Source organism: Spermophilus citellus, assembly GCF_964194105.1.
Source record: "Spermophilus citellus genome assembly, chromosome: 8".
In the NCBI taxonomy this organism is placed as follows: Eukaryota; Metazoa; Chordata; class Mammalia; order Rodentia; family Sciuridae; genus Spermophilus; species Spermophilus citellus.
The window spans coordinates 35,030,837-35,102,925 of record NC_138189.1 but is presented as its reverse complement, the minus strand read 5'-3'; positions in this window follow the sequence as shown (position 1 = coordinate 35,102,925).

Below are 72,089 nucleotides of genomic sequence, written 5' to 3'. Positions count from 1 at the left end.
GTTGAGATTGTTTGGTCAGAGAAAATACACTGCAAGATTTTGAGCTATTAAAGTTCAGAGATATTTAGCAATGGGCACAGTAGTAGAAGCCAACAATCCCAGCAATTTGGGAGGCTGAGGCAGGAGGATCACAAGTTCAAGCCCCGCTTCTGCAATTTAGCAAGACCCTGTCTAAAAAAAAAAAAAAAAAATACTAAAGGCTGGAAATGTAGCTCGGTGGCAGAGAGCCCTTGGGTTTAACCCCAGTGTTAAAAAAATCTAGAAATTTTTGGTGGTCCATCACACGGTCTGCTTTTGTTTATTGTATACACACAGTTTCTTCTCTGTGAATATTGATTGAATGTGACATTCTATAAGTACCAATTTGGTCAAGTTGATAATGGTGTGTGAATTCTTTACATTTTTATACGTTTCTTTTGTTTTCTCTCTTTTTGTTCTATCAATTGTCAATAGAGAAATGCTAAAATCACCAGCTGTAGCAGTGGATTCATCTATTTCTTCTTTACTCCTGAGATTTTTTTTTGCTTCATAATATTTTAAGTTTTGGTGATGAAGGTATACAAATGTAAAATACTTATTTCTTTCATGATTTTAAATTGTATCTTTTGTATGTACATTTATTAATAGTCTCACTTTTAAAGTCTATTGGCAATATTAATAAGACTGACAGTCCTCCTAATATTTTTCTATCCTTTTCCATTTGCATCACACTCAAAAGCATTGATGTGGCCAGACATTAAAATTTTATTTATACTTATGTAGCAGCTTTAATTTCTATTTTCCTGATGCTTAATCTTGTTGAGCATTTCTTTTTCCTTTTTTTTTTTTTTTTTTTTTTTTTTTGTACCAGAGATTGAACCAACGGGTACTTCAGCACTGAGGCACATCCCCAGTTACTTTTTAATTTTTTTTTTTTAGACAGGGTCTCACTAAGTTGCTTAGTGCTTTGCTAAGTTGCTGACAGTTGCTTTGAACTTGTGATTCTCCTGCCTCAGCCTCACAAGCTGTGGTATTATGGGTGTGCACCACTTTGCTGGTGAGCATATCTTATTTGCTTAATTAATATCTGCTTATAATCCAGGATGAAGTAGCTATTCAAATATTTTTAAAAGTTGTTTTTAGAGTGTTTTGTTATTATTTGGTTTTGAGAGCTCTTGATTCATCTACACAGTCCATTTTCAAATACAGTATTTGAAAATACATCCTCTGAGTCTGTATCTTGCTTTTGTATTCTCACAAAAGTCTTCAAAGAGGGAAACTTCTTAATTTTAATAAAGTCCAATTTAACAAAACTAAAAGTTGGTTCTTCGAAAAAATAAATAAGATCGACAAACCTTTAGCCATGCTAACGAAGAGAAGAAGAGAGAGAACTCAAATTACTAACATATGGGATGAAAAAGGCAATATCACAACAGATGCTACAGAAATAAGAAGACAATTAGAAATTATTTTGAAAACCTATATTACAATAAAATAGAAGATAGTGAAGACATCGATAAATTTCTTAAGTCATATGATTTGCCCAGACTGAGTCAGGAGGATACGCACAATTTGAACAGACCAATATCAATGGATGAAATTGAAGAAGCCATCAAAAGACTACCAACCAAGAAAAGCCCAGGACCGGATGGGTATACAGCGGAGTTTTACAAAACCTTTAAAGAAGAATTAATACCAATACTTTTCAAGTTATTTCAGGAAATAGAAAAAGAGGGAGCTCTTCCAAATTCATTCTATGAGGCCAACATCACCCTGATTCCGAAACCAGACAAAGACACCTCAAAGAAAGAAAACTACAGACCAATATCTCTAATGAACCTAGATGCAAAAATCCTCAATAAAATTCTGGCGAATCGAATACAAAAACACATCAAAAAAATTGTGCACCATGCTCAAGTAGGATTCATCCCTGGGATGCAAGGATGGTTCAACATACGGAAATCAATAAATGTTATTCACCACATCAATAGACTTAAAGATAAGAACCATATGATCATCTCAATAGATGCAGAGAAAGCATTCGATAAAGTACAGCATCCCTTTATGTTCAAAACATTAGAAAAACTAGGGATAACAGGAACTTACCTTGACATTGTAAAAACTATCTATGCTAAGCCTCAGGCTAGCATCATTCTGAATGGACAAAAGTTGAAGGCATTCCCTCTAAAATCCGGAACAAGACAGGGATGCCCTCTATCACGACTTCTATTCAATATAGTTCTCGAAACACTGGCCAGAGCAATTAGACAGACGAAAGAAATTAAAGGCATAAAAATTGGAAAAGAAGAACTTAAATTATCACTATTTGCAGATGACATGATTCTATACCTAGAAGACCCAAAAGGGTCTACAAAGAAACTACTAGAACTAGTAAATGAATTCAGCAAAGTGGCAGGATATAAAATCAACACGCATAAATCAAAGGCATTTCTGTATATCAGCAACAAAACTTCTGAAATGGAAATGAGGAAAAACACTCCATTCACAATATCCTCAAAAAAAAAAAAAAACTAAAATACTTGGGAATCAACCTAACAAAAGACGTGAAAGATTTATACAATGAAAACTATAGAACCCTAAAGAGAGAAGTAGAAGAAGATCTTAGAAGATGGAAAAATATACCCTGTTCATGGATAGGCAGAACTAACATCATCAAAATGGCGATATTACCAAAAGTTCTCTATAGGTTTAATGCAATGCCAATCAAAATCCTAACGGCATTTCTTGTAGAAATAGACAAAGCAATCATGAAATTCATATGGAAAAATAAAAGACCCAGAATAGCAAAAGCAATTCTAAGCAGGAAGTGTGAATCAGGCGGTATAGCGATACCAGATTTCAAACTATATTACAGAGCAATAGTGACAAAAACAGCATGGTACTGGTACTGAAATAGGCGGGTGGACCAATGGTATAGAATAGAGGACACAGAGACTAATCCACAAAGTTACAACTATCTTATATTTGATAAAGGGGCTAAAAGCATGCAATGGAGGAAGGATAGCATCTTCAACAAATGGTGTTGGGAAAATTGGAAATCCATATGCAACAAAATGAAACTGAATCCCTTTCTCTCACCATGCACAAAAGTTAACTCAAAATGGATCAAGGAGCTTGATATCAAATCAGAGACTCTGTGTCTGATAGAAGAAAAAGTTGGCTCCGATCTACATATTGTGGGGTCCGGCTCCAAATTCCTTAATAGGACACCCATAGCACAAGAGTTAATAACACGAATCAACAAATGGGACTTACTTAAACTAAAAAGTTTTTACTCAGCAAGAGAAACAATAAGAGAGGTAAATAGGGAGCCTACATCATGGGAACAAATGTTTACTCCTCACACTTCAGATAGAGCCCTAATATCCAGAGTATACAAAGAACTCAAAAAATTAGACAATAAGATAACAAATAACCCAATCAACAAATGGGCCAAGGACCTGAACAGACACTTCTCAGAGGAGGACATACAATCAATCAACAAGTACATGAAAAAATGCTCACCATCTCTAGCAGTCAGAGAAATGCAAATCAAAACCACCCTAAGATACCATCTCATTCCAGTAAGATTGGCAGCCACTATGAAGTCAAACAACAACAAGTGCTGGCGAGGATGTGGAGAAAAGGGTACACTTGTACATTGCTGGTGGGACTGCAAATTGGTGCGGCCAATTTGGAAAGCAGTTTGGAGATTCCTGGGAAAGCTGGGAATGGAACCACCATTTGACCCTGCTATTGCCCTTCTCGGACTATTCCCTGAAGACCTTAAAAGAGCATGCTACAGGGATACTGCCACATCGATGTTCATAGCAGCACAATTCACAATAGCTAGACTGTGGAACCAACCCAGATGCCCTTCAATAGATGAATGGATAAAAAAAAATGTGGCATCTATACACAATGGAGTACTATGCAGCAATAAAAAATGACAAAATCATAGAATTTGCAGGGAAATGGATGGCACTAGAGCAGATTATGCTTAGTGAAGCTAGCCAATCCCTAAAAACCAAATACCAAATGTCTTCTTTGATATAATGAGAGCAACTATTAACAGAGCAGGGAGGAAGAGTAGGAAGAAAAGAGTAACATTAAACAGAGACATGAGATGGGAGGGAAAGGGAGAGAAAAGGGAAATTGCATGGAAATGAAGGGAAACCCTCATTGCTATACAAAATTACATATAAGAGGTTGTGAGGGGAATGGGAAAATAAACAAGGAGAGAAATGAATTACAGTAGATGGGGTAGAGAGAGAAGATGGGAGGGGAGGGGAGGGGGGATAGTAGGGGATAGGAAAGGTAGCAGAATACAACAATTACTAATAGGGCATTATGTAAAAATGTGGATGTGTAACCGATGTGATTCTGCAATCTGTATATGGGGTAAAATTGGGGGTTCATAACCCACTTCAATCTAATGTATGAAATATGATATGTCAAGAGCTTTGTAATGTGAACAACCAATAAAAAAATAAATAAAAAAATAAAGTCCAATTTACCAATTTTATTTTCTATTCTAGATTATGTTTTTAATAGTAAGAAATGTTGGTCTAATACATTTGTACAGAGATATTTCCATTGTTCCTTTCTAGAAGTTTTATAATTTCAGGGTATACAATTATGTCTATGGTGCATTTTGACTTATTTTGCTCATGACTGATATGTGGATATAGGTTTATTTTCTTTTCTTGGATCCAAATGTTATAGCATACTTGTTGAAAAGGCTAGCTCTTCCCTACTAAATTCCCTTTGTCAAAAATTATTCATCTCTATGTTGGAGTTCATTTTTGGATTATCTATTCTACTTCACTGATCTGTTTGTCTACCTTTATATCAATAGCAGATGGTCTCATGGTATATGCTTTATAATATAACTTGGAATCAATTATTGTTAATACTTCAAATTTTTCTATTTCAATTTTTTATTTGAGATCCCTTACATTTTCACTTTAATTGAACTGTAGAATCATGAATGAAGTGCAGCTTATGGATCATTCATTTCATGGATAATCCTTTGTTGTGACTAAAATCAGAATGAATGCTAGATTATCCGAATTTTCTCTATGCTACTTCTGTAAGTTTTATAGTTTTCATGTGACATTTAAGTCTATGATTTATTTTAAGTTAATTTTTGGCAAACATGAGAGGTCTATATTTAGATAGATTTTTCCTTCCTTCCTTCCTTCCTTCCTTCCTTCCTTCCTTCCTTCCTTCCTTCCTTCCTTCCTTCCTTCCTTCCTTCCTTTACATGTAGATGGCCAATGGTTTCAGCACCATTTACTGAAAAGACAACCTTTTCTTCCATGATATCATCTTTGTTCATCTCTAAAAGATCAGTTAATGATATTTAAGTGGGTTAATTTCTGGGATCCCTGTTATGTTCCACTGATCTATTTGTGCATTCTTCATTAAATACTACTTCATTGATAATTGTAGCTTTGTAAGCTTATTTGAATTTGAATTGTGTCAATTATCATTACTTGTGTTTCTCTTTCAACATTGTGCTGCTTATTCTGTGGTGAATAGTCTTTTGTAACTTCATATAAACTTGTCAATATCCTTAAAATAAATTTGTGAGGTAATCTGTACCTTTCTGCTCATAATCTACACATTTTACCTCTGAATATTCCTACATTCACATATGAGTCTTTTTGGAGGACACCTCATATCCAAACCCTAACAGTCTATTTCTTCTTGTGTAAGTTTTAGCAAATTATGCATTTCAAAAATTGAACCATTTTGTCTAGGTTATTGAATTTTGAACATAGATCTTGTCATATTATTCCACTATTATTATACTTTTACTGGGATTTTATTACTGTTCATATTAGTTCTTTATTATATTTTGATGGGATTTATATTGATATCCTTGCTTTCTTTTCAGATACTAGTATATACTAATATGTATTTTCTCTCTTTTTCATAGTTAGCCTTCTAGAGGACAAACTATTTTATTTTTGCTACCATGATTTACTTTTTCCATCCCTTCTTTTAAATCTATTTGTAGCCTAATTTTGACCTGATGTATTATTGTGTGTGTAAGCAGCTTATGGCTTGGTCTTATCTTTTATTTCAATCTGACAATCTCTGCCTTTTAATTGACATATTTCTTCTATGTACTTTTTAAATGTACTTTATGATACTTTGATATTATTAGATTTAAGTCTACCACCTTGATATGTTTTCTATTTGCCTCAGCTTTCACTGTTTTCTTTTTTTTCCTTTTTATTTTTCCTTTGTAATTCCTTTTCATAATCTCTCTTTATCTTCTTTGTTGGTTTAATAGCTACAGATGTGAAAAACATCATTATTTTACCATAATACTAATAAGGTATTTTTGCTTCACATAGCTTTAATGCTTGACATTTTGCTCATTTGCTTTATAAAAATAGTTTAGGGATGTTACTATATATTCAACTCTACACCATTTTTTAATAAGAAATCTATGTCTTCCCTTTTCTGCAATGCTGTAAATAACATATTCTTTTCCTCAGGCTGTTATTAAGAGTTCTTCTTTGATATTAGTTTTGAGCAATTTTAATAGATTGTGCCTTGGTGCATTATTTTTTTCATGTTTTCTGTTTGTTGCCAGTTGACTTTTTAAGACCTGTAAAATTTAATAATAAATATTTGAACAAATAATATTTTCAATCCCCCTCTTCTTTGGGGACTCCATATTTATGTAAATTAAATCATTTTGTAGATATTCTACCACTCACTGATTCTATGTTCATCTTTTTAAGGTTTTTTAAATTTCTGTATTCATTTCTTATAGGTTCACTTGCCCAGTTATAAAATAGTTATACTCTTATTTATTATAATGCAACATTTTCCATTTATTCCAACAAGTGTGTTTTTATATCAGTCAAAAAAACTGAAGAGTTCTAGCAATGAACTTAGGTTCTAGCAATGAACCTAGCAATGAGCTTAGGTTCTATTTTTTATCTTCTCTGTCTCTATTTAACATATTTATCGTGCATATAGCTTTTTGAATTTGTGCAGTACAGTTATAATAACTATGTTATAATGTTTGCTTCATAATTATTTCATTTGTTTCAGTTCTGAGTTGTTTTGATTGATCAATTTTTCTATGGATCATTCCTATAATTTTATTCTCCATATTTTTTATTATATTAAATGTATTGTTGATATTGTCTTGCTGGATGCAATTTTGCTTTGTTATATGGTCGGTATTTTTACAGTCCTGTATATTTTCTGGAGCTTTTTTCTAAGACTTATTTAAATTACTCATAAGTAGATTCATCCTTTTTCATATAGTCTTTAATATTTTCTATATGGGACAACAGCAGAATTCAATCTAGGGCTAATTTCTCATTCCAACTGATGGAAGCTTCATCTGGTTATACATCTAATTTTGCATCTCTTATAAACCTTTTCAGTGACTGGGAAACAGGAACTATCTCTGTGGGGTGTAACCTTCAGTTATCATTTTATCTTGTCCAATTTGGTGGTTCTTTCTATGACATCTAGCAGTTTCTCATACACATGTGCCAAGCAGTATTCTGATTACTAGTTTAGGGAGATCCTCTATAGATCTCCAAAATTATTTTCTTTATTCTGCTCTAAATGCATGAGCACATTTCCCTGCAAAACATAGCTGCCTTTGTGTTTCTACCAGTGTCTGCTTAACTCAATACATCCCTTACTCTCTGCCTGGTTTTCTTCCTGCACCATACCTTTCTTAAGGCAGTATGCCTTGGCAATTTCTGGGCTTATTTTACCAGTTTCCTCCAGTGAAGGAGAGTTGTCTTCCTTGTTTGATGCCCAGTGACCTGAATGCTGTTATTTCACACATTTTGTCTTATTATTTGCTTGTTTGGGGCAAAGGAATAAAATCTTTGTAAGACTACTCCATTTTATTCAGAAGCAGAATTCTCTTTTGGTTTCAAATTATAGAACTCTATTGAAAGATCCCATTACAAACTGACTGTGTGTAAGAACACTGGATATACCTTGAAAATGGACTTCCTGATTTAAGTCCTTGTTTCATCTATATAAGCAGATAATTTTCAAGAATCTATATGACAAACTTGCTTCACATGTAAAATTGGGACAATGGTGGTAATTTTTTCATTAATTAAACCTAAAAATTAAATGAGTTTGTGCATATAAAGTGCTTAAAAAACTACTTGTTTCATGGCAAGCCTCAATAAATGCTAGCCACTATTAGTTACTACTGAAGTTTGATGTATCCTGAAATGTTCATGTGTATTAGAATATTGGTCCCCAGTGTGATGCTGCTAGAATGTGGGACCTAGAAGGGATGTTCCAAGGTCATTAGGAGATACAGTAAAAGACGATTGTGACACCTTGGTCCCTTCTTCTTCTCTCTTTTGCTTCCTGTATGTGTGGTGAGTAGTTTGTTCGGTTACATACTCCTCCCATGATGTGCTGCTTCACCAGATGGCCAGAGGCAAGAAGCTACCCAATCATGGCCTAGAATCTCAAAAAAACATGGAAGCAAAAGAAAGCTTTCATTTTTTAAAGCCGTGGTTTGAACTCAGAGGCACGTAACCACTGAACTTTATACACAGCCCTTTTCATTTAATTTATTTTTTTTAATTTTGAGATAGGATCTCACTAAATTGCTTAGGGCCTCAGTAAGTTGCTTAGGCTGGCTTTGAAATGGAATCCTCCTGCCTCATCCTCCCAAGATGCTGAAATTATAAACTTTTCATTTTTATAAATTAATTGTCCAAGCTATTTTATTATAATGAGAGACTATCGATTAATATAGTTACTATTGTTAGTTGTAGCAGTAAAAAAGATATTTTCTTCATTATTTCCTAAGAGGAGAAAGTATGATAAGGTCTAGTAAGGAGACAGAAAAAGAAGTGCATCTGTAACCACAGTTACCAGGATATCATCTTCTCCAACAATTGATGTACCTCAGCTCTACTTCTCTGTGTGGTCTTCATTCTGACCTTTTCCTTGGTAAACCAATTTTCTCTGCTTCTGTTGGTAAATATAGCTAAACTTTGCAAATGTGCAATTGCTGAATTTTTTAATTTTTTGTTTATATACGTTTTCTAGTTGTTAATAAAGTGCCTTTATTTTATTTATTTATTTATATGTGGTGCTGAGATTCTAATCGAATCCAGTGCCTCACACATACCAGGCAAGCGCTCTACCAGGGAACAAAAACCCCAGCCCAATTGCTGAATTTCTATGTCAATAAACTAGCTAACTTTCTTAACTCTGTTGGGAAAATACATATGACTAACTGAGTAGGAAGAGAATCTTAAGAACAGGATCATTGTAGACTAGTGAAGAGTTTACTATAGGGACAAAGTTCTAGTCAAGATTGAAGACTGCACGCTAGCAGCATGCATCTGAGTCTGTGTAGGTGGCTAGATTACCTAGCTTCAGAGATCTATGTTTCTTTGAGATATGAGATGTCAGAAGTATGTGATTTGAGGGTGGTAAAAGAACAAGACTTAACAAGTGAATTGGGAATAATGTAGGAGAGAAGATGCCAATGATGAAGAACTGTGCTTTCTGTCTACTTAGCAAATGCCTGCCTCCTTTTATTCTTCAGTGAATCACTGGGAATGAATAGGTGTCACTTCTGTAAAGCCCCATTTCTAACTAGCTGTCTAATTTTTCAGGGAGATGAGTGAAAGAATTTCATGAGTAATAATTAACATGTGGCAAAAGTTAGCTATGAATTTTTAGTTATGAAAAGAGATGAAACTTTTATTGCTCACTTTAAATATTTTTGATAGCTCTTTTTAAAGAGAAGAAAGTTCTCTTTGGTTAATGCCTGAAAAAGCAAGCTCAGTAATGGCTGAGACACGTAAATTAGTCTTTTCCTCAGTGATATGTATGTATATATGAAGCTCTGTGTTCTTTTCCTTAAAAAATTTTTGAAAAATTTCTCATAAGTACACATCCAAGCATTATAATGATCTTTCTGCAAGATGAAAAGGCTCTAATAGGTCAACTCAAATATTTCTCTCTTGGTAAAGATAGTAATGGAGAAAATACTGTTAGAGTGCATAGATAAAAAAAGGAATATTTAGTTTAAGATAAATATACTCCTGACTGACAGTCCTCAGCAAGGATGGGTACTCTTTTCCAAAACAAGTTTTATTCCCTTTGTCATTCATAAGAAAATATTTGTGTATCCTTACAGAAATACATTTTTGATCCCCTCCAAAATGAGGTTATGATTTTTTTAAATAAAGTAATTCATTGTCCACACCAAGTTTTAAACCATTTGCTTTTATTGACCTTAGGGAAAGAGAGACAATAGAATTTCCTTAGTCAGACCTATTGCCTAATAGAAGCGGATACATTTCTTCATCATGTTTAGGTGAGAAATACACTCTATTCTATAATATTTAAATTGAAAATAGTTTGAAATGCAACACTAGAAGAACTTAAGTTCAAATGCAAGAAAAGAACTAGAATGAAGGGTGGATCATTTTGTAAAACCCAGAAATATGTAAGTAATTCAAATGATCACCATCAACACTGTCAAGATACGTAACAATTTTGTAGCTCAGAGGGTAACATCCTGAGATGGCTTAAAGAAATTGATGTAGTGAATCTGAAAGTTTTTATTGCTTTTGTTGTAGTGTGTTGTTGATGTTTTTTAAACTACCACATCATAGGATTCAGTCAAGGTCATGGTCTAAGCTTGACTCACATTAATCATCGTTCACTAGGATTTTATAAAATTATACATTAAATATTTAAACAATTATACCCTTATGTATTTAAAAAATACAAAATTTGATTTATAATAAAACAATGGAAAGAAAGATATCTGAATGCTCTAAATCAATTTACTAATTAATAAAGGAAAATGATTATGCAAATGATCTGTACCCAAAGACTTTCAAGGGTTTCTATTAAAGAAGAAAAAATTTTTTAAAAATGGAGTAAAGTGGCAGATTCAAATGGGTTTGACTCATCTGATTTCAAGTCTAATTTTCAGTTAATCTTTCTTTTCTGATTGGATATCAATAAACATTTCTTGTGCATCTGGTAAACTTGAGCTTCTGGTCCTTTTTTTTTCTATATTTTAAGCAAATAATGATTTCCTTTCATAAAAATACAAGTTCCATGAAGGCAGGGATTTTTAACAGTTTGGGTTGCTGTTATAACCCTGTGTGTGTTTTGTGTGTGTGTGTGTGTGTATTTATAATGTATGTATTATACAATATAAATGTACAAATAATAGTAGATTTAAATAAAATATTTTATGACCAAATGCTGGATGAATAAGTTAAAAGCAATTAGACTCTTCAAATTTGCCTGCAAATGTCAAATGGTGGGGGTAAAGTCAGGATTAAAAACCTGGGCATCTCTGCACCCATTTTGCTTTCGTCTCTTTTGCTCTGAGTCATGTTGGGTGCCAGAAACAACAAATATGATTGATAAACATCTTGTGATGATTGGAAACTATACCCCAGGCAAAAGCAACTTTCGTATTGCTGACAAAGTTCCACCTGACCAATCCTGAGGTAATGATAGACCAAACCATGGCCTGCCCAAGATCACCTGCCTTCAAAGCTGTGCAAATCCTCCAGCTATGCAAATCCTCAAGCTTTGCTTTGATCTCACTTTCTATACAGCTTCAAAGTCATTCTCAGCCCCTACAAAGGTCACGTTGAATATATGGGTACCCTCCTGCCATCCTGGTGTAGCTACACTGATTAAATTTCCTCTGATGCTTTTTTCCCATTAGACTTTCTGATTTGTTTTTGAGATGAGTGGTCAAAACTGATTTGTAGTATATCCAGAATCAAGACTCTGGCCTCAGACTCTGGTAACAAGTTTATGCTATTTGGAAAATCATAGGATCAGTCTTCTTGCTACCCTTTTGGGAAATGGCAGGAATAGAAAGAAAGCATTTTCAGAAATCTCATTAATATTTTCAGAATGGAAAAATCTATGTGGCGTACCTTTGTGTATTCATAACATATAAGAATCTCCAGGAAAAATAAATAACAATGTTGAACACAAAGGAAAATCAATGACTATTATTGATGGATTTTCCTTCAGTAGTCCATGTACAAAGATGAAACACATGGAGAATTTTGAGTGTTTTCAACATTTTTCTATTCTCCTAAAGACCAGTTCAAGGGCTAACTCCCTTCTTCATAAAACAGAAGAGATTCTGAAAGACAGTAATACAATCCAGGCACAGGTTGCTCCATAATGTGGTTTTGAACTCTTCTCTAGGGAAGGTATGGTATTTTACAACTGATTTATACTGATATGGTATTTTACAACTTTCATAGAAATAAAGAGCACTTCAAGTATATTTCATTTGGAAATAAAGCTTACTTTCTCATTTTACATTACTCTCAGCATAGATTTTGCAAAAATTAAAAGCCTGAAAAATGTTGATCGACTGATTAAATGGTAATGGTAATTGCTTATACACCAAACCCTGTACTGATAATGTGGGGAAGGGGATAGAGTGTTGAACTTGTATTATTACTATAAACAATACAAATGTCATTTTTACTTGACTGTATGTTATAGATTTGGGGTTTTCTTTAAATATGAATGGACCTAATTTTTGAGGCAGTTTGAATTGTTTCTTTGAAAACTTTATTATATGCCAGCTGGTTGGAACAGCTTGCAATGCTCAACTGATATCTTCTAACACATCAGCGCACAATAAGGTGTCCTCTTCCTTGTAGCCAGGGTTCAGAGACCAGAAAGGATTGAGAGAGGGGTGGATTCTTTCACTATTATCCCCAAAGATGCACCTATAAAACTATTTCCTCCTCACCAGTCAGCTTTAGGTTCTTCCTGTCTAAGTAAGGAATGCTTCCATTAGAATAAACATCAATGGATTTAATAAACTGGGATATGAAACTCCCCCTGATTTACCTTGTTTTCTTAATACAAGTGAATAAAGCTTACAAAAACAAGGTTATTTTATTCATATTAGTGATTTATTTTTGTTATCATGGGAAGAATTTGTTGGTTCTACCCAATAACGATAAGAAGAAATATGTTTGTAATTCAAAAACAAAAGCAAAAATCCTGAAGTGTGTCTTAGTATTTTGATGCTTATAATTAAAATCAAGGGAATCTACAGTAACCTAATACAAGCAAGTCTGGGACGTTTGGATGGCTCCTCAAACTTTTAATCAGGCAAGGGCCAGGATACTTAAGTAAGGCAAAAAGCACATTGGAAAGACAAAAGAAGGTATCTATAAACATCAGCTATGATTATGGAGCTAGTTGTATTAAGAAATGTTAATAATAGAAGCCCAGGAATCCAAGAGTCAGGTTGTATCTGTTGACTCTTATGTCCTTACAGGTAAAAAATTTGAGCAAGACACAAAATATACAAGTATAACAAGGTTTATTAAAGAAAAATGGAAAAATGCCCTCAAGGAGAGGGTGGGTCACCTTCAAGAGGAGGGCAACACGTCACCCCTTTATTATCTAGTTTTATTTGGGTTTGGGGAAAGTTCTCAAATTCTGGCCAGGTAACCACTTCTTGACTTTTGACTCATAGTAGAACTGCAACAGATTTTCAAGTCCTTACTGCACATAAACTTACCCACGGGTACCCAGGAGAAACCCACTGGGGGGAGGGATTCAATATTGTAATAGTAATAAAATTATATGATAAAAATATAAAAAGGCAATTCTTGGTTACCTTGACCCATGTTGGTCTGTACTAATTCAAACTAGTTTTCAGACTTTATGGTTCATGGGCTTTGCTTTTAATTATCCTGTTTTCTTGATTCTTGCAATCTTTGTTCTGTGTAAAGGTCACAAGAGTCCCCTTTCAGGGTAATTTGTGTTCTTATTGACAGAGAAAAGTCTTAAATTTTTTGGCCCAGAGAATAGCCCTACGGATAACAGATAGTTTGTCAAGGAATGTAACAACCAGAGCAGGGCTAGAATAATCTTAGGAAAATTGGTTTTTAAGAAAAAAAAATATGTAGAGGTTCAGCATATAAACCCAGTTTATAGAGTTACCCCCTTAATTTCATGTCCCTACAATTCATATCTATCTGCTGCCTATTTAAAGGATTGGAATATCTATAAATGTTTCTTGTTTTTCTATGATCTAGACACAGTTGTGAATATACAAACCAGCTTTTTTTTTTTTCTCTTGTACTTTTTGGTTCTTCTGTCACCTAACCTCAGATTTAAGAATGGTTATTTTTAAATTTCAAAGTTAAAGTTACAGGATAACAAAGAAAAAAGTGGTTTCAGCTAAATAAAAAATGAACACCCACAAACACCCACAAAGGGTTGTTGTTTGGAGGAAGATAGTTCATATTTTTAGTTATGTGAAAGAGAATTGTATAAGTTTGTTTTTCTCCCATCTTTAAAATATTATTAATTTTAACTGACAACTAGTAATTATGTGTATTTATGAGTCACAACATATTGTTTCAATCTACGTATATATTATAGAAAGATTCAGTTCAATCAATCAACTATTAATCATCCTACCAGCCCACCATTTTTCTGAGGTGAGAATGTTAAAAATCTACTCTTATACAAATTTCAGAGTATAAACCACACTACTAACTGGGGGGGACCATAGAGTGAGTTGATTACTACAACTTTGTTTGCAAACTAACTGAAATTCTATATCATTTCATCAACATCTTCTTTTCCCCTCTCTTGCCTCTCATTCCTCGGCATAAAAATAGAAAAATTCATCAATGAAATAAAATAGAAATCCCAGAAATAAATATAAATATTTAAGGTGAACTTATTTTCAACAAAAGTGCCAAGATTATTTAATAAGGAAATGTCAGTCTCTTTAATAAAATTTCATTGTCAAAACAGGACATTCACAAACAGAAGAATAAAATTGGACCCTTATTTCACAAGATGTACAAAAATCAACTCCAAATGGGTGAGAGACATGAATGTAAGTCTGAAACTGAGAAGTACTAGAAGAAAATAGGGGTCAAGCTCTGCCCTATAACATATTTCTGCACAATGATTTCAAGAACAGACCCTCAAAACATAGGAAACAAAAGAAAAAAACAGACAAGTAAGATTGCATGAAACTAAGAAGCTTTGGCACAGCAAATAAAACAATTACCAGAATGAATAAACAAACCGCAGATTGGGGGAAAATGATTACAAACTATACATCTGGTAAGGGGCTAATATTCGAAATATATAAGAAACTCAATTCATTAGCGAAAAATAGAAAAAAATTGATTAAAAGTGTACAAAAATATGAACAAATATTTCTCAAAGGAGAGATGAGTGGTCAAAAATAGATGAAATAAATGTTCAACATCTGTAACCATTATGGAAACGCAAATTAGAACCATGATGTTTTATTAGCTAACACTTATGAGAATGACTATCACTAGAAATATACCTGAAAAATGTTGGAAAAAAAGAAACACTTGTACACGGTTTCTCAAAAAACTGAAAATTGAATTGCCCTTTAACCCAGCAATCCCACTTCTATGTATCAATCAAAGAAAATGAAATCAGTATATGAAATAAATACGTGCACTTCCATGACCATTTCAGCATTATTGACAATAACAAGGATACGAACCAACCTAAGTATCTATAAACTGATGAATAAATGAAGAAAATGGTATCTGTATACACAAAAGAAGACCATGGAGCCTTTTAAAAAAGAAATGTCTGTCTTTACAGCAATATGAATAAACCTGGAGGACATGATGGGAAGTTAAATAATCCAGACATAATTTTAAAATTCTGTATGACTTCACTTACAAGTGGAATCTAAAAAAGTTGTTCTCATAAAATCCTAGTACAAATTCTGGTTCCAAAAGATAGAATCATTATTAGAATCTTAAATATTAATAAGGGAGATGTATGTAAATTCAAGATGGCCATTTTCATCTGTTGCTGGGCTGTGGTAGATTTGAATTGTGTTAACTTAGCTAAGTTGGAACTCTGTTTCCTAGAATTCCCTCCCCTGCATTGTTCATGAAAATATGTGGGCCACAAGAGAGACATTGCATACACATTGAGGGAGGTTGAATTGACCAGCCATCATCTTTTTGACCAATTTGAGGAGTGAATGTAGACACAAGGGATTGTTGAAGCTCATGCACTGTGTACATTTCCTTCTAGCTCTTCTTGATGGGGGTTAGTTGCTGGGTTGTAATAACTCATATTTTTTTTTTCTTTTAGTTTCCAATTTCTGGCCAAGGTATGTGTTTTTTTCTAGTTGATGAGGTATCTCCTGTTACACAGCAATCTTCAAAGCTGGAAGCTCAGCAATAGTGAAACATGTTGTGATTCATCTTCATAAATTTTATTCCAATCTTTGGTTTCCAGCCCATTTTCATGGGTTGTAGTTGCTCTGTTTCTTCTCTTTCTTTGGACATGAAGCAAGAGATGCAGTCAAAATATATCCAGAGAAAATTTTATGAATTTACTTGTTGGGCACATTCATTAGTCTGGCTTTAGTCTGAGAGAAGCTGAAATCATTGAAGGATATGGAGTAAAATAATGCCATTTTTTAAATTTCAGATATTTGATAGATTTTTTTTTTGGCTGCAAGGCATGAGACTGAGAAGGAAAAGAAAAAAAATCCTAGAAAACAGATTCTTGGTTTTGATGGTCTTATGGTACTAAATGGAATTTGAGACCCAAAGTCTCTGCAGCCTTCTCCAAACAATGGTTCTGGGAGAATTTGGTCTGTTCCACACTAAACTCTCTGTTGGAACTTCCAGAGTCGAGTGAACCAGATATGGACCAAAACTACAAACTGCCTATAGATAGCAAGATAATCAATCCTTGGAAGAAGATGACAACATAGAGATTGTTGGGTTTTCATTCACAATCCTGTTTTCAATTAGGGATTATATTTGAAAACAGAAACCAAGAAGGAAAAAAAATCAGACAAAAAATATTCATAGAAGACTCACTTATTGGAATTATACTGTATTTATTTTAAAACAACTGACTTTTGTAAAGAATAATAATAAAAAGGAGACACAGAGACAAGGTACAGGGGCAGGGAAGGTGGCAGAGTGGCTCATCGTCCAAGCAGCCTCGTTTATTTATTTATTTATTTATTTTTTTTTTTAAAGAGAGAGTGAGAGAGGAGAGAGAGAGAGAGAGAGAATTTTTTTTAATATTTATTTTTTTTAGATCTCGGCGGACACAACATCTTTGTTTGTATATGGTGCTGAGGATCGAACCCGGGCCGCACGCATGCCAGGGGAGCGCGCTACCGCTTGAGCCACATCCCCAGCCCCTACCTCGTTTATTTATAATAATAGGTTACATTAGGTCATTAGTACCATAACCACATTATTTTTTAGAACATCAGTAAGGTTGCTTATTCTGTAGTTACATTTCATACTTACAATATGCAATGACAGGAGCTTTGTGCAGTTCTTAAGAAGGTCCTTTGTCTGAAGTTAGGTGGGCAGCTCCAGGAGCAAAGGAGCTTGGTGAAACATTATAGTTAACAAGCAAGCAAGTTTTTTTATTCCCAGGAATTATGTGCCTAAGATTAAGGTTGAAGCTGCTAAGACTCTAGCATGGAGGGCATTACCATAGCAATCGGGCATCCTATGCCTTTGCACAGAAACTTTCCCAGGCACCAAGCATGCCACAGCCACAAAGTCATCAGAGACCCCATTCCCAAACACAGAACCCCTACAGACTTTAGGATTGGATGAGTAGCTCAGTGGTACAGTACGTGCTTATCAGGCATGAGGCCCTGAGTTTGATTTCTAGCACAAGGGGAAAAAATTACTTTCATGCTTAAGAAAATGCATTGCAAGTGGGAGAATTTCACAATTTAAAAAATCCCTATGATTTATTTTTATAAAACATGAAATTCTAAAACAAATTTAAAAATGTAAAATTTAAATTAATGTCATAATGAAGACTACATTAGAAAATCAGGTATACACGTAGAGGTTTTGTGAACAAACAGGATTTTAAAAAAAAGTTCAGATGGAAGTCTGAGAAATTAAGAAGACAGAAAGTATTGAAAAGAGTTTGGGATCTTTCGGATACAGTGAAAATGTCTAACATTTGCATGCTTTGAAGTCACGGTATCATGGGGGCAGCAGGAATATTTGAATAAAGATGGTTCTGGGAGAATTTTTCCCAAACTGATTACACATTAAAAGGATGTTTCTCAGTCATGTGTGGGATAGATGAGATATATTTAAAATCAGAGTAGGAAGGATTTGCACATAGATTAGGGAATTAGGTGTAGGGAAGAGAGTGGCATCAGCTTGAGTGGCTAGAAAAACGGATCTGAGATAGGACAATTACAGGATGACCAAACAGGGTTTGAAAAGGATGTGAAGAATTTGTTACAAAACAGTCACAGATAAATGGAAAGAGTGCTATTAAGAATAGTCCTATTGATCCAAACTATTATCCACATAATATAGCCATATTGAATAATTTCAATCATTTGAAGTGCCTGTGGTCATAAAATGTAATGAGATAAACAGAAAACTTAAAACTACATTCTACAGTAATAGAGGCAATGTCAATGAAAAAACAGACCTTCAGACCATATTCTGGAAAGGTTTTGAATTGTATTTATTTTAAAAAGCTATTGATTTTCTCTCATTCTTAGATGGTCAGAGGGTTTATCTGATTTAAATATATCTGCATGTAGACCTTTGAATGAAAGCCCTTTATCTTTGCATTATGATGATATTATTTTATTATTTTCTGACAGAGAAGTTTGCAATTATTCTAATTAACATTTTTTCATTGAAAATATGATTTTAATACATTTTGTTTATTCACTTCATATTTATTTTTTGCAATTTTATTAAAATCTTCAGTTTTCTATAGGTCTTTTTTTTTTCATTAGGCTTCAAATAATTAAAATGTGTTTATTCTTAAGAAGTCTTAGATATTGCCTTATCCAAATTTCTCTATACTATCATTGTGGAAATTCTATTTAGATACATACTGGGATATTAAATTTTAACTGCAAAATTCCTTGAACATTTTATTGCATTTCATAATTTAAAAATCATTTACTTTTATATTATGGATAATTTCATTAAAAAGCACATCAAAATCCTAAACCTCCTCCCATAATCATTTTTTCTGATATTCAACAATTCTTTACTTTTAAAAAATTTAATAATTATAGGTTTTTATTTCTGGATCTTTTTCAAATCTTTTTGACTAAACTTAAGTTTTAGACTGTTCAGTTACTATCTGTTGTAGAGTTTCATCTGTTTGACTCTTCCTAATGGTACTTTGTCCCTCATATAGTTGTGATCATACTTTCTGTGTATGAGTTTTAATTAGGAAGAGGACTATGAGCCTGGGTTCAACAAAAAATCCTAATGAGTCATTTTGTGATGACAGAATTGAAAGAAAAACTACTGAGGAACTTAGAATTAAATGGACATGTTTTCATGGTCCTGAAGAATTAGGTATATTCAACACTTCTGTCATGGGTGTTGTTCAAATGATAGGAAATACTAGTAAGTCACCAGGCAGCTCTGAAGCTCCAAGAGCATAAAGGCTCAATTGATTCTCATAGAAAGGCTGAAGCGACTGCAGGGGGGTGGAGTGCAGTAAGCAAAACGTAATCTGCAAAACAAAATTAAATGAAGCAAAACAAAAAAATTTACTGCATTTGCTTGTTTAAACATAGTTTAAATGTTTGCTTCCTTTTAACTCATATTAGGCAGAAAGATCATGTATATATATACATACATAGGATACAGTTTGGACAGACAACAACAGATTATCTACTAAACTTTCAAAAAAATTTACCACTTCAAAAGTCTAAGTAGTGGTGATGATGTACCAAATAAGAACAAAGCAGATATAAAAGGCTTATACCGGTATAAATTGAAGAAATTATCATTAGGGTTGACATATTATTTAATATCATACTTGGGAAATGGTGAAGAATTGAAGTTGTTTGAGAACCAGGGATCCATTTCTTATTATTTAGATATTGTGTCCCCCCAAAACTCACATTTGTAGACAATGCAAAAAGATTTAGAGGTGAAACGATTGGGTTGTGACAGCCTTAACCAATCAATGTGTTAATCCCATAACACTGGTCAGAGAATTAATATTTATACTTGAATATTAAAATTGATATATTTATATTGATAAGAAATTTAGCAAATACTTTTAAAATGATAGTCTATTATTAGTCTAGCCAACATTGTATCCACTAGCAACATAAATAAATGTAAAATGTAGTTTATAAGTTACTGTAGTCATGTTGTAAATACCCAATATTCATATACTTATGGAAGGTGTAGACAGACAACATTCCATTATTGTAGAAAATTCTATTGGAAAGTGTTGATATAAAATTAAAAATAGAGTTAAGAAGACAAGATTTAGAATAGAATATCACTGACAAAGATATTGAGAGAGATAAAAGAACAGACTTTTGCAAAGAAAATTCAAAGACAAACACTATTAATACAAGATATATACTGTTTTGTAAAATAGTTAAAATCTAATACATCCATATAATTATACATATATATGTGATTATTCCTATTACTTGTGTTTAAAAGTTGTTACAAGAAGCAGAGTCAAGAGGGAGCAGACACCAATATATTTATAAATTTAAGTTCAATGAAAATATAAAGCAATGATGAGAACTCTTATTAAGTTAAATTCTCAGTTCTAAAGCTCTACTTTTCAAAAAGTTCAATTTCTGTGCTTTGATTAAGGGAATTCATGATGGACTCTGAACTCTTCTTTAATAGAAATATTCTGAATCTTAAGAAGAGAGTTCTGTCTGTGCTTTCATAGTTCTTTTGCATATCCTTTTTTATAATATCAATAAAGATTTAAGACAAACTTCTTTCTAGATATTGGTGACCCATTGATTAAGAAACTTTATTTCAGAGATTATAATAAATAAAAGGCAGAAAAGCCGATTTTCATTTTTTTAGGTGCTGATTCTTAGATCATGCAAATATTTTTTTAAATTAGATTCTTACAAAAGCAGTGTTAAATAACAATTTAATAATTAACATTTTTATATTTTTCTAAGGTACAAAGAATATTAGAGTTTATCAACTGACAGTTTTTTTTTTAATGTACATAAATATGAACCTAACATGTGCATGTGTCTACATATATATGTGGCTGTCTGTGTGTATTTCTCTAGCTAGGAAATGACTTTGCATTCTAAACCATATTTTTAAATGGATCCTCAAAAATGGGGGATTATAAACATAAAAGAAATTTAAATGCTTGTTATTTCTGATACCAAAATGAGGGCCCTTGTCCTCAATGGTGTTTATGTTTTTCTTCTGTGCCCATCAAAGTTAAACTGGCATGATTTTTACTATTTTTTACACTGAAATCTTTTGATGCTGATTCTAGTTTTCATTTTGTTATTTTTTGGGGGGATATTAAGTCCTTATTCTCTGCTTTTTTTCTTTTTTGAGTTTCCTTATAATCAGTTAGTGCCACGTCTTTTTACTTGCAGTGAGATTCTGTACAAGGCCGTAGTGTGATCATGGCTGTCAGCCCTGTCTGTGTACAGATCAGCTGAAGCATTAACGCTCCAAACACTGTCATATTCCCTCAGCATGGACCGTCTCAAAGTGTACACCCACATTTTGTGTGTGACCTGATACTTTGGTTATCTAGACTGCTTATTAGTGTGTTTAGCTAAAATTTAAGAAATACAAAACAATTTTCCACTATCCATTCATTTGTATATAGTAACAATTTCTGCCTCTGGAATCATAGTCTTAATTTTTCAGGCAGGAGAGAGATTTGGGATTCTTCCTATGGTAACTGGATTATTTCCTACTGTAGCTCCATATGGAAGTAGCCCACTATGTTGTGGAGTACCCTAAACAGACTTGAATTCCCAGGATGGCTTTTTCCACATAAAGGCAGTTTCATGAACTCTTGATTTCCTCTCTTAAATTCAACTTGATAAGTCTTGAAGCTAGGATTAAAATATTATTCTAAATTATTTTCTATAACTTAGTTTACTTAATGTGTCTCTCAAACAAATCTTTGTAGTCAAGAGTTGATATAGCTTTCATTTTTAAAAAGGACATAAGACTATTCAAAGACATTCATTTTCAAATTTATTTTAAACAGTCTTACACACTTCACATAGAAATAATTGTAATTTCTGCTATGTTCAAAGTCCAAGTAGAGATATGGGAGATTCCATGGTTGGTACTTCAGAAAAAAGAAGAGATATAAATGCATTGTCAAATCCTAGGTAACAATTAGTGTCGGATTAGATACCCCCAGAAACTATTTTGGAAAATAACCTCCTGTAACCAATAAAGATGATATGCCTCACTCCCTCTTCATGCCTTCCCTTATTTACCATTAAATGAAATAATTAGATTTCAGGGCTTTACAACTGGTGTGTGCCATTTATTAACTAAGTGACCTTAAACAATATTTATCAGGAAAATGGGGATAATAATACCTGCCCTACAGAAACACAGTGGAGAGGATTAAATATGATGAATATATAAACCACCTAACAAAATCTCTGAGGATTATGCATAATAAATGTCATATCTTTTTTTCTCACCACTAACATTCCAATTTTAGTGTAGATATAAAGTTGTGCATATGATTAATAAGAACCATGAAAATGCTGCTTCCCCCAAATGCAGCACCCTTGTCAGCTTAGTGAAGTTTGAATTCATCTTGTGGTCTTCTAGGTTTGTAGGCTTCATGATGGCAAATTTAGTGACTTGTTCCTTTGTAGCCTAAAATCCCTCCCTAAATTACACACATACATGTAGACCCATACACATATAAAGGCAATAAAATATATTCCCAGTAATAATAAAATACTCAAGTGCAGAATGTTTTGGATGCTAACATATATTTAAAATAATAATAAAAAACAAGGCTATAGATAAAAATATATATATTAAAGTCTTCCAGAATTATTGTCTAAAATTTCTATCCCTTCCTCAGTTGTCTTCCTGAAGGGTCCCCTGTCCTGTGAGGGATGCCTACTATAAAACAGTCTTAGGAGTGGGAAGGTAAGTGTGGCACAGTTGTGTCCACTATACTTCATTGACATTCTGCTACCTGGTGAGGTTTCATAGTCCTTTGAATCACAGCACTTCAAGAAACCACTAAGAGTTGTTTATATTTGTCTCATGTCTAAAGGATCAAAAATTGAGTCATGTATAACCTAACTCCAAATTATTTCTCAAAGATCTAAAAGGGGCATAATTAAATGCCAAGGAAAGTATACACTTGCCTTAGTCTGCTCAGATTGATAAAACAAAATATCTTAGACTGAGTGATTTATAAATGATAGAAATTTATTTCTCAAAATTCTGGGGACTGAGAAGTCTAAGACCAATGCACATCAGGTTAGGGGTCTGGTGAGGGCTGTTCTTTGCTTCCACCATTTCAAATTCTGGCTGCATTCTCCAAAAGGGACAAGTACTGTGTTTTCACATGGAAGAAAGGTAAGAAAAAGTGCTCAAGCAGTCAAGCTAGTTCCCTCTAGTCTTTCTATAAGGTTTCTAATCTCACCCTTAAGAATGGAACATACATGGTCTAACGGCCTCCCCCAAACTTTCTTCTCTTAACAGTGCTGCATTGGGAATTAAATTCAACCTGAGTTTTGAATGAGACATAAACATTTAGATCACAGCAATATGAAATGGAATTTTTTTTTTCTGGAACTAAGAAAAACTGTATTTCTTCTCCAATTTCATTATTTGCAAAACAAGTTGTTTTCCAGCATAATTTCAATTTCCTTGCAGGTCTCTTATGGTTACTTAACAGAATCTCTGAGACACACCTTTAGTATGGCTGCTTGTTTAACTTGGAAAACAATGTTCTATCCTGAGCTTTCTCTGTAAACTTTTGGCCATGGAATGGTAACAACTGAAACTATTCTTGGGTCACATTTTAGCATGATAACCCAGGTATATCTGTATATCCTAAGGATTTACAAAGAGTCAAACTCTTCCATATTGGGGCATGTTTTTCTGGTAGATTTGTTCAGGAACACAAAGACAAAGTAGTAGAACTTGGCCCAGAAAACTTAATGTGTTATTTCTGTTATTCTCTAGGGAAGAATTAAATCAAATAATCCATAATCCATGATCACTTAACATTTTGAGAAGTTCTGTAAGAGGGAAATTCTGTACAGGATGCTTTCCTTACACACAGAGAGAAGAACTACTTTAAGTGGGGAGGTAAGTCATATATAATGAAATACTTAGTATAAAGAATTAAAGTGAAGATAATACATGACCTCCATATATTACCTCTGTGTTCCCAATTATCTTACCCAACAAAGACAGAGAGGGAAATACATATGTCACTTCCATTTTTAAAATATTCTAAAATCTAAAATGTCAAGCAGAATGTGTTATTTTTATTGAACTCATTTCTGTGATTGATGATAGTTACTATGTCATGTTTAATCCTCAGAAAATACTACCTGTCTTATCTTCTTAGGGATATAAAAATTCATATACTTATGAGTATTTAGCAGGAATTGATTTTTTTATTGCCAATATTTACATCTTCAAAAGTCATAGAGAAGGCAAGAGAAGGTAGATGCTCCCTGAAGAGATACCAGGAATCTATGCAGAAAACGAAGCCAAAATATTGCCATCCTTCCTACCTGTGATGCAGTCTTGAGACACATTTCTCAGTGTTCTGCTGCCCTGTGTATACTCTATACATAAAAGTCCTGGTTACTTCCCTGGAAGTATGTGATCAAGGCTTTCTTGACAATTCAGTCGTAATCCTCCCTAATTTCACACTTAAAAGAAAAACTCAGAAAATTCTTTACACATTTTTTTTTGCCTCTTGGACTGATTTTTCTTGTTTTAAATATTTTTTTTTTAGTTGTCAATGGATCTTTTGTTTATTTATTTATTTATACTTGTTTATGTGTGGTGCTGAGAATTGAACTCAGGGCCTCACACATGCCAGGAAAGTGCTTTACCACTGAGCCACAACTCCAGCCCCAGATTGATTTTTCTTAAACCAGTGGCAAAATGGAAACAAGACCACTTTGGTTCATACGACCTATAATAATTTAAATACAAATTAACTTTCTGTAGGTAATGAGGCTTCTTAAATAATAGTGTAGTACTTCTGTATGTTCTCAACAAGCAGACATCCCTTCTAATTTTGGACCTTTTGTTTTGTTTGTTTTGTCATTTTATTTCTCAAATATACTTTGAATACCTTCTCAGTGCCACAGGAAGAGGCAGGCAATGAAATCACAGAACTGAATAAGGCAAGGTAGAGTTTAATTTCCAAGGATTCCACATTTTCCCTTATGTGCCATAAGGAGTTGACAGGTCACTTTTGGAAGTTCCAAAACAAACTTAGATAACATGGAAGTGTGACTACTATAGTTTGGAATTTGAGTACCACTAAGGCTGGTTGTCAAGGCAAAAGGCTAATGAACAGTGTATAGGGAAAAATAATGAGGACTGAACAGAGGCACTGGGTTTAGGGATAGGACAGTTATCAGATTTGAGATATATTTCAGAGTAGAATCAACAAAAATTTGTTGCTTTCTTGAATGTAATGGATATTGACTATGAATTCATAAAACCAAGTTTAGATTTTCAAGAGTTAAAAACAGTAATATATTCAAGAACAATAGGCTAATTAGCAATATTATAGAAAAATATGTTGGCTTCTATTTCATTGGGCACTCCTCAGAGGTTTTATGTATGAGTTCACATAGAAGTTTTATCTTCAAGAACTTGCTAGTATCACTCTTCTTTTTAATGGCCTTTATGACTATTGAGGAGGCATTTATATAATGGGGCAGTCTTTTACCTTATGGGAGAGATAAGGCACAGAGAATAAGATGTCGAATAATTACCTGTAAGTTAGCATGGACAGAAAGGGAATAGGAAACAAAATGAAGGAACCCAGAATATGAAATACACTGAGGAAATGGAGAAGGAAAGAGGCAAAAGATGTGGTCAGCCAATTATCACATTCAATGAAGCTAAAAGTGATAGGACTGCTCTGAACATAATCACAAGTTTGCAAAGTAAATATTCTAATAGAAAGTGAACTTTGACAGAAAATAAACTGTGTTTTTAAAAATAAATTTTCCTTTAATTTTATTGGTAGTTTTTTGAAACTCACTGCTATACCTTTATTTCTGTGTGTATGCCTATTTTAGTGGTCATAATTTTTATACTCAATATATGTTTATTGCTATTATTCACTGAGATAATGTTAAAGAAAACAAAATGTCAAGTGATGGGTTTGCCCCACGGTTTTGCTGACATGAATTTAAAAGGGATTGATTTTGTAGCATGGACTGAATAAATGCCTTTCATTCCTCCCCCTCTCCCACATTTTAATGTGTTCTCAGATTGACTGCAAAAAGGAAATATGAGCTCCTTCACAGGAATTTTAACTTGGACAAATAGCATTGGTTAATAAATAAAAACAACCTGACATTTATACAGAATCCCACTCTTATTTATGATTTTTAGCTTTAGTTCAAGATGCACACGACTCACTCCTCCTGGGAGGATGCTGTTTCTTTTAAAAATGCAGGCCTTATCTTTTTTTTACCTGGTGTGGGAGGAATTTTCTGCACTTTGATTCACTGCAAAATGTGCATCTCTCTCCCATTGACATCTGTTGGAGTCACTTCTTGGCCTACTGAGTATCAGGGCTGCCTGAGATATTTCCAAAATGAAGAGTTGTGTTTTCCTCTTGTTATTTACTACAGTGAATTGAGGTAGCAACACCTGGAAGGTGACAAGAATCTTAAGATATTTTCCTTCAAAAAATTTTAAAAGTTGGCCTTAGCAGAGTCTGATTGCAGTGGATTGAATGTTTATGCATTTCCAAAAATCCATGTTGAGACTATAGCCCCAAATTTGGAGGTGTTTGAAAGTGGGGCCTATGATATCTGATTAGGTCTAGAAGGCAAGCCCTTATGAATGGAATTAGTGCTTTTGTAAAAATTGCCAGAGTGTTACCTGCCCTTCTGCCACGTGAGAATACCAGAAGAGAGCCATCTATGAACAAGAATGCAGGCTCTCAACAGACATGGGGTTTTATACAGCAGAACTTTTCAAGATGAAAAATAGGCAGAGTTACAGATTCTATCTCTAATTATATACTAAGAGGTTTACATACATTTTCTTTCTATCTCTCTCTTTTTTTTTTTTGTTTACTAGGGATCAACCCAGACCTCATGCACGCTAAGCAAGTTATATACCATTGATTATTTCAAGTCAATTTTTAAAAAATCTTCTCTTGTGGGCACAGTTGTAGACTGATTATATTAATGGTTCTAATAATGGACTCCCCACATCCAATATTTGACATGTAAGTTGGCATTGCCTCACACTTGAAATCTAGGACTTTAACCAACAGAATGAAGCAGAAGTGATGTCTTCATTTAGGTCCTTAAAAAGGCTCACATATTTCCATTCTCTATATCCAAGCCCTGCCAGGAACATTATGAAATGCTTGGGCTAACCTGTTGGAGGATGTGAGACTACATGGAAAAATCGATGTCAAGGTCATGCTAGATAAGGAATCCTTCAATTGATCTGCAAGCTGCCCATAAATGCACAAGCTTATGGATGATAAGTTAACTGCAGCAGATCAATAGCACAATCCAGCTAACCCATTAACTCATAGTCAAACAAAAAAATGTATTGTTGGGATTTTCTCTTAGGTTGATACACAGTATTTGTGTGGGAAAAGATATCTCATAAAGAGACTGATATCAATAATGAAACCCTAAATATCATGTAAGGTCCACAACAGTGTTATTACAGAGCAAGGATCTGGTGTGGATCTGAGGCCACCACCACAGTCCTGTTACCAGTTCTTGCCATCACATTAAAAAGATATCATACATATCTCTCAGAATAGCAGGCATGAATTTATTAGAAAGGATAACAGAAGGGAAAAAGGGAGAGAGTGAGTTTTCTCAAAGAAGAAAGGGACAGTGCTCCTCTCCTACTCTCCAGTTCTAGTGGGGGGGAGGGGTCTCAGTGAAGTTTCCAGAGGGTCCCACACAGGTCCGCCTCTTGACTTAACTTTCAGAAGGATTGCATCAGACTTTCAAGTTCCTACTGCACATGATGTTACCTCATTGTTATGATTTAGATATGAGGTGTCCCCGAAAGCTCTTGTGTGAGACAATGCAAGAAAGTTTAGAGATGATCTCCTGATATGGATTAACTGGGTTAACTGGCAGTTAGGATATGGCTGGAGGAGGTGGGTCATTGAGAATGTGCCTCATTCTCAATGAGCATATATTTTGTCTCTGGAAAGAGGAGCACTCTCTCTGTCATCCCTGTCTCTGTCTCTCTCTCTGCTTCCTGGTGCCATGTCCCCAGCAGCCACACACTTCTGTCATGATCTTCTGCTGCACCTGAGGTCCCAAGGAAAGGAATCTAGCATCTATAGACTGAGACCTCTGAACCACCAAATAAATTTTTCCTCCTTAAAATTGTTCTGGTCAAGTCTTTTGGTCACAGCAGAGAACAAGATTATTAAAACATCCATGGAAGAAAAATTTAATATGTTAATGATCCAAGGCAACTCTGGTTCATTTTGGACTGCTAACTAGTTCTGTTTATCTTATTTCCCTGAATTATGGATTATGGTCTGTGGAAAAGTCACAGAAGTCTCTCACTTAATGATAACTTGTGTTCCCCTTATTGGCAGGAAGGAGACTTTTCTGGACCTGCATTTCTCTTGCAAATAAAAGGTTATTTGCTAAGGAATGTAAAATGTCCTATTGGCTTAAACCATGAAGGGCTGCAGATAAATTACTTTACAAAAGAAAGCATACGGACGGAGTCAGCCAGTACTACCACTATATGGAATTATCACCTTAACCTCATGTTACTACCATCTGTGTATCTGCTAATCAATTGTATGAACCTTAAAAAAGTTGATTTTATGTTTTACTTTAAGTTTATTTATTAATAAGCCTATAATTAGAATTAAAATTTTTATATTTCCTCTATTTTGCATGTCTCTCCAAGTCTCAATGTAAAATGGGTCTAGATGTTTGGAGGCTTCAACATCTGGATTTGCTTGCATCAGGTGAATGTCCTGTCCTTTGCCTCCTGTTTTCCAAGGCTTTGATGTCACAGTGGATAGGTTTTCCAAGGCTTTGATGTCACAGTGGATAGCTTGCTTTTCATTTTTCCATTGAACATGTTTTCTTTGATGGATTATATTATAGTCATCCACTTGGGAGCAAGTTTCTACTATAGAAGTCCAAAAACACTTTCTAAACTTTCTTGTTATTATTCATAGTACATCTGTAGTGCACCAAATATTATTAGGTTCCTAATTAATATCAGAAAAAGTAAAGACTACCCCTATTAGAAAATATAGATTTAACTTACCTTCATTATATTTACATCAATATGATTGAGGTGTGTCATTATATTTTCCATCTAATAAAATTTTAATAATGAATTTTTTGTAAGACCCTGTGACATTACCTAAAAAATTAAATACAGATATATGTACTTCTTTTAGACAAATCCAATCTAACCTCCTCAATTTGTAGCCTAAATTAATCTGAGATATAGTTTTTTTATGATATGTCCATCTTTAAATGGTCCACAAGTGGAAAAAACTATAACAGCATATAAAAAGATAAAAACTCTACCAATTCTATTCATATAGCAATAACAATGATTAGCCCTGACTAGCCGTACACTCTGTGTATGTTTTGTAAATATCTGCATGAATTATTTCAGTAAGCTATATCCTATTATGCATCACTATAAAGTTTGACTTTGGTTAAAAGAATACCATTTATGAGTGTAACCTTGGTAGTTGAATCTCCTTTCTATACCAAAGATAAGAGAAAGATCAGGGGGATACATATTATCATAATTTCAGATATTTTATCATCAATTTCAGATATTTTAGATCAATTTTCCTTGACACTTGCATAGGGTGAGGTGCATACCAGTGCCCATCGAATAACTGTGCACAAAGGAAATGACATGCATACAACTGCCATATTGCAATGAAATTATAAAATAATATTTGTTGGGGAAAACTTATATGCAAACAAGTATCAGGTATATACAATCCCCAAGCTTTTACAATTCAATGGAGATATATGTTTTTGGAGGTCATGTTAGAACTGGCTATACCATGAAAGTTCCCAACCATCACAAGTTTAGATATTTATAGAAATAGACGATCAAAAAAGATATAAGCAACTATGTAATTATGGAGCATCTCAGGAAAGGAAATGGCCTCTCAGATCAGCCTGTCCTTCCTTTGAGCTAAATAAAAAAATTCAATTCTTCTCTTTACTAAACCATGGCCTAGGAAGAGAAAACTAACCTCTGGTATCAACTGGATTATTTTTTCCTCACAGACCCTGAAAGTTTCCTCTTCCCTTTTCTCAATATGACTTTGAGTATCTTACATGAAATTATATATGTAAAAACAAGAGTTCAGATAATTGCCTGATGCCAGCTAGAGATCTGTGTTATAAAGCATGGAAATTTGGTGAGAAGCATAAAAGAAATGTTAATAGAGAAAGATTCAATTAATGGGTTTATGACCCACTTCTCTACCATACTGTAGAGATGCTCCTGGAAAAGAAAACGGTTGGCAGACAACTCAATCTGATCTACTTGTAAACATGCTAAAATTTGACCTTATTGAGCAGACTAATGCCATTTGCTAGACAGAAAGTTCTCATCCATGGAATAATTTGGGAGAATGTCCTTGGCTTCTGATTACTTATGGTAATCATGAAGAATGATTTTGTAGAAAATATCACGTAAGCTACACACCATCTAGGTATATAAATGAATGGCGAAATTTAATAAACTAAATGTTCCTTGATAATATTTTCAGTTACCTCAACTATTATTTTTTAAAAACCCTATTATTCCAAAAAGTGTGAGTTCAATATAGTCAAGAAAACAACTGGAGAGCTGCTCTCGTCTTCTTAGAACTCTCCCTTCTTAGTCTCTGCCTTTTGATTACTTGAGATCTAGACTTTGTTGGTAAAGCTTGATTCTCAGTAGGATCTATAATTTATATGAGTCTACTTTGACAATCTGATTTCTTGTACAGGAAAAGGAGAGTGGTAGCTTTTAATTGTTGTGATCAAATACCTGATAAAAATAACTTATAGAAGGTAAAGCTTATTTTGAACACATGGTTTCAGATTAGCTCACTGAGTCAGGAAGAGAGAGAGGGGGGAGAGAGAGAGAGAGAGAGAGAGAGAGAGGGAGGGAGGGAGGGAGGGAGGGAGGGAGGGAGGAGGGAGAAGGGAGAACAAAAGGAGTCAGGGACAAAATATAATCCCCAAGGACATACCCCAAGTAACCCATTTCCTCTAGTCATTCCCCACCCACCTATAGTTGCCACTATAGGTGTGTTAATTTTATTAATAGTTAATTTTATTAATAAATTAATCTAATAAATTCATTTAATCAATAGATTAAATCCACTGATGAGGTTACAGTCTATAATCTAATCATTTCACCTTTGAACACTGTTACATTGGATATCATGTTTCTACGACATAAGCTTTTCAGGCGGTACTTCATAAACAAACTATAACAAAGAGTGAGTGAGATATTTACCTCCCATTCTGTTTCACAAATGAAAAATTTTCACTGGTAGTGTCTTCAACAGGTGAGAGTGTTCCCTTGATTTCCAACTACCCCCATTTTTCTCTTATCCAATACTGTTTCTTTCAGGTGATACCTTTCTTCTCCTTTCTAGAAAACACTGTCTCTATACCTAGAATAATAATGTACTGTCCTTTTGTCTATTCTAGTATCTTGTATAGAAATCTGAAACATGTAATACAGCAACAATTTGATGTACTAGAAAGGAAATCTGTGAGTGAGGATGTATATACTCACAAGCACACATCAGAAACTAGGGGCTTTCATACTAGGCTATGGATTGCTTTAAAATATAGATTTTATTATCAATTAGGTATAACAAGGTCAAATATTTAAAAGAAATAACACATGTGTATACTTAGACATTCCAAGAGGAGAGAACTTACCATGTCATGGGAGAAGAACCAACACTGACTAGTAGCCAGAGGAAGAGAGGGGAACTGATAAGAGACAACTGTGGCTGCCACAGGAAAGTCAGGGTGAGCAGGTTTAAGGACTGCTTAGTTTGGATGTTTCAAAGGCTCTAGGGCATAGACACTGCCCCTAGTTGTTTAGCATCTGCTGCTAGGGCGATTAGGGAAGGTGGACAGTGATTTCCAAATAGCCTGATAAAATAAGTGGTTGGGGGTATGAGCCTTGTATTTGTTGATTTGCATTTAAAATATGTGCTCTTGGACTATTCATTGCAGACTACAAGAATCAGCTGAGAGGGGCAGTTCCTCCAGGGTGAACATGCTTCCAAATGTCAAAGAATAAGAATACAGAAAGGCCAAAGACATGGTTAATTTGAATCACATATTTGAAATTAAACATAGATTGTCACCAAAGTCATCATTTTTCTTTTGAAAAGCTTCTCATATAATCTGAATTAAAATTTTAGTTTACTTTTATCATAACTTGAAAGGCTGTATATTTTGGAAAATTTTAAATATTTCATGGTTTTTGAAAAATAAAACACTTAGAAGGTTTTAAATATTTTTTTTCCAAAAGGACATGTCTCTCCTTCTTCCTTGAGTTTTATAGATGATGTCTGCCTTTACCTAAGTGAGAATGATAGATCACACATCTGAAGCACTTTTCTCAATCTGTAGATCCCATACTGTAAATGAAAAAAAAAAAAAAAAAAAGCTAGAGAAATTTCAACACTCCTTGTTGTGTTAGTTTGTGAGGACTAGGGTTTATGTCAGCCAATCTTTTCAGGCACAATTTCTTGAACTTCAAATTAGAAATAACAGTACTATCCTACCTGGCTCACAGTGCTTTCTAAAGAACAAGTAATGTAAATCATGAAAATGCTTTTAGAAAACTATAAAGTACTTTAAAAGTAAGAATTTTATGGCTATCTCCTTAATATCTACTTAAATTTAATATCTACTGTGGAATGTTCTGCCTCTTTAAATCTAGACATGATTGATTCAAATTCACAGTGCTATGTACCATGGAAACCCTTATGAGTCTCATGGATTACTTCTATTGCCAGGGGCCTGTTTACCACCTTTATGCTTCCTCTGTAAGAACTGTCCATTTGTGTGGGTCACTAAATTTGCTCCCTTTCTCACATTTCACATTTTACTAAAATAGTAAACCAAGTCATCTGAAGCGTTCATTGGTAGAGTGGGCTTTAGCGAATGTCTGCTGGGGTTGATCTCCTCCATAGGCAAAGGCTTTCATTATAGCAGTCCAGTCACTCCTAGCTCAGGGCCATGTATCTCTGAACTTTATGGTTCTAAATTCCTGCCACAGGAGACCCCGTTCATATTTTATCATGTAGTCTTAGATATCACATCTTCTTGGGCTCTGCACTTTTCTGACTCTCTTCTTTGATAGTCCTTTTTCTCTCCTCCAAATTTTCAAAGCAGAATAAATTCATTTGCTGGATTCATAAAGAGCACTTTGTCAAAATTTTACAATAGATTTATGAGTGTATCTTTTTTTTTTTTTGGTACTGGGGATTGAACTCAGGTTCACTTGACCACTAAGCCACATCCTCAGCCCCATTTTTTTTGTATTTTATTTAGAGACAGGGTCTCACTAAGTTACTTAGTGCCTCACCGAGTTGCTGAAGCTGATTTTAACTTGCGATCCTCCTGTCTCAGCCTCCCCAACCACTAAGATTATAGGTGTGATATCAATGTATTTTTCAAACAAATATATTTTTTTGAAACTCATTATACAATAGGTATTAATAAATTATAAAGTATTGAATATATATATATATATATGTATATATATATATATATATATATATATATATAAATACCTATAGAATACATCTATCTATCTATATCTATCTATCTATCTATATATATATATTAAGTGACATAAAGACCAAAATGGTGGTTCAGGAATGTTGTCCAATCCTTGCAATAACTCTGTTTGCTAAAAAATAGTATATCCTCATTTTCCTTTTGAGAATATTGAATCTTAAATATATTTAATTATTTGACATATATCAAACAACTCAAACATAAATATAAGAAAACATTTTAAAACCAAGAAAACTTATACTAGACCTTTTTCTTTCAATAATAATATTAAAGAGATGTGTATGATTTATTAGAATTTATAGGATTTTATAATGAATTTTTTTTTATTTCAAAGATGAATAAAATGTATTCTGGGAGCAGAATATAATGTGTTAGGTACATCTAGAGGTAGAAAATGTTCACTGCCTAATTAAAACATTTCTTAGTGCCTCCCAATACCTAGGAATTTATTGTGACCAGTTACTCTGGATGGAGAATAAAAACATGGGACTTAGCAGTTTTGCTCTATTCTAATTAGCTAAATAAGAGTTCATAAATCTTATCTATTCCTTGCCACTAAGATTGTACAGTCAATTGGTTTATATGAATTTTAAGCATTTTGTTTTAAAAATTGTCTTAACTTCATTAATAATTTAATATAATAAAATTAGAACAAATTTCTCTTTTGTTTCATTTAGAGAAAGTTAAATGATCCTCATGAATAGTAGATATCTAAGACTGAAAATTATGACTTTTATGTTTTAAAAAGTATTAGCAGGTAAACTTCCACATTATATTATACATATGTTAAGACTTCACAAAAAATGTAAAGGTCAAAATAAAGCTATGAATATCAAATAAAGCCTTTGGTTGCATAATTGGTTTTATGTTTAATCTGTTTCATGGTTTAATTTTTTTCTAATTGTTCTAAGCTATAGTATCAATACTAAAATAAATGCAAAATTCCCCTCATACATATGCATACAAAAGTCAATGATGAACTGAACACAGGCAAACAAATAGTTTGTTTGAATTCTTCAGAGAATAAAAGGATAGGGAAAAATATTTAAAAATAAAAACCTATATGCATTTCTTGTTTTAGTCCAGAACATTTATAGAAGTTACATATCTTTACTCTTAATTCATCTGAATTAAGAGCTCATAGAAGTAAAGAGGCTCTAGCAGGTAAAACTTTACTGAAAATTAACTTTTCAGCCACTAAACTTGACCCTGGCTAATAACGCGGATGTGCAGATGCAAGATAGTGCATACGGGCAATGACAGATGGAAGTTTAAAAAAGAGTAAAGGTTTACTGCTGATTAATAAGTTTCAAAGCAGTAAAAGTCAGTGATGAATAACAGCAGAGGTAAGAACATGCATTTCATTTGGAACCTAGATAAGTGTGGGGATTCTGTTTTTTTATTTTGCTCACCAAAGTCATTTCATGGGCTAAGCAACTTCCTACTAACTTAAAATTTTTTTACCTAAACAATATTTGTGATTCCACAACTTTTCTTACTACAAACAAAAAGATTTATCTATATAATAAAAGAAGATTTTATAGAAAAAGAACCAGTGCTGAAATGATGGCATAAACAAATTCTAGGACTATGAAAGACATTGTTCCTTACTGTAAAAATTATTTGTATCATTCACTTTTCCAGAAACTTCTTTGTTTTATAATCTCTAGTCTTTAAATTAATCAAGATAATTGAAAGAAAATAACTAATTGTGTTTGTTGCAGTTTATGTGCAAGAATTACAGTAATAGATGACACTCATAATACTTTAGAAGTATTAATTATTAAAATATAACTCTTATTATAAATTTAGTAACCTTTGAGATATATTTTAATAAAATCTTTATACTATTCATCTGTTAAAATGACATCTACTGATATAAAATTTTAAGGTATTAAGTTTATAGGATTCACAATAAAATATAATCCAATTTTTATAAAATATAATACATACATGCACTGTATATGTACAAGGAAAGCTGAAATTATAAAATCTAAATATTATAATAATCATGTATAGGTGGGTAAAATACTGTGTTATATGCCATCTATTTTAAAAATAAAAGCATAACTTTATTTTTAAAGCTTTCCATATGAAAACAAAACAAAAAACAGATAGCTGGAGACAATTTTGAGTGTTTTTCCCAAAGGAATTACAAATTTATTAATTTTCCATTTAAGCTCTCCCATAGGATATTACAGGAGCTATAGTTGAAAATAAATTTTATTTTTTAAATGTGGAAATCCTCCAGTAAGATTGCTGTCCCCATTTAGTACATGATGAATCTTCCATTTTACAGTCAAAATGATTTATTATCAGTTCCAAGGGTAGCAATTTTGGTTTGTTAAAAACATCTTACTTGAGGACCCCCTCTCTCCCCATGCCCATCTACATTTGGCTCCCCATCTACCAAGGCAGGGCTCCCCTGGCAGCCTCATCTTGGTGTAACCACTGTTTACCACACCGAGTCCTTGCTTCCATGAATGCTGGAGTATAACACCAGAGACACACGCTGAGGCAAGTGTAGAGTGGAAAGTGGAAGGCTTTATTAAAGGATAGCAGAACCCTCCCCTACCAAGAAGAAGAGGACTGGAAAGGTGGAATCTGTGGAAAGGGGAGGTCTTCCTTCTTTTATATCTAAGGTTTTCTTTTGTCCTCCCACATTCCTATCCTTTATTTCCCGCTATCCTGCATGTGATGGGGGTTGCAGGTGGGAAAGCCAAAAGATGGGAAACAGGTGGACCTATGGGGCAGAGAAGAGTGATCCGGGCAGGAATGCCTAGGGTGGCTTGATTATCATCTCCCTGTTTTGCTGGGAGCTACTTCATTAATAATTCTTTAGGGCAGGCCAGCTTTGGGGACATAACATTTCAATTTCACAAGTTTAGTTCTGGTTTACCAGGCCCAGACTCCATTTTCTTTATGGACTCCATTTTCTTTATTAGACTCGATATTGGACCTGATTTACCTAACTACACTAACTACCTTTTTAAAAAAATCTGGCTTCATTGGGACACTGCAACAGACACCATAGCCCCTTCAATGTGGTAGCCTCCACCTTGGGACACTGGATAGGGCCTAGAAGCAACCACTTGCCATAGTGCTGCATCTCCAAACAGGCCACTGCATGTCCACCCTCACTGCCCCATCTCTGAAAGTGGCACCTCCATCTTGGGACAAATCTACTGCCATCTTGGGTTACCTTCACTGCCACCATTGCCATCTTTAGTTGACACAACCACATCTGTAGATCATGAGGAATTCAGATGTCACTAGCAAGTGGCCACTTCTCAGGCATACACAGACGTTAATGTTTCTTTTCTTTACCTAGATCTGGGGACATAATATACTTAACATGTAAATTAGCCACTGCTTTACAGAAGTACTATTGTGTGGATTTTACATACTTAAGGACAGCCAAACAAACTTCATTTAACTACTCAACCAAGGTGAATTTTGACATATAGCCTGACTAAAGAGAAAACATTCATTTCTGATTTCCAACTAATAATGTAGGCATGAGCTTTCTTCAGTAGGAATTTTTGCTTATATTTCTTACCAAACATTCTTTGCTCTTCCAAATAATATAATGCAATGCATTGACAACCATTCCAAATCTGGCTATGGAATCATGGTATTCCCTAAATCAATCAATGTACCTATCAGCTATCTATTAATTATTTTCCATTAACTCTTTCCCTTTTATAACATTATTAATAGACTAACCTAAACATTAGGTAAAAATTAGCTTAATGAATAATTACATAGAATGCTACATAAGGACATACACATCCTATTCTTAATTTATAAAATATTATGTGATTTATTTTCATTTAATTGTTCTTCCTCTTGTGAGAAAGATTAATTGCCTTGTAGGAGATAGGCACAGTGATAGCCTTTGGGGAAAAAAGGAAGAAAACTTGAGATACCTGAATTGATATATTTCAATGTTTGGGTGGAAAGTCAATCATTTTCAAGTTTTTTTTTAATTTTAAAATTTGATCAAAACTAAAGATATACTACTAGAGTATAAAATAACCACATGTGAAAGAGTAAATAACACTGCCTATAAAAGTAACATGCAAATTCCACATATCCTTTCACTTAAGAACATACTAATAATGATCCTTCTGTTGCTGCTGTGTCCTAGATGTCATCATAGCATGACGAGGCTCTCATTATAGCTTCTCAATTGTTCTCCTTTTCTCACCTTTCCCTAGAGTCTTATTCATGCAACAAGAAGACCCTCAAAAAATAAGGCCATTTCTCAGTTCCAATTTGGCATGTAATGAGCTTGGAAGTCACCACTGCACCCTGACAACAAATAAGAAGGTGAACAACCTGAAAACATGCTAACTTTTAGATCCACAAGAGAGGAGAGATCACAGGGCCAAGAGCTGCCCTTAAAACGAGGGAGACATGCACGTGGACACAGAGCATCACAACTTTCCAGAGCAGAAACTCATAAGCAGAAACCTCCATCAGAGTTGTTGCCTGGGTACAAAAGGTGGAAACTGAGAACTTGCAAGAGATTGAATGTGGAGAAGTCTGTGTCACAAACTCCCAAGGATTCAGCCATTGGTGGAAGGAGAATCCCCACAATTTTATGCATTTCCCCTTCAGGAATGGTTCAGGTTCTTGTAGGGAATACTGGAGAAAAATCCCTTCTTATTCCAGCATGAGGAAGGGAAAAAGTAACTATTTTAAAAAAACAATGCCAGGATAGAATATTGTGTTCTTCACAGGTTTTACCTCAGGGACAACTATCTAAACTGGAGCCTAACTTTATGGATTTTTATCCGAGTCTAATTGACCTGGAGGAAGAAAAATACTGAACTCAAACAAATTCTACCTAAACCGTCTCCTAAGAAATTGAGAGATGGGAGTAAAAATTCAATAGAAAACTGAAAAGCAGTTGTGAAGTTTGCAGTTTATACACCTAGGTCACTAAAGTACCAAGACCTAATTACAGAATTACAGAACGTTTCTCATGCCTCTACAATTTACCACACTACTAGAGGACTATTTACAAAAGTTCCCTTTACCCAGTATATCATGTTATATTATAACAATTCTCTAAAATCTCTTCTAGTAAATAGCAGGAAAAAAATACTTCCGACATCATTCTGTGTAGCCACAATTGCCTTAACACCAACACTAGATAAAGAAATTACAAGATAAGAAAACAAAAGACCACTATTTTTCATGTATATAAATGTAACCTCAAAAATATGTTAGAAGATAAAATCCAACTATGTAAGAAAAAACATTTATACTAAGGCCATGTGAGATGAAATTTTCTCCACTATGCAAGACTGGTTTACTTGTGAAAATCAATTGATATAATCCATCACATCAATAAGCTAAAGAAGAAAAACCAAATGATCATAGGAACAGATGCAGAAAAATCTAATACCCATTTTTACTGAGATAAAATTCTCAGTAAACTAGGAATGGAGGGTGACTTCCTCCACTTGAAAATAATTTTAAAAATCTACAAAAAACTAAAGTTACCAGCATGCTTAATGATGAAAAACTAGATATTTTCCCATAGTATCAGGAATACATAAAGAAGGTGCCTTTTCCTCATTACTTTATACAGGGTATCTCAGATAATGCAATAATATAAGGAACTGAAATACCGGTATACTGAGTGGGAGCAAGGAAATAAAACTTCCTTTGTTTATAGATGATATGATCATCAACATAGAAAATCCAAAAAAACCAATAACAACAAGAAGCCTCTGGAAATAATAAGGTATTATGGCAAGGTGACAAGTTCTCTGCTAGACCAGAGAAAATAACTATCCAGTATATCAGTAATGAACAAGTGGAATTTGAAAATAATATACAACACCCCTCAAAGAGACATATGTACATATAATTCTAACAAATTACATGTAAGATCTATGTAAGGAAAACTGCAAAACTCTGTTGGAAGAAATCAAAGAACAATTATATAAATGGAGAAATACTTCATAATCATTCATCGAAAGACTCAATATTGTGTGAGATGTCAGTTCTTCTCTATGGGTCAATAGAGTAGATACAATCCCAGTCCAAATTCTAGAAAACTATTTTGTGGATGTGGTCGAACTGATTGTAAAGTGTATATGAACAGGCAAAAGACTTGGAACTCTCAACACAATATTGAAGGAAAACAAAGTTGGAGGACCGAGTGTAACGGACTTTAGATTTACTGCAAAGTTATAGTAATCAAGGCAGTTTGATATTGGCAAAAAATCAATGGAATGGAAAAGTCATCCAAGAAAAACTATAGATGTAGGTAAATATAAATAGACAGATAGATAGATAGATAGATAGATAGGCAGATAGATAGCAATAGATACGGAGATATAACCTCCACACACATACAACACATACACTCAACTGATCTTTGTGAAAATAACAAAGCTAATATGAGGGAGGAATGATAGTGCTAGAACAACTAGAAATACATATGCAAATAATAATAATAATAATACTCCAGAAGATCTTATTCCTTTTACAAAAACTAAGTCAGAATGAGTCACAGGCCTAAATGCAGAGCATAAACTATAAAAACCCTAAAATATAGCAAAGAAGAATATATTATAACATAGAGTTTGGTAATCACTTTTTATATACAGCAACAAAGACCTGGTCCATGAAAGAAAAAAAAAATTGACTTCAATTTTTGGTTGGACTTCAGTGAAATGAAAACCTTCTGATTGAAAATACACTGTTTAAAGAATTAAATTGTAGGCCACAAACTGGGAAGAAATAAAATTACAAAATAAACATCTAATTCAAAATATACAAAGAACACTTCAAACTAAAATAAATAAATAAATAAATATGCAAACTAACACTCCAAATTAAAATAAGCAGAAGGTCTGAAAAAGAAAAAAAGAAAAGAAAAACCACCTCACCATATACAATCACTGAGGGCCAAAAAGCTATGAAAGGTGGGGAGGGAGACTCTCATGATGTAAGACAGGGCAGTGCAATAGCCAAAGGAGATCAAGAGGTATGAAGGAGGAACAGGAAAAGGAGCAATGGTGCACCGAAACTCACCAAAATGTTCTACGTGCATACGGAAACGTAGCACGGCATGTTTCAACTTTATGTATATCTGTAATGCACTAATTACAAAAAATATTCAAATAATTAGAACGAAGTCCACTACAATAGAGGAAAGGGAACAGAGGGAGGGAGGAGAAGAGGGAAAGGGGAAGTAGTGGGGGCTGAACTGGAATGAATTAAATTCCATGCCTGTGTAATTATGCCAACACAAAAACCAAAATTATGTATGAATATAATGCACTAATTGTAAAAAATGTTGCTCCACATCATAGTTATCAGGGAAATGCAAATTAGAGCAATGATTTGCTACTACACACAGATTAGCATGGTGAAAATCAGCACACTGACAACACCGAATGCTGATGAGGATGTGGGGTAACAGGAATTCTCCTTCACTGCTGGTGGGAATGGAAACAGGTACAGCTCCTTTAGGAGAGAGTTTCTAGGTTTCCCACAAAACATACTCTTTTATGTGATCCAGCCATTGCAGGCCTCTGTGTTCATCAAAAAGTTGATGCTATATCCACACAAAAATTTGCACATGGATGTTCATAATCTTTATTCATTTGCCAAAACACAAAAACCTTCAGTAGAGGGATGGAGATATGAACTGGTAAATCTATACAATGATATATTTTTCAACAAAAAAGGAAATAATTTGTAAACCCATGAAAAGCATGAACAGACACAGAGGAAGCTAAAGTCATATAATTAAGTGGAAGAAGTCCATCTGAAAAGGATGTATGCAATCCGATTTCAACTATATGGCATTGTAGAAAAGGCAAAGCTTTGGATTAACAATATCACTGTTTGGCAGATATTACTGGGGGATGAAAGGATGAATAATCAGGGGACAGAGAATTTTAGGACAGTGAAACTATTACATATGGTGCTAAAATTGTGAACATATTTCATTTCACAGTTTTTCAAACCCATAGAAAGTACAATGCCAAAAAGTGAAGTCTCATGTAAACCATAGATTTCAGATGATAATGATATGCCCGTGTAGCTTATTAATTATAATAAATATACTCACCATGATAGAGGATGTCAATTAGAATGGGCCATGCATGGTTGGAGCCAGAGAGTACATGAGAAATCTCTGTACCAAGTGCTCAATTTTCCTACCAACTTAAAATTGCTATAAACATAAAGGCTGTTTTTAAAATTCAAAATAAATGATGCACTTGATATCCTAATACATAAAATATTGTTTATTTGTTTCATTTAAGGTGGTCGGTATTTGTTGAATGAACAAAGAAATGGGTGGGGATTTTCCACTCACTCAATTTGGAGAAAGGGATGAAAAACTAAAGGAAAATATGTTTTGTGGATCAGAGTTGTCAAATCTAGGATGAAGTGTAGAATATTTATTTAATACTTTACCATGAGGAGTGACTGATCGGAATGGACTTCTGACTCATGAGATTGGATGTTGACCAGGCCCCTATACCTGTGCATGGAGTTGGATATCAGACTAGTGAAGGGAAATAAGGTCTTTGGATGAGGGAAGATTATTTTGTCAAGAGACAAGTATGTGATGAAATGAAGGAAAGTGAAAACTGACAGTCTCATGACTGGAGCATCTTAGAGAAAATGCTAAAGAATCTGACAAATAGCCATTCCCCTCTTTTCCAGAACACTAATGAATTTAGATGTCTTTAAAAACATTAGTTCTTTGTTTCCCCATATCCAATATACTTCTATCAGAAATAAGAAGTTAGAAAATAATTTTCTATTGTGCAGGTCTTAATGGCTGAAAAAAAAAAACAGTTTTTCTGTTACAGTTAGAGATTTCTGGATTGACAATACTCAATTTGAACTCACACACCAAAAAGGAAAATTATTGGTATAGAATACATTAGTGCTTCATAGAACTCTAGGATGGAGATGATCTGGGTCTTAGGAACAACTGGAAATAAGCCATCAAGTCACTCCACAGATGCCATTTGTTTCTCACTGCTGGTCTTGTATACTTTTCATTGGAATCAAGCTGTTTCCAAGATTAATAGCAGAAAGTTAGCTCTCAGCAAAGTCTCTTGAATTTATAAGTCACCTCCTCAAGAACCAGAACCCTTAATTTCAAATTTGTATTCTTGAGTAATATTACTGTTTGGCCAAGGCTTATCAGTTTTCTGACTCTGGTCAGATTAGACATAATCAGGGGGAGGTACTATAAGGTGTGCCACTGGGACAAGTATTTTACTCTAGCAAAACAGTTAAGTATTTGTAGGAGGTAGTGTCACATTTTCTTAACTCTTGGTGTGGAATTATAAGTGCAACTTCACAGAAATGAGTAGACGTAGATATCCACTATAATTAGACTGTTAACTTCTGGGGTTCATTATCAATATCTGCTAAGATGCTTTGCATTTAGTAGATGCTCAAGAAATATTTATTGTATTGATATATTTATCTCTGTTTCTCCACTCATTGCAATAAGGGAGAACACTGGTGAACGTCATAAATATATTAGTCAGCAACATAGTATAATGCTTGAAATAGAAGTCTTCTGTAGAGGCTCTGTTCAGATCTTGAATTTGCTTCTTAATAGACATGTGATCCTGCATGAGTAATTTATTTCTCCATGCCTTAGTTTCATTCTCTGTGAAGTGGCAATATCTTATTAATACTTTAGAGATATGCTAGGAGCATTATATAAGATCATTCATGCAAAACATCTGGCAGGTTGAAGGGTCCAGCATTACAATCAATAGTTATTTGATATTTTAGTGAATAAATTTATCCATAAAAATAAGAAACTCAATAGGCCTTACTTTTATTTAAATTATATTGACTATTGTAAAAATTTAATAAAAAGTGTTCTTATTATTAAAATGAACAAAAAACTTGCCAACTAGAAAGCATAATTTCAATATATAAGCAGATAGACTTGAAATTGATTGGGTACTAATAATTTGATGAGAGGAATAAAATCTGTGACCTTTATTTTTAATGCTACTGCGATATTTTTTGTTGATTTTTATTTTTTGTTGTGTGTGTGTGTGTGTGTGTGTGTGTGTATGTGTGGGTTTTTTTTTTCCTTCTATTTTTACGCAAATGTGTGTTTGGGGACCATTTGTGCTAGGATGCACTACATCTTTCCAGAACACATTTTCAACTCCTGGTACTTTTTAGTTGAAAATACTCAAAAAGATCAATAGGAGAAATGTAACTTTTACAGGGAAGAAGTTTTTATAATTCATGTCTCCCTTTTCTTTTAGAAGAGGCTATTCTAAAAAGCTATTTGGAGATTTCTATTCTCAGTGTACCACAATAAATTAAACTTCAGGAAAGTTACAAAACCACCTACGGTCATTACTTTTTCAGGATCAATAACGAAAATGGTGCTTCAATTTTTCAATGACAGAAATGAATACTTAGATTCTAAAAAGCTAATACATTACTGCTGTAGTTCTCATTCACAAAGGTTGATGAGATTCTAGATGTGGCGCTCAAAGGCCTCAGCATAAAGTTCATTTTTTTTTTTTTTTTTGAAAATTGAAGTGATAGACCAAAGTTCACTGCAATCTTTGTCTAGTAGGCATGAATGCATGAAGTTAATATGTCCAGTACAGTGTGTAGCATGGCACCACACATGACTAGGCAGTTAAGGGATTTGGCTCATTCAGAAAAGTCAAGTTAAATGACTATGATGCTTTCTGAATCCTAAACTTCAAATGAGGAAACAAAGAAGATGAATTTCAAAGAAATGTTCTGAGACTTCAATTAAATGATCTTCTGATGGGAAAAGGAAGCCTGGTTGTGCACTTGGGCCCAAGCAATGACTTCTTGATTTGGAGATATGACACTACAGGAAAAAAAGAGAAAAAAAGGACATATTTTCAGAAAACTTTTCATTAGCTGTCTTCTCACTAGTGTGTATTTGGAGGGATTTAGCCAGAATAATAATCAGCTCAAGATATTTTAAAGGAAGGGATTTAGAAATGAAGTTATTGGAGAGACAGGGAAATTTACAGCTAGCCTTTAAATTTCCTGGTAGCTCAGGAATCAAGAAACTGGAAGTATCCACCACTGCACATCTGAGCAGACATCTCAGAATGCCCACAGGAGCTGCCATAACTCCTGGTCTGCTGGAATCCATTGCCTGATCTGGCCTGAGGAATGGTTCTCCTTTTCCTCCTTCCATACCTTACCTGTCCTCTCATGATCAAGCAAAATAGGGATCTTTGTGGAAAGCAAATATAAAAATATAGTTTCCAGATATCTCTTCCCTAAAATACAGAGGAGTGCAGGGGATGTAGGAGAAATGATGTGAGCTGACCCCACACAGCCCAGCTAAGAATTTTTTTCTAATTTTATAAAAAATATTTGACACATTTTTAATAAGCATTGGATAGGTAACCTTTTTGAAAAATGTGCATATAAAAATGCTTCTTCATTTTATTTGTATCTACCTGGGATAGCTATATTGTTTGTGCTTTTTAAAAAAATAATAAAACCCTTATTTTTAAGTTTATTACTTTCTGGTTTCAGGTACACACTTCACCTTTCTGCATCCCCATATGTTCATCTTTCAAATGGGAAAATATTAATCTCATATAGAAGAGTTGTGAATTGTACCAAAGACTAGGAAATAATACAAACAAGTTAAATAATTTGTTCATTGTTTCTACAAATAATCTTACTACTTTCTCCAATTATACATTAAAAATGTATAACATAGAAACCCAGAGCACAAGTACAAGGTCAAAAAAATAGCATGGGATATTTCTGATTTCAGTGTCTGTTATTTGAATGAAAAAAGAGAGGAGAGAAAATAGAGCTTGGTATTAAAACATAGGTAAAATGATTTAAACCATTGATAAAATATTTGGATGAAGCGTTATTTCACCCTTTGCACTTTTTTCCTGTAGATATGAATTCTCTTCTTCTTTTTTTAATATTCAAAATTTTTATTTATTTTTTATTTTTTTAAGAGAGAGAGAGAGAGAGAGAGAGAGAGAGAGAGAGAGAATTTTTAATATCTATTCTTTTTAGTTTTCGGTGGATACAACATATTTGTTTGTATGTGGTGCTGAGGATCGAACCCGGGCCGCACACATGCCAGGCAAGCGCGATACTGCTTGAGCCACATCCCCAGCCCCCTTTATTTATTTTTAATTGACAAATGATTGTGCATATTTTTTTTTATGTACATGTTGTGGCACACAGGAATAGATGAACAGGACCATGAAGCAAGATGGAAAACCTAGAAATAGACTCTTTTTTTTTTAAATATAATGTTCTGAAAGAGATAAAAAGATATATTTATGATAAAATTACTTTTTTTTAATTTTATTTTTTTTCTTTTTCCTTTTTTTTATTGGTTGTTCACAACATTACAAAGTTCTTGACATATCATATTTCATACATTAGACTGAAGTGGGTTATGAACTCCCAATTTTACCCCAAATGCAGATTGCAGAATCACGTCGGTTACACATCCACAATTTTACATAATGCCCTATTAGTAATTGTTGTATTCTGCTACCTTTCCTATCTCCTACTATCCTCCCTCCCCTTCCCTCACATCTTCTCTCTCTACCCCATCTACTTCTTTATAACAATGTCAGAAAGGATATGTCATGATGCTTATTTGTGTAAAAGAAAAGTTGTGTAGGTGGCAAAGCAGGAGTGTATTATTAATGCAGAAGAGCATAACCCTATCCATAATCAATAAATTACCAAAGGAGAGATTAAGAGGTTGCTCTAGAAAAGAAAGTTTTGATTAAGTTTGGAAGTACATCATTAAACAGACTAAGAAGGAAAGGAAGATTAACAACTTTTCTGAATTTGCTGGATAGCAAAAAGTGATGCAGTGCAACATAACAGTAGAGAGTAAATGTTATAAGGCAGAATGCATTAGCAAGGATTCTTGACACATAAGCAAGAAGACAGAGTTGACATGTGTTTACAAACTGAGCAGATTCCTGCATCTATTTGGGAAACAGATTATGATTCTTTTGTTTGCTTTCATTTTTGCTTTTTAAATTTTTTTTTTTGTCTTTTCTCTTTCTGCACTAGAGATTAAATTCAGGACTTCATCAATGTAAGGCAAGGATATTACCACTGAGCTATATCCCACCCTGGGAAACAGATTATTAGAATCAGATAATTACCTCTGGAAGAATAATAAACGTGGATTATTCCCACGATAATTATTATAACAATAGTCATCCTTAGTTAATTTTATAATATAAACCTACTGTATTAGTCTATTTTGATCTCAATTCTAATTTAGACTGTGAAATTGCAACATTGTTCTGTCTTTACTTGTTTGCATTAGGCTTTTCTTTGTGATAAAAAAGAGTTACATGTGCTTATCCAAAAATATCTAAGAGGACTGATGTAGCTCTTTTGTTTCATTTCATTTTGTTATTCTTAATGAGGTAAAAGAATACATGTTTAACATCATTGTTGAACATATTTGCTATTCTTTTAGGTAGAACACACAATTATTCAATTGCTAAGAATTTATTCAAAAAGTGCTTCTATGGCAATTGAGCTAAAGAGCTCTGAAGAGTACAGGATTAGAAAACTTGGAATTTCTGCTCAAAGTTGTACATATAATCTAGACTTTTCTAGGTGTTTTAAATTCAGCTCTTCAAATGAGTCCCTGAATAATACATTTAAATCATAGTTCTTCATAAGGAATGACAGTAAGTAGGGTTTAAAACATAATTTACCCTCAAGCCTCTTAATTACATTTTCATTGAAGATTCTATAATGTGTTTCTTTCCATCCTTTGATACTTCGTTTCTCCCCAAAGATTTAATATTTCCTTCCTACTTAAGAGAATCACCTCCATTATCTCTTTGTTTAGAGGTCTTTTTACTGCGTGGCTATCCCTTTATTCACGTGATTATAGTTCAGAGTCTGCTATCTTGCTGTGTATTAACTTACTCCATCATCAATGAATATCCATATACCAAGTTATCTTTAAAAGGGAGAGTAATGTCAGAGGTGGTGTAGTGATGAAAATGCTGGGGTTGGGGAACCACATGTCTTAGAATTCACCAGATAAGTCACCATAGATGAATTACTCAAATCCTCTCCCCACCTGTGCAATGAAGAAAACACTATCTTACAGGGTTATTGCTAGCATGAAGTAGGAAAATGAATACAAGGTACTTCAAATAGTGACTGTGGCACAAAGAAATGCTCAATAAATAGCAGCTGTATTGCAGGAACTTTACATATTTGTATAAGCGTAATTAAACTAGAGGAAAGGAGGGTGACATTTAAAAAAAATGCATTGGATCCTGTCAATGAATCACTTATCACAGAGCTAAAGATCAGTGACTCTGATTGACTTAAGCTCATGAGGCTCAAGCATAAGAATAAATTTGAAAGGAAAAATTTAAAAAATACAAACAAAAAAACCTAAAAACGTTAGCTTTATAGCTATTTGTGTGGTATGATTTTCTGAATGAATATAAGGTAAAAACTTACTAGAGCAATTCTGAACTTTAAGTTTCATAGAGTATCATCACTGTTCATTCATATAAGACAGACTTCTATTTTAGTATTTTCTGTATATCAGAATATAGTTAGCATTTCATGATATGACCATATCTTCTCTATTCAATTGAATCTTATGGAATGATACTTAATATTGGGGTTCAAACCAGGTAAAATATTCCAACTCAATCATACCTTTCTTGTCCTTTACACCAATACCATTTTGATTCTCTAGCTAAAAAAAAAAAAAAAGAAAATCAATAAAAATTAAAATAATGGATATTTAGATACTTGTTGCTTCAAAATTATATTTGCTGATTCTAAATACAAAGTGCTCTAATTTGAGAATTATTGCATATCACTTTGACTTTTCCAGATTGCCAAAAAATGATTGAAAATAAATAAATTCAGTGAATCCAGGGTAACGAATTTCATTAGATTTTCATAGCTGTGAGCAAAATACCTGATAAGAACAACTTAGATAAGTTAAAAGTTTATTTGAGGCTCTTGGTTTCAGAGGTTCAGTCTCTGAGTGGTGGGCTCCATTGCTTTGGGCCTAAGGTGAGATAGAATATTACGGTAGAGGAAAGCTCTAAACTTATGACAGCCAGGAAGCAGATGGGCAAGAAAGCAAGAGTGAGGCACCAGGGACGAAATATAACCTCACTAACATGCCTCCAGGGACCTACTTCCTCCAGTCACACCTTACCTGACTAAGTGTGCTAGCCAGAGAGTAGCCATTTCAAATTCTCTATCCATCAAACACAACAGTCCACTGATTAGTTCATAGGTCTCATGATCTAATCATAAGCTTTCCAAGGACACCCCATATCCAAACCATAACAAAATTTTCTATAGAGCCAAATAGACATTTTTTTTTTAGTACACAGTCTTTATTTTTTAAGACTGGTTTTAAGTTCACAGCTGATATTCAAACATTCCTCTGAAGGTTTGAGTTGAGTCTTGAAATGTACTAACAATAGACAAATGGGTAAAAAAGCATACAAGTTTCATTAACATGTATAAACATGGTAGCTGCATAAAAATAAATGAAATGCAAAGAAAGGGCCAGATGGACTCACTTTGAATTTGGGGAGAGACAAGAGGGTAGAAAGTCCTCGGTGTTACAGCAGCTTCAATTCAAAAGTACTCAGCATGCCAAAGTACCATACTTTCAGGTATGGTTTTATGAGCCCAAACACAGCAAAATTGAGTGAAAAGTGCAAGAGTTCCCATGCATACCCTCTCTCTGTCTTCCACAGCCTTCCTCATGATGGGCATTCTGAATCAGAGTGACACATTTGTTACAGGGTTTTGACAAATATATGATGAAGCACACACCACTACAGTAGACAGGATAGTTTCACTTCCCTAAAAATTCCCTGTACTCAACATCCTTCCATTCTTCCTTAATCACTGGCCACCACTAATCTTTTTATTATTCCCATAGTTTTACATTACCCAGACTGTCCTGCAGGTGGAATCATAAAGGTTATTTTTTTTCACATTTTCTTTTTTTAGTTAATAAAACACAATTAAGATTTCTACAGTACTTTTTATGACTTGCCAGCTCATTCTATTTGGCACTGAATTATCTAGATGCACTACAATTTATTTTTCTATTTACATAATGAAGGTCCTCTTGGTTGCTTCCAGGTTTGAGCAATTTTGGGTAAAGCTTCTCCAGACATCTATGTATAGATTTTTGTATGGAGAAAAGTTTTCAAGTCCTTAGGGTAAATACCAAAGGATGGAATTGCTGCATGATATGGTGCACATATGTTTAGATTTTTAAGAAACTGCCAAACTGTCTTCCAAAGTGGCTCTACTATTTTTTTTATTCCTTCCAGCAGTAAATAAAAGTCCCTATTGCTCCACATCCTCATGAGCATTTGGTGTTACCAATGTTTTGACTTTGAAGGCATTCTAATAGGTATGTGGTAGTATATTGTTGTGTTTTAACCAGTTATGTGCCAGTATCCCATATATAGGATACCTATAAAAGCTTAAGTATCTCATATATAGGATACCTATAAAAGCTTAAGTTGTGCAACAAAGTTAATTTTATTTAATATTTTTAGTTAATTTTAGCTGAATTCAGTGAATTTTAGTTCATCTTCTTCATATTTTCTAAAATTTGCTTTTCTGTAACTTGTTGGTATAGGACATCAACTTCTCTTCCCTTCTCTTAATCTTTAATGCAACTTTTGTTAACATTTTATTTAGAGTGTAATTTGAGGAAATTTGTAAAATGCTAGTGATACAGTATTGTAAGTCAAAATGCAGTTGATAATAAGGCGGCACATCACTTAGTTACAAAATGACTTTTCCTGCCTATCTCATTTTATGTCAATAATGAGTTTAAATACTGTGTGAAAATTAATTTGAACAATATATGTAGTTCTTGTTGTTTTGATATTAAGCATTCTATTAGTCTTCACTTTGAAATTATTGATGTTATAGAAAACATTGGTGATAAAGAATGAGCACCTATGAAATAATTCTCTCCATTTATAATATCACAGTGTTTGCTCTTGGCTGGTTCTTAAAAAATAAAATTATTTCTCTAAATAATAGCACAAAGTTTGACTTTTGTAGTTTCTTGAAAGAAAAAAAAGTATCTTGAAGTGCTAACTGACCAAATATAAATTCTAGTTGTGAGAATTAATTTAAAGCCAAAATTTAATCAAGAGATCCATTTCTTTTTTTTTAAAATTTTTTATTGATTATTTAAAGCATTACATAGCTCATGATATATCATCTTTCATACATTAGACTCAAATTGTGTTTTGAACTCCCATTTTCACCCCAAATATAGATTGCAGAATCACATCTGTTACATATTCACATTTTTACATAATGCCATATTAGTGTCTGTTGTATTCTGCTACCTTTCCTATCCCCTACTATCCCCCCTCCCCTCCCCTCCCCTCCCATCTTCCCTCTCTATCTCCCCTGCTGTTGTTCAATTCTCTCCCTTTTTTTCCCTCCCCCTTGCCCCTCATAGCCTCTTATAATTTTATGTATCCTTGAAGGTCTCCTACCATTTCCATATGCTTTCCCTTCTCTCTCCGTTTCTCTCCCCCCATTCGTCTTTGTTTACTGTAGTCTTTTCCACATGCTCTTCCTTCCTGTTCTGTTCTTAGTTGTTCTCTTTATATCAAAGCAGACATTTGGCATTTGTTTTTTAGGGCTTGGCTAGCTTCACTTAGCATAATCTGCTCTAATGAAATCCATTTCCCTGCAAATTCTATGATTTTGTCATTTCTTAGTGCTGCATAATATTCCATTGTGTATAGATGCCACATTTTTTTTATCCATTCATCTATTGAAGGGCATCTAGGTTGGTTCCACAGTCTAGCTATTGTGAATTGTGCCGCTATAATCATTGATGCAGCCGTATCCCTATAGTGCGCTCTTTTAAGGTCCTCAGGGAATAGTCCGAGAAGTGCAACAGCTGGGTCAAATGGTGGTTCCATTCCCAGCTTTCCCAGGAATCTCCATACTGCTTTCCAAATTGGCCTCACCATTTTGCAGCCCCACCAGCAGTGTACAAGTGTACCTTTTTCCCCACATCCCCGCCAACACTTGTTGTTGTTTGACTTCATAATGGCTGCCAATCTTACTGGAGTGAGATGGTATCTTAGGGTGGTTTTGATTTGCATTTCTCTGATTGCTAGAGATGGTGAGCATTTTTTCATGAACTTGTTGATTGATTGTATGTCCTCCTCTGAGAAGTGTCTGTTGAGGTCCTTGGCCCATTTGTTAATTGGGTTATTTGTTATCTTATTGTTTAATTTTTTGAGTTCTTTGTACATTCTGGATATTAGGGCTCTATCGGAGGTGTGGGGGGTAAAGATTTGTTCCCAGGATGTAGGCTCTCTATTTACCTATTTTATTGTTTCTCTTGCTGAGAAAAAACTTTTTAGTTTAAGTAAGTCCCATTTGTTGATTCTGGTTGTTAACTCTTGGGCTATGGGTGTCCTATTAAGGAATTTGGAGCCTGACCCCACAATTTGTAGATCGTAGCCAACTTTTTCTTCTATCAGACGCAGTGTCTCTGATTTGATATCTAGCTCCCTGATCCATTTTGAGTTAATTTTTGTGGATGGCGAGAGAAAGGGATTCAATTTCATTTTGTTGCATATGGATTTCCAATTTTCCCAGCACCATTTGTTGAAGATGCTATCCTTCCTCCATTGCATGCTTTTAGCCCCTTTATCAAATATAAGATAGTTGTAACTTTGTGGATTAGTCTCTGTGTCTTCTATTCTGTACCATTGGTCCACCCGCCTGTTTTGGTACCAGTACCATGCTGTTTTTGTTACTATTGCTTTGTAGTACAGTTTGACCTCTGGTATCGCTATACCTCCAGATTCACACTTCCTGCTTAGAATTGCTTTTGCTATTCTGGGTCTTTTGTTTTTCCATATGAATTTCATGATTGCTTTGTCTATTTCTACAAGAAATGCCGTTGGTATTTTGATTGGCATCGCATTAAACCTATAGAGAACTTTGGGTAATATCGCCATTTTGATGATGTTAGTTCTGCCTATCCATGAACAGGGTACATTTTTCCATCTTCTGAGATCTTCTTCTATCTCTCTCTTTAGGTTTCTGTAGTTTTCATTGTATAAATCTTTCACCTCTTTTGTTAGGTTGATACCCAAGTATCTTATTTTCTTTGAGGATATTGTGAATGGAGTGGTTTTCCTTATTTCCATTTCAGAAGTTTTGTTGCTGATATATAGGAATGCCTTTGATTTATGCGTGTTGATTTTATAACCTGCCACTTTGCTGAATTCATTTATTAACTCTAGCAGCTTCTTTGTAGACTCTTTTGGGTCTGTTATGTATATTATCATGTCATCCGCAAATAGCGATAGTTTAATTTCTTCTTTTCCTATTTTTATGCCTTTAATTTCTTTTGTCTGTATAATTGCTCTGGCTAGTACTTCGAGAACTAAATTGAATAGAAGTGGTGATAGAGGGCATCCCTGTCTTGTTCCAGATTTTAGAGGGAATGCCTTCAATTTTTCTCCATTCAGAATGATGCTAGCCTGAGGCTTAGCATAGATAGCTTTTACAATGTTGAGGTAAGTTCCTGTTATCCCTAGTTTTTCTAGTGTTTTGAACATAAAGGGATGCTGTACTTTGTCAAATGCTTTTTCTGCATCCATCGAGATGATCATGTGGTTCTTGTCTTTAAGTCTATTGATGTGGTGGATAGCATTTATTGATTTCCGTATATTGAACAATCCTTGCATCCCAGGAATGAATCCTACTTGATCATGGTGCACAAGTTTTCTGATATGTTTTTGTATTCGATTCGCCAGAATTTTATTCAGAATTTTTGCATCCAAGTTCATTAGAGATATTGGTCTGTAGTTTTCTTTCTTTGAAGTATCTTTGTCTGGTTTTGGGATCAAAGTGATGTTGGCCTCATAGAATGAATTTGGAAGAGCTCCTTCTTTTTCTATTTCTTGAAATAGCTTGAAAAGTATTGGTATTAATTCTTCTTTGAAGGTTTTGTAGAACTCCGCTGTATACCCATCTGGTCCAGGGCTTTTCTTAGTTGGTAGTCTTTTGATGGCTTCTTCTATTTCTTCTTTTGTTATTGGTCTGTTTAAATTGTGTGTGTCTTCCTGTCTCAATCTGGGCAATTCATATGCCTTAAGAAATTTATCGATATCTTCGTTATCTTCTATTTTATTGGAATATAGGGTTTCAAAATACTTTCTAATTATCTTCTGTATTTCTGTAGTGTCTGTTGTGATATTGCCTTTTTCATCCCGTATGTTAGTAATTTGAGTTCTCTCTCTTCTTCTTTTCGTTAGCGTGGCTAAGGGCTTGTCTATCTTATTTATTTTTTCAAAGAACCAACTTTTAGTTTTATCTATTTTTTCAATGGTTTCTTTTGTTTCAATTTCATTGATTTCTGCTCTAATTTTAATTATTTCTTGTCTTCTACTACATTTGCTGTTGTTTTGCTCTTCCTTTTCTAGGTTTTTGAGGTGTTGTGTGAGTTCATTTATTTGTTGTTTTTTTCTTTTTTTGAGGTAAGAACTCCAAGAAATGAATTTCCCTCTTAAAACTGCTTTCATTGTGTCCCATAAATTCCGGTATGTTGTGTCTGTGTTATCATTTGACTCTAAGAATTTTTTCATCTCCTCCTTTATGTCTTCTATAACCCATTGATCATTCAATAACATATTGTTCATTTTCCATGTGATGTAGGATTTTTCCTTCCTTCTTTTATCATTGATTTCCAATTTCATTCCATTATGGTCAGATATGGTGCATGGTATTATCTCCACGCCTTTATATTTACTAAGAGTTGTCTTATGGCATAATATATGGTCTATCTTTGAGTAGGATCCATGTGCTGCTGAGAAGAACGTGTATCCACTTGATGATGGTTGATATATTCTATATATGTCGGTTAAGTCTAGATTATTGATTGTGCTGTTGAGTTTTATAGTTTCTTTATTCAGTTTTTGTCTAGAGGATCTGTCTAATGGCGAGAGCGGTGTGTTGAAGTCACCCATAATTATTGTGTTGTGGTCTATTTGACTCTTGATCTTGAGGAGAGTTTGTTTTATGAACGTTGCAGTTCCATTGTTGGGTGCATACAAATTGATGATTGTTATGTCTTGTTGGTGGATGGTTCCTTTTAACAGTATATAGTGACCTTCTTTGTCCTTCTTGATTAACTTAGGTTTGAAGTTGATTTTATTCGATATGAGTATGGCCACTCCTGCTTGCTTCCGAGGGCCATGTGAGTGGTATGATTTTTCCCAACCTTTTATCTTCAGCCTGTGTATGTCTTTTCCTATCATATGAGTCTCCTGAAGGCAGCATATTGTTGGATTTGTTTTTTTGATCCAGTTTACTAGCCTATGTCTCTTGATTGGTGAGTTTAGGCCATTAACATTTAAGGTTACAGTTGAGATATGATTTGTATTTCCAGTCATGCTTCTTTATTTATTTATTTTAGTTTGGTTAGTTTTGCTTTTTGGTTATTTTCCTCCCCCTTTACTGAGATACTTCCTGCTGTTAGTTTTGGGCACTATTTTTCACATCCTCTTCTTGTAGTGTTTTGTTCAAAATGCTTTGCAGAGCTGGTTTTCTTGCTGCAAATTCTTTTAGCTTTTGTTTATCGTGAAAGATTTTAATTTCATTGTCAAATTTGAAGCTCAATTTTGCTGGATATAGTATTCTTGGTTGGAATCCATTATTTTTCAGCGTTTGAAATACGTTATTCCAGGATCTTCTCGCTTTCAAAGTTTGTGATGAGAAATCTGTCGTTAACCTAATTGGTTTACCCCTGAAAGTAATCTGCCTCTTTTCTCTCGTAGCTTTTAATATTCTCTCCTTGTTCTGTACGTTGGCTATCTTCATAATTATATGTCTTGGGGTTGGTCTATTATGGTTTTGAATGTTTGGGGTCCTGTAGGCTTCCAGGATTTGGCAATCCATTCCATCTTTCATCTCTGGGAAGTTTTCTAGAATTATTTCATTTAATATGCTGTCCATTCCTTTGGTTTGAATCTCTGTGCCTTCTTCTATCCCTATGACTCTCAGATTTGGTTTTTTTATGACATCCCATATCTCTTGAATAGATTGCTCGTGGGAATTAAGCATCTTTTCTGTGTTGACTATATTCTTTTCAAGTTGATAAACCTTGTCTTCATTATCTGATGTTCTGACTTCTACTTGATCAAGTCTATTTGTAATATTCTCGTTTGAGTTTTTAATTTGGTTTATAGTTTCCTGTAATTCTAGGATTATTGTTTGATTTTTTTTTAATATCTCTATCTCCTGGTAGAGCTCGTTCTTTGCCATTTGAATTTGTTTGTTTAATTCATTTTCAAAATATATTTTTATTTCTTGGACTTGCTGTCTCATGTCTTCTCTAATATTCCTTTCCATTCGAGTTAGGTATGCCTTGAGTTCTTTCCCTATACCTATTTCTGAAGTTTCTATGTCCTCCTGTAGAATTGAGTAGTCTTGCATTGTTTGTAATCCTTTTTTCCCTTGTTTTCTCATGTTGTCCACGTTACTTTCCAGCTCTTTTTGATTGTCGTGTTTCTGCTCTCCTCTATAGATTTGTTTTGTTTCTGTATTACTCTGATGTCTCTCCTTTGTGTTGTTGAAGTATGACTGCTAACGTGGATTCCGCTGGGAAGGAATTCCGACGTTCGAGCTCCAGTGACGACACTACTCTGCTATGACGGGCCCCAGTCTCCTTGCCGGGGTGCCCTAATGGGGGGGTGTGACTGGACTGTCTCTGTGTGGTTTCAGCTCCCGGTCGTGGCAGGCGGGTAGACTCCAGCCGCCCAGTATCACAGGCCGCGGGCAGGTGATCCGTCACCAACGGGAGGGCGTTCTCCTACCGCCCAGTTACGCGGGCAGTGGGTGAACTGTCGCCGGTGGGCCTGCAGTTTACAGCTGCCCAGTCGCGAGGGCCTTGCCTCTAGGCTTCTGGTTTCTCCTGCTAGCCTTGGTTTCTCCTGCTAGACCAGATTTCCCCTCAGTGATGATTCTCGGCAGTTCAAACTGTACTCTGTGCCTGTTTTGTTGTTGCAATCTGTCGGACAGTGGCGGTGGATACTTCAGCTGTCCAAGATGGTGGCCGCTGGTTACCTTAGTGGAGTGTCCCTTGTGGGGGGTGGGGCTGTACCGCTTCCGTCCCCGTCAGCAATCCCGAACTCAGCCCGGGGGTCAGTGCTGGCTTGGGCTCGGCTGGTGGGATACCACCGTGTCGCAGCCACTTAATTCCCTGCTGACTAGTTAACCCCTTCTCTGGGGCGCCACGCCTTCTGTAGCCTCGGGGCAGGCCGCGCGAATCAGACAGCCTGGATCTCCGGGGTCACACCGTTGGCTTTTGGGATCCCCGGCACTCTATCAAGAGATCCATTTCTATAGATATCTGAAATTTCATCATAAAATGAAGCTAGAAAACAAAAAAATTGAATTTCATTTCTTGGTCTCTAATTAATACTGCTTCCAATGAAACGGGATTCATGTTTATGTCTTTCACTCATAATGTAGGATATTCTAAATAAGGACTTCTTAAAACTCACAGCTGTTGTTTATTTTTATGAAGAACACTACACACTTTTTAAAAAATCTAACAACATATTTCTTAGATCTTAACTCTAGGAAGTCATTTATTTGCTAAGCAGTCAGTTTATGTTTTCTTTATTGCACTACAAAACAATAACAAATTAATAACATTAACATTTTCCTTATATATTAGGAACTGCTGTTTGTATTGTATATGTGCTTGTCCATGAATCTTCACAGGATCCCTATGAATTAATTATATGCTATTCTCATCCTATTGACAGAAGAGTTCTATTTATTTGATGATTGATGCATATGCTGTCTAATTCTAAAATAAACTTAAGGGAACATAAAAACACACATAACATCACAAGTTCAAATTAAAGCAAAAGACAAGACAAACTGAAAAACTAAGAGTAAAATAGGAGAAAAACCATATTATGAATTCCTACTCATTTTGAGAAGATGAACAAATTAACCAGTTGTCAAACTCATTTCTGATCATTTATTTATTCATAGGGATGAAGCTATTTATATTTCTCAGCAGCTTTTGAAAGTGTAGACCTGGGTCTGAGGTCTGAACAATAGAAAATGAGAAGTGAGACTCAGTAATACAAGACTAAGCCCCCCAAACTGACACTTTTTATCTTTCACGTTCCCTCTTTCCAATTATTTGTATATGCTCATTGCCCAGGGCAACCTTGAAAGCTAAGAACCACAAACGAACAAAATTCTGTTGACATGTCACTTAAAGATAATTGTACAGAACAGAAAGACATGCCCCCCACAACAACAACAACAAAAAAAAAGTTCTGAAATTCCCCAGTAGTGCAAACTCAGAGTTTACTAAAAGTGATTCTTGGGTGTGAAGATTCAACATAATATAGTTGATATATAGTCAATTTAGTAAATGAATGTTTGTTCCAATTTGAGGACATCCTTAAGACCTCTAAGGAGTAGAAGATGTCCAAGATCTCAGGCAATCCTTTGGTGTAATATTTCCTTCAACTCATCTTTTTATAAATATTAGGAATCAGAGTCTGTGAATGTAGATATCCTATGATGCCATACAAAGGCAGAATTATGTATGCACAAGTCAACTGGTGGGATATTGGGGTTAATGACTCCCTGAAAGATGAAGATTCTAAGGAGATAAACCCATCTTGGGATAAGACAAAGGGAATAATGGGCTGGTCTAAGCCTTTTTTTTAAGAAACAATTTCATGTATTTTACACGATTGAGAGTGGAGCGTTGTTGATTGGGAGTTGTATGTTGTGTTTGTATTTTACTGTTGTATAGCAAATTACCTCAACGTCATCAGCTAAATAACACTCATTCGTTAGTTCCCAGTACTGAAGAGCAGAAATTGAATACATCGTGGCTAGGTTTTTCAGCTCAGGCTACATGCAAAAGCCATTTTAGCTCCTATGGGGTGCCAACATTCTTGCCCTTTGGTCCCTCCACATCCAAAGCTGTCTACAGAGAAACTTCCTCATACTGAGTCAGATTTTGAATCGTTGACTTTTCTGCCTTGACCTTTAGATTCAGATTTAAAGGGGTTCATAGGAATAGGTCAGGCTCAACAAGATAATCTGTTTTAACGTTCACTGATTTTGTAAGTTCATTCATCTGAAAAATCTCTTAAAAGCAATACTTAGGCTAATATTTGACTGAAGAAGTGGAAGTTGTTATAGGTACACCAAAGTCAAGAATTTGGATAACGATTTTAGAATTCTTCCAGTCATGTAGCGTAGAAATGGCCAGAATACTTCGAATCTGCAGAAATTCAAGTTAGGCCTCCTAATGTCAATCTTTGAGTATGAAACACATTTGTGACCTACTTTTACCAATTATTAAGGATCACTGGCTGGCTATGAAATATCTAATTCTCTATGCTAATCTAATTCTCTATGCTAATCTAATTCTAAGTCTTATTGTTTTCTTAAGTTCATCTTTCTTTAATCTAAATTCTATTCCTATTCATTTTATCTTTTGTATTGAAAGTAATCAGTACTATATTTTATGAAAAGATGTTGGTGAATAAATACTTCTTTTTTTAAAAAAAACTCCATTTCTATAATTTCATTTTTTCCTTTGAGATTGTAAAAAGAGTTTGTGGCTTTACCAAGTAGAAAATAGGTCATATAATACAAGTTACAAAGAGGTATTGTATAGCTTCCTTGGAGGAAACACACACACACACACACACACACACACACACACACACACTAAGCCTATTTACCAAAGAATAAAGACTGGGCATCTGTCTCAAAGCCCTTTGAAACTGAGATAACTAATTATCTATTTGATGTAATTTAACAGTTGACTATACTGAAGGAAGGGATTGTTCTAGAAAACTATTTTTTTTGAAATGTCCTAAAATCTATTAAGATAACTATTAACAACTGGCTAATACTTAGTAGAGCTTCAATAAAATATATTACATTAAAATAATTGAAACTTCATATGAAGTAATTCTATAGTACCTATAAATTATGTGAATGCTCATAGAATAGCCAAGAAACAAATATGAAGTCTTTCAAAAAATATACCAACCATATACTATGCAGCTTTCAAAAGAAAAACAGAGGAAATACTATTTTTGAGCCCTTGAAATGTTCATTTATTCCCCCAAAACACTGAAATTATATTTCAGCTTAGGGTGTCTAGTGTCTTCTTCAATTTAAAAATCACAAAATTGCATGCCTCAGTAACACTGCTCTGTTGAAATTAGATACTGTGAAATTTTCAGGTTGAAGGAGAGTTTGTGATTGATGGATGTGCAAAGCATCATCTTTCCATAATGCTCAATCTTTCATCATTTAGAAGTAGAAATCACTTCAGCAAGCATTAGGCTCTGGTGGTAACTTTAGAAGAAAACAAAATAAAGCTGAATTTAAGATCACTAAAACAGTTATATATTTACAAATATAAATACTGAAAAAAATCAATTAGATTTTCCAACTCTCTCTAAGTAAAAGGGAATATATAACTCCCCTAGTAAATGCTTGTGTGCCAGAGTGTGTTTGAGAGAACATAGTTGCTAAACACTGCTATTATATGTCTACAAATGAGGTGAGTACTTAGAGGACATCCCACGTAGTATTTCTTTCTAGGTAAGCCATTTGTCAAAATGAAGGCCTTCTTTGCATGAGTGATGCATTGCTTTGGAAGATGGACTTAGGTACCAGGAAAAAAATAGGCTTGATATGCTATATGCACTGTTTGGATTTCTCTCAACAGCTAAGCAGTAAAGAAAATAAAAGTTTTAAGGAAAATTCCTATTTAAAAAAAAATATCCATTGAAAGTCAAACATATTAATTTGCGAAAAGCCTTTTTGGGAAACATTATATCTTCAGAGAATCATTCATTACTTCTCTTTCAAAGAAATCACTGACTGCCATTTTCTCAAAGTAGTGACAGAATGCTTCAGATCCACAGACCCATGTGTGTGTGTATGTGTGTGTGTGTGTGTGTGTGTGTGTGTGTGTGTATATATATATATCTTTTAGGATTCATAATTAGGTCAAACTTTCATATATATATATACCTTTTAGGATATATACCTTTCATATATATATATATATATATATATATATATATATATATATATACCTTTTAGGATTCATAATTAGGTCAAACTTAAAGTTCCAAATAAACCACATATGACCATCCATTTTTTTTACAAATATCTTCAGAACTTTAAGATGTTTAGTGTAATATATATTGGACACCAGAGGCAGCAAAACTAAAGAGATAGATTCAGAAATCAGAGATGTAGGCTATGACTATGAACTCTCTCGAGAGTTGGCGGGCTTTCAGAGCAGATAAAAACTTCCATCCACCTAAGTCCAAAGGAGCAAAGAATGCCTCATGATTAAGGCTTTCATGTGTATTCAATTCACATAGCCAACAAATAATTGCTGAGTGTGAACTGAATTTCACATATACTAGGAAGTAGACTTGAGCAAAACAGAAATCCCACTCTCCTTTGGAGCTTATATTCTGAAAGGTTAGTTGCACTGATGAATATAAAGCCATTTGTACAGTGCCTAGCATGTCACAGTCATTTAGTAAGTGGATATAATGAGTATTTCATTAGTTTTCCATAGAAATATGACACAAAAATTGAAAATCTGTAAAATTATGACAAAATAATTATATTAAGAGAGAAAAGACTTTTTTACCCTCTTTGTTCAACACAGAATGAGCTTTGAGATTTTAGTTCCTCTTTCAAGTCCAGATTCTTTTGAAAATCATTCAGGTTTGGATTCCTCTTTTCTCTCCAGCTCTGAGAGTTTCATTTTAAAACCACCATTACATTAGACTTCTTTCTTTCTTTCTCTATAAACATTACAGATTTATCAGCCTCTCAAGTGATAAGCAATTATTGGTTATTCTAACCAGTTTTGTATTGAACTCTTCTTTACAACTACCACCTGCTCCAAAGCTCTTCACTGACCAAAAACTGGATATGGATATTCCATTTTGTGACCCTAAGGCCACAAAGATAATTTAAGAATAATTGATTGGACAGGTAAGAGTCTAGGTCCTTGATGGTATGGTGGGTTTCCACATTAGCCAGCCCATCACATTACTTCTTTTATATGATAATAGTAAAATCTCTAATTTGTTTAAGCCACAGGGTTTTTATGGTATGGAGGGGGAATGGGATACATTCATATAAAAGATCTTGATGGACATACCTGACCTCATTAACCAAGATAAGATGAAACAGATAACTTATTAGTATTGTAAATTTCAGATTTAAAATAACTGGCACTTTCTATATGCTTTATGTTTGATCAAATTGGAAAAGTTCATTTAAAATTTGAAAACCAACACTGAATATAAATCATTAGTGTTTATAATGCATTAAAGAAGAGAAAAATGTTTATTCTGTATCAAGAAATATGAAATTAAATTGACCAAATTATGAGAATATGTATGTATAAGTATACATACATATATCACAAAAGTTTACCTTAATGCATAACTATAAAGCACTAATTTTATTTTATTTTTTTTATTGGTTGTTCAAAACATTACATAGTTCTTGATATATCATATTTCACACTTTGATTCAAGTGGGTTATGAACTCCCATTTTTACCCCGTATACAGATTGCAGAATCACATCAGTTACACTTCCACTGATTTACATATTGACATACTCATGTCTGTTGTATTCTGCTGCCTTTCCTATCCTCTACTATCCCCCCTCCCCTCCCCTCCCCTCCCCTCTTCTCTCTCTACCCCCTCTACTGTAATTCATTTCTCCCCCTTGTATTATTTTTTCCTTTCCCCTCACTTCCTCTTGTATGTAATTTTGTATAACCCTGAGGGTCTCCTTCCATTTCCAAGCAATTTCCCTTCTCTCTCCCTTTCCCTCCCACCTCTCATCCCTGTTTAATGTTAGTCATCTTCTCATGCTCTTCTTCCCTACTCTGTTCTTAGTTACTCTCCTTATATCAAAGAAGACATTTGGCCTTTGTTTTTTAGGGATTGGCTAGCTTCACTTAGCATAATCTGCTCAATGCCATCCATTTCCCTCCAAATTCTATAATTTTGTCATTTTTTAATGCAGAGTAATACTCCATTGTGTATAAATGCCACATTTTTTTTTTATCCATTCGTCTATTGAAGGGCATCTAGGTTGTTTCCACAGTCTTGCTATTGTGAATTGTGCTGCTATGAACATCAATGTAGCAGTGTCCCTGTAGCATGCTCTTTTTAGGTCTTTAGGGAATAGACCCAGAAGGGGAATAGCTGGGTCAAATGGTGGTTCCATTCCCAGCTTTCCAAGAAATCTCCATACTGCTTTCCAAATTGGCTGCACCAATTTGCAGTCCCACCAACAATGTACAAGTGTACCCTTTTCCCCACTTCCTCGCCAGCACTTGTTGTTGTTTGACTTCATAATGGCTGCTGATCTTACTGGAGTGAGATGGTATCTTAGGGTAATTTTGATTTGCATTTCTCTGACTGCTAGAGATGGTGAGCATTTTTTCATGTACTTGTTGATTGATTGTATGTCCTCCTCTGAGAAGGGGATTGTATGTCCTCCTCTGATAAAGGGGCTAAAAGCATGCAATGGAGGAAGGATAGCATCTTCAACAAATGGTGCTGGGAAAACTGGAAATCCATATGCAACAAAATGAAACTGAATCCCTTTCTCTCGCCATGCACAAAAGTTAACTCAAAATGGATCAAGGAGCTTGATATCAAATCAGAGACAATGCATCTGATAGAAGAAAAAGTTGGCTACGACCTACATACTGTGGGGTCGGGCTCCAAATTCCTCAATAGGACACCCATAGCATAAGAGTTAATATCTAGAATCAACAAATGGGACTTGCTCAAACTAAAAAGTTTTTTCTCAGCAAAAGAAACAATAAGAGAGGTAAATAGGGAGCCTACATCATGGGAACAAATCTTTACTCCTCACACTTCAGATAGAGCCCTAATATCCAGAGTATATAAAGAACTCAAAAAATTAGACAATAAGATAACAAATAACCCAATCAACAAATGGGCCAAGGACCTAAACAGACACTTCTTAAAGCACTAATTTTAAAAAAAGTATAAATAAATAGAAGTAAGGGGGACAGGGAAAAGTAGGAAGGGAAGAAAAGGGAAGTACTGAGGACTGAAGTAGAATAAATTATATTCCATGCATGTATGATTATGGCAAAATGAACATCGATATTATGCATAATTATAATGAACTAATAAAAACTTTAAAAATAGAAATATTGAGATAAAAGAGAGTTCATGCTTAGGAAACTATAGCAGATACAATGCATGATGCCACTGGATATACATAATAAAGATAATGAGGATCATCCCAGTTCTTAAATATAGTTAAGCAAATCCATAACAATTTCTACTGGCTGAGCTAAATCACAAGATCTAGTGCTTTACCAAAGCAATGTTAAGATAGAACAGATACAGACAACAAAGAAAGACAAGATTTTGGAATTTGGCTTGCTGATAAAGGTCTTTAAGTCAGGCTTGGCTGGAATTTTTCTGTGGAGTTGTAGTGCTTATTTGTATTAAGAATGTTTTGTGAAATAAGCTTTTGTACAACCCCAGCTTATATGCTCTTCATTGTTAGTGTCCTGCACTTCCAGTATCTTGGATTTCAGAGTTAAACATTATTTTGCTTTAAGTCTTTCTTTATGATTTGCCAGTTGCTTTTTTAGTATCAGTGAAACTAAAATAGCATACATCATGATTTTTTTTTTCTGGTAGAGCAAAGATCCATGCATGCAAGGATTTGGTTGAATTTGTCAACCCTCTGTCCTCAGCATATAGCTCAGTGACTCAAAAAGTGCTTATTAATGAATGAATGATCAAATTTTATTTAAAATACTAATTCTATACAGGAAGATGGAAGAAATGAGCTAGGCAATGAATCCTAATCTCCTCACCATACAGAAAGGAGGCAGGAAAGAAAAAGACTTGAAATTACAAAGTCTGAGACCTGGAGAGACTGAAGCTAGGATACCAGAGTAGAAAACAAACTCAAAGTCCCCTAACCCCAAAACTGGTGGTGAGAGAGAGGAGGGGCAACAGAGAAAAAAAGGGGGGAATTTTCTTAACTTCATCCACTCAGGAACAATTAGAAAGACAGACAAAATTTAAAGCACACAGTAACAGAGGGGTCCATAAAAAAGTGCAAACAATTTAAAACCAAATTGTGAAAAGAAAACTGCGCCAGTTGTTTGCAGCCCTCAGATGACCAAATGTCACCCCCTTAAATCAGCATGGCAGCATCTCGCCATGCACAGACAGCTGCAAATTAATCCAGAGGGAAGTCCCTTATAGTGGGAACTCTTAAGAATCCTGCCAGAAAGAACTTCTGAAAGGACCACTACTGGCCACAAAACATTAAAGCTCCCTCTCCTCCCTCTCACTACAGACAAGGGAACAATCAGGCTGGAGGGGACCTGTGCCCCATTAAACTCTGTGCAGTAACTTCTCCTTCAGCTTGGAGTGAGACAGCAATGAAGCAGCTTGGGCTCAGAACAAAGGAAAGTGGCTTCCCCAGGTCCTGATCACTGCCACTGGGGGTTGCACCATGAGAAGGAAAGGGATAGTCCCCAGGATCATGGGACCCTAGCAAAGAGAAACTGCCTGGACATCCAATGACACAGAGAACCAGCAGGAAAGTATCAGAGTCTACACAGCAGGAAGTGGCTGATCCTAGCCTTTGCTGGTGCACAGTCTGAACTGTGATTACAACTGGAAAGTGACAGGGCATGATTTGATACTTTCAAAATCTTGCATCAGACTTAGTAAACAGAGGGAATGAATGCCCACCACTCTCAACCTGGGTCAGTGGAATCTAAAGAACACCTGCAGTAAAACCATAATCACAGACAGCCAGGGGATCTTCACTACCATGAAACTGATCCTATAGAGGGGAGCAGGTGCATGGTGACTTACAACAATCACAGGGACACTCCAGAGCATGCATCCTGAACTACTGAACATAACAGAAACAGCAAACACAGAGCATGGCACCCTAAGAGCATTCAGCTGCAGGCCCCTGAGCTGACAAACCAGAAGCTGCTAGTAGGAGGCTCAGAGCAACTAGGGGATTGCCTCCTGTGCTTCTAGAACACAGGAGAATCCACAGCCAAAGATGGATGGTCCTATGCTAAATGTCCAAATCCCACTGAAATCCAAACCAACCTTAATGTCAACTCTTCAACTTGAACAATAATTGTTGACCCAATAGCCAACATTGTACCTTCAACATATTTGAATATAGTTCATCTGATATTTTAGAATATTAATTAGAATCAATCTTCATATCTTTGTTTTCCTATCTCTAGTTTATAACTACTTCTTATACTTCCAACTCAGCACCTTGCATTATGTGCTACCTCAAAATACCAACCATTTATTTATTTCTCCTTTCAACCTTGGTGTAAGTTATCCCTTTAAAGCTTCTTTTTCTTTCAACCTCCCCCCCCCCCCCACCAATCCTCTTCCTTTCTGTCTTTTTCCCTTATTTGGCCAATCTTTCTTCCTCCTCCCTAGCCCTCATTTAAAGTTATAGTAAGATTGCTAAATTTAACAACTAATTTTTGACATATTCCAGAACTTTATAGGTTTATACATGAATTTGAGGAATCACAAAAAAAAATTGAAACAATTTTTGTTTTTTATAAGGTTAAATAAAACAAGGTTTGGGGTGATTATAGTAATAGAGCTCAGTGGCGTTTCATAAAGTGGTGTAGATATTGGGATTGCTGAGGTCTCACACTGACATAAAATATTATTATCTGGATACTCATCTACCCCAGTCCTCTTAAGAAAAATAAGCTCACAAGGTAGTCCTCCACTTAAAATAAGTCAGAATGATGCTGAGAGATGGGTAGATATTCAAACAACATGAAAAAAAGCATTGGAAGAAACCATCCCAAACACCTCATAATGCTTCACAAGATTTCATTGACAGCACATGGAGAAAATGTCAAGGACTTGAGAATGTCAGAAGGATTTTAAAAGTTCGTAATTAAACTGTTCTGTGAGCTAAAAGAAGATGTAAGTGAAATCAGAGAGAAAATACAGGAAGTGAAAAACCACTTCAATATAGAAATTAAGATTCTATACATGAACTACTGAACATAACATTAAAGAATTAAATGGAAATCCTTAAAATTAATGAATCAATAAACCAAATTAAAATTTCAAAAAAGGCATCACCGATAGATTACAACACTTAGATAATAGATTTTTAGGCCTCAAAGACAAAGTATATAATCTTGAAAATAAAGTCAGCAAAAGAAAAAATGTTAAGAGACCATGAAGAAAATATTCAAGAAATTAAAAGGCCAATTTTTAAATTCAATGGGATAAAGACTCTGAAATACAAACTAAAGAAATGTGCAATCTTTTCAATGAAATAATAACAAAACATTTTCTAAACCTTAAGAATGAAATGGAAATTCAAGTGCAGGAGGTATATACCAAATCACAATAGATATACCAAATCACAATGGGTCCACTCCAAAACACATTATTATGAAAATGTCTAACGTACAGAAAAAAGATAGAACTTTAAAAGCTCAAAACTAAAACAATTTGTCACATTTAATGGTAAATCAATCAGATTTCAACTGAGTTTTCAACCCAGACCCTAAAAGTCTTGGTATATATTGGAATAATGTATTCCAAACTCTGAAGAAAAATGTATGCCAATCAAGAATATTTTACCAAAAAAAATTAAGTTTCAGAATTGAAGTTGATATAAAAGCCTTCCTTGATAAGCAAAAGCTAAAATAATTCATAACTAGAATTCCTGGTCTAAAAAACATACTCAATAAAATATTTCATGAAGAAAAAATAAGAAAATAAGAAACATGAAAACCAGTTTAGAGAGGAATTATATTAAAATAATAGTTAATTATAGGAGAATTAAGTCCAATTTAAACATTAAAACATCAAATAGCAGAAAATAAAAGTCAACTCAATAATAATATTGAGTATAAATTGTCTTAACCACACCACCTCAACACTGCCACACTGAAGACTAACTCACCAACACATGAACCCTTGGGGGGAAAAAACCATATTCAAACCAAAATAGGAGTTGTTTATGCAAACACATTCACACATTTCTCTTAACTCAAAAAATTTTAGATGTAAATGGTTAGGACTTCCTTTTTTCATGAGGACACAGGGAATAAAATAGTTTATGTATTTAAAATAAATTTCAACAAAGAAGACCAGTACTCTTAGAAATCAATTCATAAGTATACTGCTGAAAATACTGTTCAAATATATATTTAATGAAAATAAATAATTGCTACTAGAGAAAATGAGATTTTTCAAAAAGAGTAAAACTAAAAAAATTTTATTTTGAGGACCAGTTACTTACTGACTTTTTTCATTATCATTGACAAACATATGACACACTAACAATTTATATAATTTAATAGAAATTAATTAATTTGTAATTCATAATGGAAATGTTAATCTATTAGGATTTCAGCTTAGGTCTCACCTTCTATAACAACGATTTTTAAAAATTACATGGCTTTCTGATGAAAATATTTTTCTTTTTAAGATTTTACTGCAATACTAGTACTATATGAAAATCCTTATATTCCTTGTCTTCAGTATACACATGATAGTATTTTTTTTTAAATTCTCTTGTTCTTTAGCTCTTATTAAAATATAAAGATTTAACAAATTCTGTTTCTCTTTTCCTATTTAAATCTTCTAACTCTTCTGGTGCCTGTTAATAACATCCTTACTGGATTCAAATTTTATTCACTTTCAATTAGTATTTTCACTATGTCTTCAAAAATCCATCCTCTTCAGAAGGTCATCATTTTACAGCTTTTCTTTGACAAACTTCAACTTACATACATTTTCATTTGGTAAAAATAACTGAAAAAAATCACTTTGTTGTAATTAAGAGATAATTGTAAAACATCTTTTAATCTATAGATTATTAGATCTTCTAAGGTATTTTGGTACTGTAAGTGATATATTGTCAAGTTTATGACAAATATTTTTATGTGATGTACTTCCTTCTAACCTCACCAAAAATCCATGATGTAGTTATTTTTAATCCCTTTTATAAGTATCTGAAAAATAATCGAGATAACTGTTTAACTAGTTCAATAAATAAATACCCTCATTAAATGACATTTTTATTCCAAATTATATAATTTTTCTATCATATTATATTATCTTCTTTCTGCCTAAATTTTCACATACCCAAGACAAAAGGGTTCAAGGATTTTATCAAGATTGGGGAATCAGCACAAAGATCAGATGTCAAAATAAGCCCAAGTCCAGTTCCTAGGTACTACCAGATGTCATGGAAGACATTGGAGAACAAAGACATGATAGCTGCCACGCATTTCCTGCTCTTAATATTTCAGTTGGTTATAACTATACTATTAACTTAAAATGGCATGTGAATAACAAAATTAATGAGAACAGAGAGGAAAGAGACAGTTGATGCTTGGGGAAAGATAATTAAATTTGCACTGAGTTTCAATAACATGAGTATTAAATAGTGCAGACATAAAGGGAAGAAATGTATTTCAGGAAGAAATAATGGTCTAGGTGAAAAGGCAATATGGAGATGAGACAGCAATATGGAGATGAAACTGGGAAGTAATTCACAAATTTGCTGTAAAATGCTTTATATTCTGTGATGCAAGCCAAGTGGTTTGTGCTTTAGATATTGAGAATGGAAACTAGGACATCTCTCTTCTTTTAATTTTTTATTCCCAATGAAATAACATTTACAGCTTATGGTTTGAAAAACAACATGGGCAGCATTTTGAAAAGTTAACATTAAATTACATTGACATTTATATAATTAGAAAAAAATTTCATAGGAATAAATCTTTAGGGGATATAGACAAATAATGTGATGATTCTTTTTAATAGAGACCTAAGATTTAAATACCTAATACTGATGGATAGATATATAGAAATTAAAATTATATAATGAAAAGTTTATTTCTCTAAGAAGTATGTATATCATATATATAATAAATATATGTGTAATGTATATAAAAATTATATATATATGTGAATTATGTGTATGTATATGTGTATGTTTGTGTATGTATATACATATATTTATATAATAAGGTTTACACATGAGGTGTCCCCCAATTGCTTCTTGTGTGAAGCAATACAAAAATTTTCAGAGTGAAATGATTAGATTATGAGAGCTATAACCTAATCAGTGGATTAATCCACTGATATGGACTGATTGGCAGTAATTTTAGGTAGGTAGGTTGTTGCTGGAAGAAGTAGATCACTGGGGGTGTACCTTCAGGGTTTATATTTTGTCTCTGGTGAATAGAGCTCCCTCTGCTTCCTAGCTGTCCTAAACCGAGCTGCTATTCTGTCTTGTCCTTCTGCCATAACTTTCTGCCTCACTTAGGGGCCCAGAATTATGGAGTCAGCTGATCATGGACTAAACTTCTGAAACCATAAGCCAAGATAAACTTTTCCTCCTTCTACACTGTTCTTTTCAGGTTTTTGGTCACAGTGGCCCAAAGCTGACTAAAGTAATGTGTGTGTGTGTGTGTAATCTTAAAATACAATTCAACATCTAGCTGTAAAAATGTAAACAGTTTAAAGAAAATCAGAGAATCTGTAACTCTTTTTTTATGCCAACCCATTATGATTAACATAACTAACCCAGTAACACTATTAATCATTAAGTACAACTGACAGTTCCTTTAGATTCAATTCTAGATCACATGTTTGATTAAAATTTTAATATGTATATTTGTTTTAAAACAAATCAGAAATGACACATTAAATCACATTGATGATTCATTAGGCTAGCATACAGATTCTGACATTGTCACCAAAGGCTAACTTGTAATTTTTCCCATATATCAATAAGTGAATCTTAACCTAAAAATAAATAATCCAGTGTCCCTTGCAACCTTCACTAGCGATTTCTGGACTCAATTCTTCAACATGAGCACAAAGAACTTCAGTTGCAAAAGAATTGGAGAATAGGTAATTGCTTTGAAGCTTAATGTTGATGCAAAGAAGGATAATTTATTAATCTCCATGGCCACAGATGATGAAACTATAACCAAGGACAGAAAGAGCCTAGATAAATATTTTATTTTGCCATAAGGAAAGGCTATATAGATACTAAGATGTTGACTGAAAATATTCAGTGGATGGAGAATGAAAAAGAGGATGTATTTTCATAGCTATTCTATAAAGAGAATTAAATGCTATGTGAACAGACTGGACATTGGCTGTCAAGTGAGAAGAAAAGGCTCAAAGCAAAATAATTTAAGGCATTATTTGGAAAACATTTGTCCACTTTATCTTGATGAGCCTAATCCCCATGTTTCCAACCAGTTGTGAACCATTAAAATAGGCCTTTAAATATTTTACATCTCATGAATTCATTCTCAACTTGAACTAATTCAGGCTGATCCTTTACAAAGTATCAAATTTTTCTCATATTATTTCAAGCTTAAGATATTAACAGTAATGCCTGAGGTTTGGAAAAATAAAATCAATCCTATTCTCAAACCCCCAAACCACTTCCCAAATATAACTTGTTATATTTAAATTGAATAATGGTATTCAATTATATCTAGTCTCAAAGTTTTTATCTTCTCTACATGGAGACTTAATTTTTATAGTGTACTCAAGTGGAAAGCTGACTAATAGGCACAATTATAAATTTAGGAAGAGTCTTTAATTTTTAAATTTTTTTATTATTCCAATAAAATTTCACTTCCCTTCTGGAGCAGAAGACAAAAGTTTTAAACTTAGGTCATATAAAGTGAATTCTTCATCATAAAATGTCTAATTTGATGTATCTCTGGGTAACTGAAACAAGTACTAAGAAAATCATCATATTTGGGACAAATGTTTAATTAATAACTCTTTATTCTGCCATTTTTAGTTCCCATGGAAAAAAAATCAAAATAGCCCTCTCAATTAAAGTCTCAAGTAATCAGCACTGTTTAATAGACTTAAGCTAAAAATACTCTTGACAATAAATTGATCATAAGGAAAATATTCTTTTGTATTTGCAATATGAGCTCTAAATTAATCTAATATCATGAATCCTGAGCTTCATTAATGGAATTCTTCAAT